We start from the raw sequence: 72,089 nt of genomic DNA, 5'->3' as shown, positions 1-72,089 counted from the left end.
CAAGCACTGCAAATCCTGGGGTTTCTTCTAGAGGAATTCATAAATTAAAATCCATAGCAGGGCCCCTCGTTTAATTAAATATTTTGGGAGGGTAAAGACAACAGTGTTTGGGATTGTATGGCTTTAGGTCTAAAACCAAATCAACGGTTGTATGAAAATATGTAAACATGTATTAAATCTGATGCATTTCACATAACATCTATGAGATATAAAACATATTTATAACTTCCCATAGAAGCCTATCTATTTAAAATCATAGAAATAAAACAGTAATAACAGATGCATAATAGCAAACAAGACAGACTTCACCTTGCGTTTACATCACAACAGTCTACCAGTGCCACAGTTTGTACACATCCAGCCACAAAACCAACTATATACACCAACAGAGGGACATAAAGCTTATTCAAAGCCAATGGGGGTATTGCCACCAGGTGATTGGTCCAAACCAAATGACGGCTAATACCAAGCCGATAAAGTCTTCCACCAATACCAGTGGATAAAACAAACAAACAGGGGGTAGATAGATAAATCACTGACAGACAACTTTCAATTGGTTCATTTACTCCCTATCCCTTGCAACTATACCAAGTGTCTTTGCTGTAAAAGAGAATGTGTTCTCAGTCAATTTACCTAGTAAAGTAAGGGTTAATCATCTACTCACATGGGAACCAGGTGCTCAGTCAGTGAGGGGAACGGGATGGTCGACGCCCCCTGTCTGTCCCTGAGGGCGTGTGGTGTGGGGGATATTATGGCTCACCTCTTTTTAACAACCTACAAGTTAAAGGGCAAAGAAGCATTGACCCTCTGGTGCTTCAGTGTGCTTAAACTTTGCACCTCCTCCCCCATCCCCCTCTCCTCTTCCTTTAACTCCATCAGCTCCTCAAGTCCAAAGAGGAGTTTCTGGTTTATCTCCATGGTAACGAAGGGAAAGGAAGGACAGGGGAGGGGGTGCTTGAGGCCTTCTGACTTAATTAAGGAGATGGCAGCTCCCACCATGTGCTTGTTGTGATAGTCTTTCTGACACAAACCATTCTTGAGATCAATGGTTTTATATAACATCACATACATGACCATAATGATCGAATGGCATACAGTATGTGACGTAGTGACGAGAGGACATTTGACCCCTGATGTATTCACATGCCATTGTCATACCTAACGGGATGGCTACCACCACAAAGAGTGGAGACAGACAGTAGCGGTTCGTTGAAGGTCTTTAATGCCGAGTAGTAGTTTCACCGCCACCCAACACTCCAGTTATAATGGAGCAGTCACCTCCAGGCCTCCGGGTGTTGGTGCCATTAAGCTGGTCTAACTGGGAGGCAGTTCGCCTGGCAGGGATTAGGAGATTGCCCTCAAAACAGCCCTCCACCTCTCCCCTGTGGTGTGGTCTGCCTGCATCAGAAAAGACTACACCCTGATCTGGAGACTCTTCCCAGTGTGACCATATGCTCCTAGATATTTTGCTGTGCGCCAGTGCAACCAGGAAACAAATCACCCAGATAATAATTGTTGTACTGATAGGCTTTCACTGTGCAGTTGTTTCCGAGTGCCCTAGAGAAAAAAATATAGTGCAGATTCATTCAATCCAAAGTCTACATAAAAGGAATATTAAAGAATGCATCAGTGATTTGCATTCTTTGCTCCTTTCTGAAGAGTTGATGACATGGGAATGCCTGTAACTACTATATTGTGCAGTCAGTTAGCAATGACGAAAACAGTCATTTCTAAAGAGTTTTCCCTAAAAAAGTTCCAAATGAAACGCTCACTGCAAGTAGGCTTACCTGGCAGAAGGATAAGATATCATGATGATTTGTATCAATCATATCAATCGGCTGCTCTTTTGTCAAACAACACCCACTTGTCATAGACGTCAATTCAACGTCTATTCCACGTTGGTTCAATGTGATTTCATTCAGTGTGTGCCCAGTGGGATAGGACAGTCTCTTGAAGTGAGCGATTAAAATTAAAGGGCAACTATACCCTCCAAAATATATATTCTTATTTACTTCCCCAGACCTCAAAAGTGTTCTCCTGAAGTGGTTTAAACATCCAATTGACTTGTTTTTCTATTAAAATAGTGTGATTTTGAGAGTGAAAATCAAAACCTGGAAAAACAAAACTGAGACATTTTTTTTTGTGGTTTTGGGTGTTATTATGGCTAATAAATGCATTGGCCGATAATTCTGAGTGGGTGGTATATTTTTTCATCTACCTGCCACAGTGGATGGTGGACTAAGAAGTTAGTTTTATTTATCTAGACAAGTCAGTTAAGAAAATATTCTTATTTTCAATGACAGCCTAGGAATAGTGGGTTAACTGCCTTGTTCAGGGGCAGAACAACAGCTTTTTACCTCGTCAGCTCAGGGATTTGATCTTGCAACCTTTCGGTTATGAGTCCAACACTCTAACCACTAGACTACCTGCCTCCCCATTTTGGAGGTACAGAAAGAAAAGGAAATGGATAGCTTCTTTAGAATATCAATGATCATCACAATGAATGAATGAATGACTGACTTAAAGAGACCGTGTAGAATTTGCTATGTATTACATCTCAATAGGTAGTGCTTTTACACAATTTTTGTATCAAAATGTTTGTTTTTTATATTAGTTTAACAGAGCACAACATGTGCTTCTAAAAAGCAGCTAGAATTTATATAGGCCCACTATGCTATAGCTCAATCAATAAAAAATAAAAATCTTCTGGTGCTCCTAGATTTTGTGCTGGGCTATTGATGTTTTTAAGTTGGGAGCACCAGTGCTACCGAAAAAACGTTAATTTAATGCCTGTGGATTCTGTCAGACCAGAGATGGAGAGAGGAAATGGATAGAGAGGCTGAGTGTATGTGTGAGAAAGATTGAGAAAGGAGAGAGAGGAAGACAAAATGAGAGAGAGAGAGGGAAAGAGAGAGAGAGAGAGAGAGGGAAAGAGAGAGAGAGAGAGAGAGGGAAAGAGAGAGAGAGAGATATCGAGAGAGCTTGACAGAAAGAGAGAGAGGAGGGAGAAAGAGCCAAAGAGAGAGCGAGACGAAGACAGGGACAGAGGAAGCGAGTGCAAAAGAGTAAGGTTGAAGCCAACAATCCCCCAGCAGCCTTGGCGACACACAGGAACCCTCAGCAGCATTCCCAGCTTTCTCTGTTCCTCTCGGAAAACAGCCGCCACATCCGGAGAAGGAAACATCTCCTGCCAACATCACAACAACAATCACACCAGCTAGATCTTTCCCACATCCTAGAACCGTTGAATATAATGGCTTTTTCCATCGCAATTATAAGAATATAAGGATAGTTGTTAGTGGGGTATTTTGGATCTATCTAGCATGTTATTCCCCTTCATTTTACAGCAATTGAAAAATGTTCCATTGCAATTTCAAAGACATTTCAAGGATGGTTGTTGGTGCTGTATATTGGAGCTCAGCTATCAAGTTGTACGTAAATCCCTTTTTGATTGTGGACTTTCTGGTTAAATAAAGGTTAAATAAATGTGTTACTAAGGCAGGGCCTGATCTGACGTCAGCTGCAGTGTTCTATGTGTCGCTCTGTGGTTTGGTCAGAATGTGTGAGGCAGGGGAGGAGAGAGTCATCACAGAGAGAGTGAGACGGATCTGCGGAGCCCGAGGTGTGGTGGGGTGGGTGGTGTGAAACATGCATGGAAGGACTGTGCCGAGGTCACATAATCAACATCGACGGTCTGACATTCCTGTGAAGGAACAATGCTGAGTCATAGAGTGACCTACACATCCCCTCTAACCCACTGCCACCCCCTCTAACCCAATCTACCCAATGTAACTCACTCTAACTCACAGTAACCCATTCTAACCCATTTTAACCCCTCTAACCCACTGTAACCCCTCTAATCCACTGTAACCCATTGTAACCTACTGTAACCCACTGTAACCCAATGTAGCCCACAGTAACCCACTCTAGCCCACAGTAACCCACTGTAACCCACTGTAACCCACTGTAACCCATTTTAACCCCTCTAATCCACTGTAACCCACTGTAACCTACTGTAACCCACTCTAACCCACTCTAACCCACTGTAACCCCACTAACCCACTGTAACACACTGCAACCCACTCTAACTCACTCTAACCCATCTAACACACTGTAACACACTGTAACCCACTGTAACCTACTGTAACCCACTGTAACCTACTGTAACCCACTCTAACCCACTGTAACCCCTCTAACCCACTGTAACCCACTGTAACCCACTCTAACTCATCTAACCCACTGTAACCTACTGTAACCCACTGTAACCCACTGTAACCCCTCTAACCCACTGTAACCCACTGTAACCCACTCTAAGCCAATCTAACCCACTGTAACCCACTGTAACCCACTGTAACCCCTCTAACCCACTGTAACCCACTGTAACCCCTCTAACCCCTCTAATCCACTCTAACCCACTGTAACCCCTCTAACCCAATCTAACCCACTGTAACCCCTCTAACCCACTGTAACCCCTCTAACCCACTGTAACCCACCATGCTCTCAGCCAGGACAGTAGAGGGATGTACTAACTCTCTCTCTTCACAAAGTATTCTGCAGTGCAGGAAGGGCCAGGCAGGAAGGGCAGGGCAGGAAGGGCAGGGCAGGAAGGGCCAGGCAGGAAGGGCCAGGAAGGGCCAGGCAGGAAGGGCAGGGCAGGAAGGGCAAGGCAGGAAGGGCCAGGCAGGAAGGGCAGGGCAGGAAGGGACAGGCAGGAAGGGCCAGGCAGGAAGGGCAAGGCAGGAAGGGCCAGGCAGGAAGGGCAGGGCAGGAAGGGACAGGCAGGAAGCGCAGGGCAGGAAGGGCCAGGCAGGAAGGGCCAGGCAGGAAGGGCCAGGCAGGAAGAGCAGGACAGGAAGGGCCAAGCAGGAAGGTCCCTAAATGGAACTGTTGGCTCGATGCCACCGTCTGATTGAAACCAATTGTCTTGATTTCATACAATTAAAGTTCATCAGATGAGATAAAACGTTTGAAAAGAACAGGGATTAATCAGCTGTGTGTGTGTGTGTGTGTGTGTGTGTGTGTGTGTGTGTGTGTGTGTGTGTGTGTGTGTGTGTGTGTGTGTGTGTGTGTGTGTGTGTGTGTGTGTGTGTGTGCGTGTGTGTGTGTGTGTGTGCCCGCGTGTGTGTGTGTGTGCCCGTGTGTGTGTGTCCACAGTCATCTTCGGCATACCAGGGTAGCCTATTACTCTCAATCTCTTTATCATTAGGGGTAGCAAGCTGGTGGATTTAACAGGCAGACCATGGGGTCTTTGTATGGGTCCACGGCATACCCCTGTTTAAGCAGCGTGACAATGTGCTATTCACAGACTGAATGAGGAATATGCCACCAGTATAACCTCTTCCATGGGTTGTCATACTTGGTCTGAAACCACCAAAATGACACTGGTCTCAGGCCTCAGATATGTCGAGGCTCCTTCCACCCCTGCTCTTTCTACGGATTAGTGGGCAGAGAGAGACTGTATGACAATGTGTATGTGAGTCACCATTTGCAGCCTAGCGTGACTGTGTCCTAAAGGGGTACCCCATAGCACTACTATAGCTCCTCTCTCTCTGACATTGACGTTTACATTTGTGTCAGAAATATAAAGCAACCAAAATGACATTTCAGGAAGATTATGGTGGTGGGAGCCAAACTGTCATCATAGACTTCTCAATGTCAGCGTTTCACAAAATGTCATATGATATCCACACTGTGAGAAAACCCACCACAGCCTTTAGACAAGCTCAGATTCAGGAGGGGGGAAAAATATGATTTTTTAAATAATAAAACGTGACTTGTTTCAGGAAACTAGGTACAGTTGAGGTTGGAGGTTTACATACACCTTAGCCAAATACATTTAAACACAAGTTTTCACAATTCCTGACATTTAATCATAGTAAAAAATCCCTGTCTCAGGTCACTTAAGATCACCACTTTATTTTAAGAATGTGAAATGTCAGAATAATAGTAGAGAGAATGATTTATTGCAGCTTTATTTCTTTCATCACATTCTCAGTGGGTCAGAAGTTTACAATTAGTATTTGATAGCATTGCCTTTAAATTGTTTAGACTTGGGTCAAACATTTTGGGTAGCCTTCCACAAGCTTCCCACAATAAGTTGGGTGAATTTTGTCCCTTTAGCGGGATCATTTTCGTCAACATCCGCTGAATTGCAGAGCGCTAAAAATATAAAATTTTCATGAAATCACAAGTGCAATATAGCAACACACAGCTTAGCTTGTTGTTAATCCACCTGGCTTGTCAGATTTCAAAAAAGCTTTTCGGCAAAAGCTATCCAAGCGTTTATGTAAGGACATCTCTCTCAGCAGACAAAACATTACAAACAGCTAGCAGCAAAGTAGATTGGTCACGAAAGTCAGAAAAGCAATAAAATGAATCACTTACCTTTGATGATCTTCTGATGTTTGCACTCACGAGACTCCCAGTAACACAATAAATGTTCCTTTTGTTCCATCAAGATTATTTTTATATCCAAAATACCTCCATTTGTTTGGCGCGTTATGTTCAGAAATCCACAGGCTCGAGCAGTCACGAAGGGGCAGACAAAAATTCCAAATAGTATCCGTAAAGTTCGTAGAAACATGTCAAACGTTTTTTATAATCAATCCTCAGGTTGTTTTTACAATAAATAATCGATAATATTTCAACCGGACCGTAGCATATTCAATAGGAGAGAGTGAGAAAATGTCTGCTCCAAGCTGCTTGCGCATGCAAAACGCTGCTGGCACCCAGCCATCCACTGATGCGATGTGATCTTTCTCGCAAATTTTTCAGAATAAAAGCCTGAAACTATGTCTAAAGACTGTTCAGACCATGTGGAAGCCATAGGAAAAGGAATCTGGTTGATATCCCTTTAAATGGAGGGAAGGCATGCAATGGAACAGGGAGCTTTCAAAATAGAAGGCACTTCCTCTTTGGATTTTCCTCAGGTTTTCGCCTGCATTATCAGTTCTGTTATACTCACAGATAATATTTTGACAGTTTTGTAAACTTTAGAGTGTTTTCTATCCTAATCTGACAATTATATGCATATTATAGATTCTGGACATGAGAAATAGACAGTTTCATTTGGGTACGTTTTTCATCCAAACATCAAAATACTGCCCCCTACACTCAAGAGGTTAAGCCATTTTGCCACAACTTTGGAAGTATGCTTGGGGTCATTGTCCATTTAGAAGACCCATTTGCGACCAAGCTTCAACTTCCTGACTGATGTCTTGAGATGTTTCTTCAATATATCCACATCATTTTCCTGCCTCACGATGCCATCTATTTTGTGAAGTGCACCAGTCCCTCCTGCAGCAAAGCACCCACACAACACGATGCTGCCACCCCCGTGCTTCTCGGTTGGGATGGTGTTCTTCAGCTTGCAAGCCTCCCCCTTTTTCCTCCAAACATAACGATGGTCATTATGGCCAAACAGTTCTATTTTTATTTCATCAGACCAGAGGACATTTCTCAAAAAAGTAAGATATTTGTCCCCATGTGCAGTTGCAAACCGTAGTCTGGCTTTTTTATGTTGGTTTTGGAGCACTGGCTTCTTCCTTGCTGAGAGGCCTTTCAGGTTGTCGGTATAAGACTAGTTTTACTGTGGATATACATACCTTTTGTACCTGTTTCCTCCAGCATGTTCCCAAGGTCCTTTTCTGTTGTTCTGGGTTTGATTTGTACTTTTCAAACCAAAGTACGTTCATCTCTAGGAGACAGAACACGTCTCCTTCCTGAGCGGTATGACGGCTGCTTGGTCCCGTGGTGTTTATTGCTCCCAAGGATGAACCAGACTTGTGGAGGATTACAATTTTTGTTCTGAGGTCTTGACTGATTTCTTTTGATTTTCTCATGATGTCAAGCAAAGAGGAATCGAGTTTGAAGTTAGGCCTTGAAATACATCCACAGGTACACCTCCATCCAAAGATGTCAATTAGCCTATCAGATGCTTCTGAAGCCATGACATAATTTTCTGGAATTCTCCAAGCTGTTTAAAGTCACAGTCAACTTAGTGTATGTAAACTTCTGACCCATTGGAATTGTGATTCATTGAATTATATGTGAAATAATCTGTCTGTAAACAATTATTGGAAAAATTACTTGTGTCATGCACAAAGTAGATGTCCTAACCGACTTGCCAAAACTATAGTTTGTTAACAAGAAATTTGTGGAGGTGTTGAAAAACGAGTTTTAAATGACTCCAACCTAAGTGTATGTAAACTTCCAACTTCAACTCTATATGTCGCGTGTCACTACTTCACAGGAGAGGCATTTGAACGTAAACATGTATTTTATTAATCATAATGCGTTTTCGGACAGAAATGCTTTCTGGAACAAGTTATGGGTGCCTGCTTAGTCCCCTCCTGTACTCCCTGTTCACCCACGAATGCGTGGCGCGCATTACTCCAAAACCATCGTTAAGTTTGCCGACAACATGACAGTGGTAGGCATGATCACCCGACGATGATGAGACAGCCTATAGGGAGGAGGTCAAAGACCTGGCAGTGTGGTGCCATTGACAACTACAGGAAACGTAGGGCCGAGCACGACCCTATTCACATTGACGGAGCTATATTGGAGCGGATCAAGAGCTTCAAGTTCCTCGGAGTCCACATTACTAACAATCTATCATGGTCTACACACACCAACACAGTCATGAAGGTCCAGAACAAATTCAAGGAAACGTACCGTATTATACAAAGCCATGAGTGCATGGAACTCCAGTCCATCTCATAAAGTGCAAGTGAACAGCAAACACCTCACGGCACAACATCTCTCCCCCATGTGACCTACTTGTTGTGTTTATCTGTAACTGATAGATGCACACACACACACACACACTACATGTTAATGTCTTTAAATGTTCAGTATGTAAATTGTAAAGTATTTTGTCTGTAATGTATTATTTGTTATGTGTCGGATTCCAGTAAGACTAGCTGTTGCCATTGGCGTTGGCTAATGGGGATCCTAATAAATCAATAAATAAATCAAAGAGGGCACAGCAATGCCTCTTCCCCCCCCAGAAGGCTGAAACTATTTGGCATCGGCCCTCAGATCCTCAAAAAGTTCTACAGCTGCACCTTTGGGAGCATCTTGACCAGCTGCATCACTGCTTGGAATGGCAACTGCTTGACCGCAAGGCGTTACAGAGAGTAGCACGTATAGCCCAGTACATCACTGGGGCTGTGCTCCCTGCCATCCATGAGCTCTTTACCAGGCGGTGTCAAAGGAAGGCCCTAATAATTGTCAAAGGCTCCAGCCACCCAAGTCATAGACTGTTCTCTCAGCTACCACATGGCAAGAGGCACGGATGCACCAAGTCTAGAACCAACAGGACCCTGAACAGCTTCTACCCCCAAGCCATAAGACCGCTAAGTAGAGGCACGGATGCACCAAGTCTAGAACCAACAGGACCCTGAACAGCTTCTACCCCCAAGCCATAAGACCGCTAAGTAGAGGCACGGATGCACCAAGTCTAGAACCAACAGGACTCTGAACAGCTTCTACCCCCAAGCCATAAGACCGCTAAGTAGTTCGTCTGGGAAGCTATTTGGTTAATTATTTAACTATCTGTGTTGACCCTTTTGACGCTGCTACTGTTTACTATCTGTCACTTTATTCCTAGTTATACCTGCATGTACAGTGCCTGTATGTACAGTGCCTGTATGTACAGTGCCTGTATGTACAGTGCCTGTGGAAAGTATTCAGACCCCTTGACTTTTCCCACATTTTGTCACGTTACTGCCTTATTTTAAAATGGATTAAATAAAACATTTTCCTTAGCAATTCCCCATAATGACACAATACTGGCACAATATCCCATAATGACACAATAATGGCACAATACCCCATAATGACACAATAATGGCACAATACCCCATAATGACACAATAATGGCACAATACCCCACAATGACACAATAATGACACAATACCCCATAATGACACAATAATGACACAATACCCCATAATGACAAAGTGAAAACAGGTTTAAAGAATCTTTTGCAAATCTAGTAAATATAAAAAACAGAAGTACCTTATTTACATAAGTATTCAGACCCTTTGCTATGAGACTCGAAATTGAGCTCAGGTGCATTCTTTAGCTCAATTTAAAACACAACCCCCCAAAAAACTCAAATGACAGAACATAGATTTTGGTTGAATATTGTGCGGATTTAATACAAAAACACAAATATAAAATAAGTTGAGCTCAGGTGCATTTCCATTGATTATCCTTGAGATGTTTCTACAACTTGATTGTAGTCCACTTTTGGTACATGTTATTGATTGGACATGATTTGGAAAGGCACACACCTGTCTATATAAGGTCCCACATTTGACAGTGCATGTCAGACCAAAAACTAAGCCATGAGGTTGAAGGAATTGTTCGTAGAGCTCCGAGACAGGATTGTGTCGAGGCACAGATCTGTGAAAGGGTACCAAAACATTTCTTCAGCATTGAAGGTCATGGAGTTTGCCAAAAGGCACCTAAAGACTCTCAGACCATGAGAAACAAGATTCTCTGGTCTGAGAAAACCAATTTAACTCTTTGGCCTGAATGCCAAGCGTCACGTCTGGAGCATGGTGGTGGCAGCATCATGTTGTGGGGATGTTTTTCAGCAGCAGGGAGCAGGGAGACTAGTCAGGATTGAGGCAAAGATTAACAGAGCAAAGTACAGAGAGATCCTTGATGAAAACCATTTTATACATATTTTTTAAAATTAATAAATTAGGGAACATTTCTTAAAAACAGTTTTTGCTTTGTCATTATGGGGTATTGTGTGTAGATTCATGAGGAACTAATGTCATTTAATCAATTGTAGAATAAGGCCGGTATGTAAAAAAGTGTGGAAAATGTCAAGGGGTCTGAATACTTCCCAAAGGCACTGTACATATCTACCTCAATTATTTTGTACCCCGTGTATCATTACTCATTGTGTATTTACTAAAAACTTTTATTGTTACATGTTTCATTTTTATGTTTTTTCTCTATTTTCTTTCTTCATTGTTGGGCAGGGCCTGTATATAAGATTTTTACTGCTAGTCTACACCTGTCGAAGCATGTGATGAATAACATTTGATTTGAAACTATCTCTAGGACTGGGCAGAGAAAGCAGCATCTCTGAGGCTGCAAGAAAGGCTCTTACAGACATATTTCTGAAATATTGAGAGCTGTACACACATGCACACACACACGCATGCACACACACACACACACACACACACACACACACACACACACACACACACACACACACACACACACACACACACACACACACACACACACACACACACACACACACACACACACACACAGCCACACAAACACACACAGACAAATGGCGCAGTACCCCATGTGAGCTAGTGATCCAGAGTGGAAACAACATCCTGCAGGCAGCAGCATGACAAGGCATTTCCTGACCCACCACATAGGCTTGCATCCCAACTGGCACCCTATTTGACCAGACCTCTGTGGACCCTATGGGCCCTGGTCAAAAGAGAGAGGGTGAGAGAGAGAGAGAGAGAGAGAGAGAGAGAGCAAGAGAGAGAAAGAGTGGGAGAGGGATAGGGAAATAGAGAAAGGGATAGGCAGATAAATATATGGATCGAGGAGCATGGAGGTTCCCTGTATGTGCGATTTATAGCCCTCTGTCTCCCCTGCCTGCCTGTTCTACACAGGCATTACTCATCTGGACCAGCCGTGACGTGGTAGGGCCACTACCCAGCCAAACACTGCTCTGGAGGACACGTGTGCGCACGTTTCTGTGTGTGTGTGTGTTTTTGGTGAGGGCCAGGCCATTCAGTGAGTGATAAACACACAGAGGTGATGATATCGGCTCTATTGTAACTCTTAAGCAGGGCAGGGGGTTGCCGGAGTGGAGGGATCAACCACTGAATCACCAGACCTGACTCAGACAGGAAAAGAGAATGGGAAGATGGAAGAGGCACAGCTGCTGCTCATGGAGGTCAATCCAGCTAATATAACAAACACCCAGAGGAAAACAGTCACTCAGGATTCAGGAGTGTGTGAGTGGCTTTTGTGTATGTTTAGGAAGGTCTTGTCACTATAGTTACCATAAATGGAATGTTTTGTCCCACTTTCCTTAGGAAGCTGAGGTTAATGACTGACACTTCATTCATCCATTCATTCATTTGAAACTCTTTCTTCAAAAAACAGACCAAACCAGAATGCTATTTGGCCCTAAACAGAGAGTACACAATGGCACCTAACCACTGTGACTGACCCAAAATGAAGGAAATATTTGACTATGTAGACTCAGTGAGTGTAACAGTGTTACTTTAAACCGTCCCCTCGCTCATACCCGGGCGCAAACCAGGGACCCTCTGCACACATCAACAACAGTCACCCACGAAGCATCGTTACCCATCGCTCCACAAACGCCAAGGCCCTTGCAGAGCAAGGGGAACCACTACTTCAAGGTCTCAGAGCAAGTGATGTCACCGATTGAAACGCTATTTAGCGTGCACCACCACTAACTAGCTAGCCGTTTCACATCCGTTACACTCACCCCCCTTTTGACCTCCTCCTTTTCTGCAGCAACCAGTGATCCGGGTCAACAGCATCAATGTAACAGTATAACTTTAGACCGTCCCCTCACCCATACCCGGGCGCGAACCAGGGACCCTATTGAGAATATCCACTGAAGGCAGATCTGGCTCTTAAGAGAAGACAGGCTTTGTGCTCACTGCCCACAAAATGAGGTGGAAACTGAGCTGCACTTCCTAACCTCCTGCCAAATGTATGACCATAATAGAGACACATATTTCCCTCAGATTACACAGACCCACAAAGAATTTGAAAACAAATCCAAATTTGATAAACTCCCATATCTATCGGGTGAAATAACAGTGTGCCATCACAGCAGCAATATTTGTGACCTGTTGCCACAAGAAAATGGCAACCAGTGAAGACCATTGTAAATACAACCTATATTTATGTTTATTTATTTTCCCTTTTGTACTTTAACTATTTGCACATCATTACAACACTGTATATAGACAATACGTTTGAATGTCTTTATTCTTTTGGAACTTTTGTGAGTCTAATGTTCATTGTTAATTTTTGATTGTTTATTTTACTTTTCTTTATTATCTATTTCATTTGCTTTGGCAACGTAAACATATGTTTCCCATGCCAATAAAGCCCCTTAAATTGACATTGAGAGAGAGAGAGAGAGAGAGAGAGAGAGAGAGAGAGATAAATAGAGAGAAATAGAGAGAGAAGAGAGACAGAGAGAAATAGAGAGAAATATATATATATATATAGAGAGAGAGAAATAGGGAGAAATAGAGAGAGAAGAGAGAGAGAGAAATAGAGAGAAATATATATATATATATATAGAGAGAGAGAAATAGAGAGAGAGAGAGAGAGAGAGAGAGAGAGAAATAGAGAGAAATAGAGAGAGAAGAGAGAGAAAAATAGAGAGAAATATATATATATATATATAGAGAGAGAGAGAAATAGAGAGAAATAGAGAGAGAAGAGAGAGAGAGAAATAGAGAGAAAAATATATATATATATATATATATATATATATAGAGAGAGAGAGAGAGAGAGAGAGAGAGAGAGAGAGAGAAATAGAGAGAGAAGAGAGAGAGAGAAAATAGAGAGAAATATAGAGAGAAAGAGAGAGAGAGAGAGAAAATAGAGAGAAATAGAGAGAGAGAGAGAGAGAGAGAGAGAGAGAGAGAGAGTGGGGAAGAGAGAGAGGGTTTACAAAATCCAGCACTGTCATTATGTGGTGTCCATCAGGAAGGGATATAGACACACACACAGTCCTGAGCTGTTGCCAAACTTAGAGGTGATCATTGAATAATTTGAATAATTCACTCCGGGGTGAGGTTTCCGCTAGGTACAAATCAAAATATTAGTGGGAAAATGCCAGTGCCTCAAGATCAGCGTCTTGGGGACTGAGCGACAGGGGTAGGTATTAAAGCCTAGGGTAGGTGTTACCTTAGGGTGGGAACTCAAGTCTTTTGTTTTCAGTCTTCTCTCACAGGCATAAACATGGTTGTTGTCACAGTAACCTGCTTCTGTAATTGTTCCACTGCTATAGGATGCATTTACCTCATCACCTGTCTAAACTGTACTCTCTCCCACTCCTACTGTGCACGTACTCTGGACTACCTCAAGGCATTAAAATACATCCTTCACAGTTTCGGTGCTGTGTCATCACTCACAAGGGGACTTTCCACCATGTCTGGTATGAACTTCTCATAGACCTATAATCCATTGTGAAACTAAATGTATTTCTTTTTCACTTTAGGTAACAATTGCTGTCATCAAGGCAAAGGGTGGCTACTTTGAAGAATCACAAATATAAAATATATTTTGATTTGTTTAACACTTTTTTGGTGTTATGTGTTATTTCATAGTTTTGATGTCTTCACTATTATTCTACAATGTAGAAAATAGTTTTAAAAAATAAAGAAAAAACCTTTAATGAGTAGGTGTGTCCAAACGTTTGACTGGTATTGTATGTTTGTCCAAGAAAACATTGAAAATCACATTAACCTGCCTACCTGCCTACCTAGGTTTCTGGTCAAATAAAGTCAACAACAATGTCACCAAGTATCTGATCTGTTGTCTCCATCGACTGGCCTTTACTGCGCATTACAGATCACTGGGTACTGGGCAGGAGCTTTCCACATACATTTCCAATTGCTGACGAACAGAGAAAGCATAATTATACAATTGCTGCCCTCTGGTGGCAAAATGATGTAGGTTCGTTGTGTCCGTTGAATCCCAAACTGGATCAAAGTATGTTCTTGTCCATCAAACTAAGCCTCCCCATAAAAACATGCATCCCCTCTTTATTTTTGGCAAGTAGCCTACAGTAGGTGGCCTACACAAAAGTGCAATACTGTTAATATAACCGTGTGTTAGTGTGGCTTTTTTGGTGAATTTATGTCAATCACGAAGCTCATCTGCAGGAAGATTCTCAGCAACAAAAGAGTGATCAAATTAACATATTCCACCTGTATACACAGCAGTAGGTCTGCCTATGTAATTACCATGTAAACGGTCGCAACGATAATAACATGTGCATAACTGTACCCTTCTGCTCAGGTAATTACCATGATCTAAGTATATCTAAATAATGAACTCTCTGCCTATGCGTGTGTGTGTGTGTGTCCACGCGCGAGAACCTGTCCTCTGACTGTAAATGGTCCTATACCTGTAGCATTACTACTCTAGACACACACACCTCTGATTGGCTAATCCTCCCACTATTTCCCAATCAGAGAGCTCGGCTTGCTCGAGCTGCCACATCATAGCAATGGCGGACCGAAGTAGCAGGAATTCCGCGTCCTTGTATTTCCAATCCGGTGCCCATAGGGAGCCGTTGCTGAGCGACCAGCGGAGATCCCAGAAGTCTGCTAACCAGCTGTTGGCTGCTTTTTTTTCCCGCTCTCGTCAGATCCAGCTGTTTTGGTCGGAAGACAAAACAGACTGGGACAGACCCGGGAGAAACCAAACTGACTGCTTTGATGCTTGAAGTTGGACGTCTGCCGCGTATTGACACCTCGAGGATTAGACATAGGGAACACTCCAAGTGAAGGGTTCCACAGTAACAGACATATGGATTTGTTTCGGGTTTTGAATTTGGACGAACTGTCCCATGGACTGGCTGGTCTGTCCATGTTTCCGTACTTTGACACGGCGCACTATACTGTGTCAGTGATGGCTCTTCGAGAACAGCCAGGTAAGCAAGGACATTCAACAACGGGTTGTGTTGGACAGGTCCAGCTCATTACAATTGTTCAAACTTTTTTTTAATGTAGACTAATATACCAGCCTATTGAATGGTTTGGTTCTTTACTTCTCATATTTTAAGGGCAATTTGTTGAATGTTAGACCAGGCTACACTTTTTTGCTCACCCCAGAGACAGACTTCAGGCTCTAGCCGCTAAATTAGCGTGTTTGAAAGAACATAAAACTTGAGAGAAGGTTCCACACAATTCTCCCTATTTGGCCACGTTGATATTGAGATCGTTTACTATCATGTTTTCATTTTCTAAATCCCCACAACTGGATGGCATACTAAAATTATGCAATGGATTATTGCTGCACGGATATTTTGAGATGCCTCATTTTTAAGAGTAACATTTATGCTTTAGTCCGCTTATGGTTGACCTATTTGCCCAGTTAAAATGAATCACAAGTCACACCACACAAGTCACACCACTTTTGCATTCTTGATGTATTTAAAAATAACTTTTGAAGTACATATTTGTAAACAAAATACATGTGTTGTCCCAGTGATCTTTACACACACACACACACACACACACACACACACACACACACACACACACACACACCACCCTGTGCTGTATCAGGGTGGTTAGACTCATCATACCACAGTAACTTAGATCCAGACTGTACTGCCGAAGCTTTGCAGACATTATATTGCTTTTGATACTCATTGCCAGGGATGGGAGGCGAGGCCCATCAATAATGGAATAGTCCTCTTTTCTGGTTATTTTCTGGCATCAAGGTTGCCTCAAGACTCACTGAGGAAACACATGGCCCAAATAAATTATAACAAAAGTGGATTATAACACAGCATGTGTAATTCTAGTAGGAACAGGGCTACTATACCTTGAGTTGCCTGACACTATTCCACATCTGTTATGTTTATATGTAACTGGTCGTGGCTCAGTCTGAAGACAGGTGGACTTTTACTGCCTCAACATGGACCTTTTCTCCAAACAAACCACACATGGGTTCAAGTACTATTTGAAATCATTCAAACACTTTTAGTATTTACTCTAGTCTCATTGGAGTACTAGATAGGCCAGGTTTGCGCTTTTGCAATTTTCTATTGGTTCCATTGCAGTAGGCAAGTTCAATCAAGCCCAGATAAAGTATTTGAGATGATTTGAAATAGTGTTTGGGCTCAGGTCTGGATCAAACCTCCCATTGTTGTCCCTGGCGACCACAGTGTATCAGCAGTCTATTTTAGAGAAGTGTTGCTTCACTTACTTGTGTGGCATCTCATTCCCTCTGGCCTAGTGTCAATACCTCAGCCTGTACTCATATAGGCTATGGTTGTGTCTTAAATGGCACCTTATTCCCTATATACAGTAGTGCACTATTTTGACTGGAGCCCTATGGGTCAAAGGTAGTGCACTATATAAGGAATAGGGTAGTACTGGGGATATAGGCTCTGTCTCCCACAGGCTCTCTGGGAGTGATTGAGGGATTGAGTAATGGAAGGGTTGGCCTGGTGCAGTTTCCCTTGGCTGTCAAACCATCCCAAAATATCACACTGTCATCCAACACACACCGAGGGTCCTCATGTTACCCCTCCTCTGGGTGTGTGTTTGTTTTTTATTTATTTTTATTTTTTATTCCACCTTTATTTAACTTGTCTTTATGTGTGTGTAACACGATATGTTTGTGGCCTTCATTTTCATGGATTCTACAACACATCAAGCCAAACGATAATAATGGAGTCTAGAGCCATATCAGAGAGAGATTGTAGAACTTAAAACATTAGAACACTGGCACTTATTAGAACACCGGCGCTTATTAGAACACCGGTGCCTATTAGAACACCGGTGCCTATTAGAACACTGGAGCTTATTAGAACACCGGAGCTTATTAGAACACCGGAGCTTATTAGAACACCGGCGCCTATTAGAACACCGGAGCTTATTAGAACACCGGTGCCTATTAGAACACCGGAGCCTATTTAGAACACCGGTGCCTATTAGAACACCGGTGCCTATTAGAACACTGGTGCCTATTAGAACACAAGTTGCCTATTAGAACACCGGTGCCTATTAGAACACCGGCGCCTATTAGAACACAAGTTGCCTATTAGAACACCGGCGCCTATTAGAACACCGGTGCCTATTAGAACACCGGCGCTTATTAGAACACCGGAGCTTATTAGAACACCGGAGCCTATTAGAACACCGCCGCCTATTAGAACACCGGCGCCTATTAGAACACCGGAGCTTATTAGAACACCGGAGCTTATTAGAACACCGGAGCTTATTAGAACACCGGAGCCTATTAGAACACCGGTGCCTATTAGAACACTGGTGCCTATTTAGAACACCGGAGCCTATTAGAACACCGGTGCCTATTTAGAACACCGGCGCCTATTAGAACACCGGTGCCTATTAGAACACCGGCGCCTATTAGAACACCGGCGCCTATTAGAACACCGGCGCCTATTAGAACACCGGTGCCTATTAGAACACAAGTTGCCTATTAGAACACCGGTGCCTATTAGAACACCGGAGCCTATTTAGAACACCGGAGCCTATTTAGAACACCGGAGCCTATTAGAACACCGGTGCCTATTAGAACACCGGTGCCTATTAGAACTATTAGAACACCGGCGCCTATTAGAACACCGGCGCCTATTAGAACACCGGCGCCTATTAGAACACTGGTGCCTATTAGTACACAAGTTGCCTATTAGAACACCGGCGCCTATTAGAACACCGGTGCCTATTAGTACATAAGTTGCCTATTAGAACACCGGTGCCTATTAGAACACCGGTGCCTATTAGAACACCGGAGCTGCTCTCTATTTTTAGACAGTGCTGGATGTAGTCATGATTCCCACAAAACACTTGGACTTGACATTTTTCCTTATAGTAGCTGGCACATTCTAGACTAGAGGCTCAATGAAAAGTGCTACTGAACATTAGTTTGCCCTTTACTGTTTATTACAGACTTATAAATAGTAAGATTCTAATTATTTTTCACAAGGACACTTTTACTTGTCTTTATAAAGAAGAGTTATCTCAAGCACTGTCCAAACTACACTGAGTGAGGTCTAACATGGAAAACAGAACATTAGTTATAAGACATTGTACTGTGAACAATCTGTAACCTAATAATAAGTGTTCCATCCTCTAGCAGGATGCTCAGAGCAGAGAGAGCAGAGAGAGCAGAGAGAGCAGAGAGAGCAGAGAGAGAGAGAGAGAGAGACTCTCCCCAGTCTCTCCCAAACTCTAATGGACTATGTGATATAAGATTGTTTCCTCAGGATGACATCTAAAGACACATAAAAGTGTTTTATGAACAGGCCTCTATAGAAACAAGGTGCTGTTTGCAACGTAATGAATGTACTCTATAGACCGGAACTACAGAAAGACAGTGAGACAGGTTACACTACATTTGGTCCCTTCTGTTTGGAGAGCATTTGAAATGATCACAGACTGGGGCCATCTCTTCTAGTCTGGTTCCAGATCTGTTTGTGCTGTATAGCCAACTCCTATGTGGTCGTTGTTATTGAATGTGACAAGACAGCAAAAAACAGATATTGGAACAGGCTATAAGTCCCAAGGATAACACCTGAAGTGCAGGTAGAGCTCAGAGCTGTGTTCAGTTTGTCATTGCATTAGATATTTTCTCCACTTTACCCACAGGTAAGATTTGACTTGCAAATGTCCTCTGAATGCAAATCAAGCTGATTACCACAAGGTATCTTGAGTCCTGCTGGTCATGGTGTGACCTACACAGTCTGCTTAGAGATAGTGTACATCAGAGGAAGCTGCTATAGGAGGACAGGCTCATTGTAATGACTGGAATGGAATAATGGAATGGTACATAACACATGTAAACAACATGTTGGATTCAATTCCATTTCTTTCTATTATAGCCATTACAATGAGCCTATTGTCCTATACCTCCTCCCACCAGCCTCCTCTGGTGTGCAGTGCCTTCTATACTGTCAACTAAACAAGCTGTTTCTACAGTGTGTCTCACTCGGCTGGTGTTTGGGACTCTGTGTCTCACTCTGCTGGTGTTTGAGATTCGGTGTCTCACTCTGCTGGTGTTTGGGATTCTGTGTCTCACTCTGCTGGTGTTTGGGATTCTGTGTCTCACTTTGCTGGTGTTTGGGATTCTGTGTCTCACTCTGCTGGTGTTTGGGATTCTGTGTCTCACTTTGCTGGTGTTTGGGATTCTGTGTCTCACTCTGCTGGTGTTTGGGATTCTGTGTCTCACTCTGCTGGTGTTTGGGACTCTGTGTCTCACTTTGCTGGTGTTTGGGACTCTGTGTCTAAGTGAGTTCCCAGTGGGAGATTGGATTCCAGCAAGCATTCATTGTGTCATTCATAACAATTTACCTACAGTACATGTCAGAATGCAGAAGTAAAGTGCTCACCAAACCTTCACAGTGTAAACACTGCCTCTCTCTCTCAGTACTGTATATTGTTGTGGAAATTCTAAAAAGTGAGAGAGACTGACTGTCATTTCTTCAAACAATAATTTGTATGAATAAAAATTGCAACAATGAAGCTGGTCGGCCACTCTCGAGTGTAGGACCGACAGCTCAACAACACCGAAAATGCAGAAGTCTTATATAGTAGACCTAAAAATGCTTAATCATGGCTGGCTCCACCCCTCCCCGGTAGATCAGGGCATCATAAACTATCAGGTGTGCGAAATCATAGCGCTAAAACAAGTGATAACGCCAGTTCCGTTACTCCCTTTTCTCAAGCCAGCCTCTGTTATCTTCATATCTCAACACAGTTATGCCCTTGAAAGATAAAAAAGAACAGCTGCGGTCACTCTCAAAGGCTTTTTTGTCTTTGGCCACACACCAAGTTTCTCGGAAGCAAAGATGATTAGAAACAATAACAGGTCTGTTCTATTCCTCAAGTTATCTCTAGTTGGAGTCACACCATGAAATCAGTAGACAGAGACCAGTAGACAGAGACCGGTAGACAGAGACCGGTAGACAGGGACCGGTAGACAGGGACCGGTAGGCAGAGACCGGTAGACAGGGACCGGTAGGCAGAGACCGGTAGACAGGGACCGGTAGGCAGGGACTGGTAGGCAGAGACAGGGACCGGTAGACAGGGACCGGTAGGCAGGGCAGAGACGGTAGACAGGGACCGGTAGGCAGAGACCGGTAGACAGGGACCGGTAGGCAGAGACCGGTAGACAGGGACCGGTAGGCAGAGACCGGTAGACAGGGACCGGTAGGCAGAGACCGGTAGACAGGGACCGGGCAGAGACCGGTAGGGGACAGGGACCGGTAGACAGAGACCCGGTAGACAGGGACCGGTAGGCAGAGACCGGTAGACAGGGACCGGTAGGCAGAGACCGGTAGACAGGGACCGGTAGGCCGGTAGGGACCGGAGAGGCAGGGACCGGTAGACAGGGGACCGGTAGGCAGGGACCCGGTAGGCAGGGACGGGGGGACCGGAAGGGGACAGGGGGGACCGGTAGGGGGACCGGGGACCGGGCGGGGAAGGCAGGGACCGGTAGGCAGGGACCGGTAGGCAGGGACCGGTAGACAGGGACCGGTAGACAGGGGCCGGTAGGCAGGGGAACCATCCTTTCTCAGAAGGACAGCATTGGTAGTTATGAAAATCTCTTACTAGTGTAAGAGGGAAAGGGGGATACCTAGTCAGTTGTACAACTGAATGCATTCAACTGAAATGTGTCTTCCGCATTTAACCCAACCTCTCTGAATTAGAGAGTCAATATTCATGCAGATATAGTAAACAAAGCAGATAAATACTTCCTTTTCCCTCACAATATCCACTGGGAAAATACTGTAATTCACAAAAAGGGACATTCATGACATAGTGTAGATGAAATATTTGAGGCTCTTCATGGGACTCTTGAAACACAAACATCTCTTGGACTCACTCTTTAAGTTCCCTTTACTCATCAGGGATTTTCTGTACTGACAAGCAACCTCTTCTACATGCAGAGTAGCAACAACCCACTCAATGAACAACGGTCCCTAGCTGGCAGCATAGCATTCACCCATTCTTAATGGCTTCTCTGAACGAAGGCATAGACAATTAGCCTGGTCCCAGGTCTGCTTTTGCTGTTTTTCCAAATTAGCCTGGTCCCAGATCTGCTTTTGCTGTTTTTCCAGATTAGCCTGGTCCCAGATCTGCTTATGCCTCTTGCAAGCTGTTGGGAACTTTGGAAAGACAGCACAAACTGATGTGGGACCAGGATAGTAGACAAAGCACAAGCTTCACTAATTACAAATGTACTCAAGCTGTATGCAGTGGAACTAAAAGCGTTGGTTGACAAAACCTCTTGTTTAGTTCTGCTTTCTCAACCCACTTGGGACTAGGCCTACTGTAAATGATAGTCTGTAAATATCAGTTTCAAAGTTGTTGATAAGATCCCAAGAAAATGTCATTAGTTATCTATACATATTTTAATAACAGCTACAGTAGCATTTAAAGAGTAAAAAAGCATGACATGAATTGTTTTTACTTACTTGTGTAGCTAGGTACTAAATAATGTACATAGTCATTAATGTTGTGCCTTTGCTGATATTGCAGGTTATGTGTCCCAGTAGACAGGTACGTTACTATTTCACCAGTCATTACTGTAACCATCCCATCCACCTGCTACTGTACTACTACAGTACTACTAGTACTACTGCTACAGTACTACTGCTACAGTACTACTACAACAGTACTACTGCTACAGTACTACTACAACAGTACTACTGCTACAGTACTACTGCTACAGTACTACTGCTACAGTACTACTACAACAGTACTACTGCTACAGTACTACTGCAACAGTACTACTACAGTACTACTGCTACAGCACTACTACTACAGTACTACTAGTACTACTGCTATAGTACTACAACAGTACTACTGCTACAGTACTACTACAACAGTACTACTGCTACAGTACTACTAGTACTACTGCTACAGTACTACTACAGTACTACTTCTACAGCACTACTACTACAGTACTACTAGTACTACTGCTATAGTACTACAACAGTACTACTACAACAGTACTACTGCTACACTACTACTGCAACAGTACTACTACAGTACTACTGCTACAGTACTACTACAGTACTACTAGTACTACTGCTACAGTACTGCTACAGCACTACTACTACAGTACTACTAGTACTACTGCTATAGTACTACAACAGTACTACTGCTACAGTACTACTACAACAGTACTACTGCTACAGTACTACTACAACAGTACTAGTGCTACAGTTCTACTACAACAGTACTAGTGCTACAGTACTACTACAACAGTACTACTGCTACAGTACTACTGCTACAGTACTACTGCTACAGTACTACTGCAGTACTACTAGTACTACTGCTACATTACTACTGCTACAGTACTACTACAACAGTACTACTGCTACTGTACTACTACACTACTGCAACAGTACTACTGCTACAGTACTACTACAACAGTACTACTGCTACAGTACTACTGCTACAGTACTACTACAACAGTACTACTGCTACAGCACTACTGCTACAGTACTACTGCTACAGTAACACTGCTACAGTACTACTGCTACAGTACTACTACAACAGTACTACTGCTACAGTACTACTGCTACAGTACTACTGCTACAGTACTACTACAACAGTACTACTGCTACAGTACTACTGCTACAGTACTACTAGTACTACTGCAACAGTACTACTAGTACTACTGCAACAGTACTACTACAGTACTACTGCTACAGCACTACTACTACAGTACTACTAGTACTACTGCTATAGTACTACAACAGTACTACTGCTACAGTACTACTACAACAGTACTACTGCTACAGTACTACTAGTACTACTGCTACAGTACTACTACAGTACTACTCTACAGCACTACTACTACAGTACTACTAGTACTACTGCTATAGTACTACAACAGTACTACTACAACAGTACTACTGCTACACTACTACTGCAACAGTACTACTACAGTACTACTGCTACAGTACTACTACAGTACTACTAGTACTACTGCTACAGTACTGCTACAGCACTACTACTACAGTACTACTAGTACTACTGCTATAGTACTACAACAGTACTACTGCTGCAGTACTACTACAACAGTACTACTGCTACAGTACTACTACAACAGTACTAGTGCTACAGTTCTACTACAACAGTACTACTACAACAGTACTACTGCTACACTACTACTGCAACAGTACTACTACAGTACTACTGCTACAGTACTACTACAGTACTACTAGTACTACTGCTACAGTACTGCTGCAGCACTACTACTACAGTACTACTAGTACTACTGCTATAGTACTACAACAGTACTACTGCTACAGTACTACTACAACAGTACTACTGCTACAGTACTACTACAACAGTACTAGTGCTACAGTTCTACTACAACAGTACTAGTGCTACAGTACTACTACAACAGTACTACTGCTACAGCACTACTGCTACAGTACTACTGCAGTACTACTAGTACTACTGCTACATTACTACTGCTACAGTACTACTACAACAGTACTACTGCTACTGTACTACTACAGTACTGCTACAGTACTACTGCAACAGTACTACTGCTACAGTACTACTACAACAGTACTACTGCTACAGTACTACTGCTACAGTACTACTACAACAGTACTACTGCTACAGCACTACTGCTACAGTACTACTGCTACAGTAACACTGCTACAGTACTACTGCTACAGTACTACTACAACAGTACTACTGCTACATTACTACTGCTACAGTACTACTACAACAGTACTACTGCTACTGTACTACTACAGTACTGCTACAGTACTACTGCAACAGTACTACTGCTACAGTACTACTACAACAGTACTACTGCTACAGTACTACTGCTACAGTACTACTACAACAGTACTACTGCTACAGCACTACTGCTACAGTACTACTGCTACAGTAACACTGCTACAGTACTACTGCTACAGTACTACTACAACAGTACTACTGCTACAGTACTACTGCTACAACAGTGCTACTGCTACAGTACTACAGCTACAGTACTACTACAACAGTACTACTGCTACAGTACTACTGCTACAACAGTGCTACTGCTACAGTACTACTACTACAGTACTACTAGTACTACTGCTATAGTACTACAACAGTACTACTGCTACAGTACTACTGCTACAGTACTACTACAACAGTACTACTGCTACAGTACTACTACAGTACTACTAGTACTACTGCTACAGTACTACTACAGTACTACTGCTACAGCACTACTACTACAGTACTACTAGTACTACTGCTATAGTACTACAGCAGTACTACTGCTACAGTACTACTACAACCGTACTACTGCTACAGTACTACTACAACAGTACTACTGCTACAGTACTACTGCTACAGTACTACTGCTACAGTACTACTGCAGTACTACCAGTACTACTGCTACATTACTACTGCTACAGTACTACTACAACAGTACTACTGCTACTGTACTACTACAGTACTGCTACAGTACTACTGCAACAGTACTACTGCTACAGTACTACCACAACAGTACTACTGCTACAGTACTACTGCTACAGTACTACTACAACAGTACTACTGCTACAGTACTACTGCTACAACAGTGCTACTGCTACAGTACTACAGCTACAGTACTACTACAACAGTACTACTGCTACAGTACTACTGCTACAACAGTGCTACTGCTACAGTACTACTGCTACAGTACTACTACAGTACTACTAGTACTACAGCTACAGTACTACTACAGTACTACTGCTACAGCACTACTACTACAGTACTACTGCTACAGTACTACTACAACAGTACTACTGCTACAGTACTACTGCTACAACAGTGCTACTGCTACAGTACTACTGCTACAGTACTACTACAGTACTACTAGTACTACAGCTACAGTACTACTAGTACTACAGCTACAGTACTACTACAGTACTACTGCTACAGCACTACTACTACAGTACTACTGCTACAGTACTACTACAACAGTACTACTGCTACAGTACTACTGCTACAACAGTGCTACTGCTACAGTACTACTACAGTACTACTAGTACTACAGCTACAGTACTACTACAGTACTACTGCTACAGCACTACTACTACAGTACTACTAGTACTACTGCTATAGTACTACAACAGTACTACTGCTACAGTACTACTGCTACAGTACTACTACAACAGTACTACTGCTACAGTACTACTACAGTACTACTAGTACTACTGCTACAGTACTACTACAGTACTACTGCTACAGCACTACTACTACAGTACTACTAGTACTACTGCTATAGTACTACAGCAGTACTACTGCTACAGTACTACTACAACCGTACTACTGCTACAGTACTACTACAACAGTACTACTGCTACAGTACTACTACAACAGTACTACTGCTACAGTACTACTACAGTACTACTAGTACTACTGCTACAGTACTACTACAGTACTACTACTACAGTACTACTAGTACTACTGCTATAGTACTACAACAGTACTACTGCTACAGTACTACTACAACCGTACTACTGCTACAGTACTACTACAACAGTACTACTGCTACAGTACTACTACAACACTACTACTGCTACAGTACTACTACAGTACTACTACAACAGTACTACTGCTACAGTACTACTACAGCAGTACTACTGCTACAGTACTGCTGCAGTGCTACTAGTACTACTGCTACAGCAGTACTACTACAGTACTACTACTACAGTACTACTAGTACTACTGCTATAGTACTACAACAGTACTACTGCTACAGTACTACTACAACCGTACTACTGCTACAGTACTACTACAACAGTACTACTGCTACAGTACTACTACAACACTACTACTGCTACAGTACTACTACAGTACTACTACAGTACTACTGCTACAGTACTACTACTACAGTACTACTAGAACTACTGCTATAGTACTACAAAAGTACTACTGCTACAGTACTACTACAACAGTACTACTGCTACAGCACTACTACTACAGTACTACTAGTACTACTGCTATAGTACTACAACAGTACTACTGCTACAGTACTACTACAAGAGTACTACTGCTACAGTACTACTGCTACAGTACTACTACAGGACTACTAGTACTACTGCTACAGTACTACTACAGTACTACTACTACAGTACTACTGCTACAGTACTACTACAGTACTACTGCTACAGCACTACTACTACAGCACTACTACTACAGTACTACTGCTACAGTACTACTACAACAGTACTACTGCTACAGTACTACTGCTACAGTACTACTAGTACTACTGCTATAGTACTACAACAGTACTACTGCTACAGTACTACTACAGCACTACTGCTACAGTACTACTGCTACAGTACTACTACAACAGTACTACTGCTACAGTACTACTACTACAGTACTACTAGTACTACTGCTATAGTACTACAACAGTACTATTGCTACAGCACTACTACTACAGTACTACTAGTACTACTGCTATAGTACAACAACAGTACTACTGCTACAGCACTACTACTACAGTACTACTAGTACTACTGCTATAGTACTACAACAGTACTACTGCTACAGTACTACTACAACAGTACTACTGCTACAGTACTACTACAACAGTACTACTGCTACAGTACTACTACAGTACTACTAGTACTACTGCTACAGTACTACTACAGCACTACTGCTACAGCACTACTACTACAGTACTACTAGTACTACTGCTATAGTACTACAACAGTACTACTGCTACAGTACTACTACAACAGTACTACTGCTACAGTACTACTACAACAGTACTAGTGCTACAGTACTACTACAACAGTACTACTGCTACAGTACTACTACAACAGTACTACTGCTACAGTACTACTGCTACAGTACTACTGCTACAGTACTACTAGTACTACTGCTACATTACTACTGCTACAGTACTACTGCTACAGTACTACTACTCCAGCACTACTGCTACAGTACTACTGCTACAGTACTACTACAGTACAGTACTACTGCAACAGTACTACAACAGTACTACTGCTACAGTAGTACTACAACAGTACTACTGCTACAGTACTACTACAACAGTACTACTGCTACAGTACTACTGCTGCAGTACTACTACCGTACTACTGCTACAGCACTACTACTACAGTACTACTAGTACTACTGCTATAGTACTACAACAGTACTACACAGTACTACTACAAGAGTACTACTGCTACAGTACTACTGCTACAGTACTACTGCTACTAGTACTACTGCTACAGTACTACTGCAGTACTACTACTACAGTACTACTGCTACAGTACTACTACAGTACTACTGCTACAGCACTACTACTACAGCACTACTACTACAGTACTACTGCTACAGTACTACTACAACAGTACTACTGCTACAGCACTACTGCTACAGTACTACTAGTACTACTGCTATAGTACTACAACAGTACTACTGCTACAGTACTACTACAGCACTACTGCTACAGTACTACTGCTACAGTACTACTACAACAGTACTACTGCTACAGTACTACTACTACAGTACTACTAGTACTACTGCTATAGTACTACAACAGTACTATTGCTACAGCACTACTACTACAGTACTACTAGTACTACTGCTATAGTACAACAACAGTACTACTGCTACAGCACTACTACTACAGTACTACTAGTACTACTGCTATAGTACTACAACAGTACTACTGCTACAGTACTACTACAACAGTACTACTGCTACAGTACTACTACAACAGTACTACTGCTACAGTACTACTACAGTACTACTAGTACTACTGCTACAGTACTGCTACAGCACTACTGCTACAGCACTACTACTACAGTACTACTAGTACTACTGCTATAGTACTACAACAGTACTACTGCTCCAGTACTACTACAACAGTACTACTGCTACAGTACTACTACAACAGTACTAGTGCTACAGTACTACTACAACAGTACTACTGCTACAGTACTACTACAACAGTACTACTGCTACAGTACTACTGCTACAGTACTACTGCTACAGTACTACTAGTACTACTGCTACAGTACTACTGCTACAGTACTACTACAACAGTACTACTACTCCAGCACTACTGCTACAGTACTACTGCTACAGTACTACTACAGTACTACTAGTACTACTGCAACAGTACTACAACAGTACTACTGCTACAGTAGTACTACAACAGTACTACTGCTACAGTACTACTACAACAGTACTACTGCTACAGTACTACTGCTACAGTACTACTACCGTACTACTGCTACAGCACTACTACTACAGTACTACTAGTACTACTGCTATAGTACTACAACAGTACTACTGCTACAGTACTACTACAACAGTACTACTGCTACAGTACTACTACAACAGTACCACTGCTACAGTACTACTACAACAGTACTACTGCTACAGTACTACTGCTACAGTACTACTACAGTACTACTAGTACTACTGCTACAGTACTACTACAGTACTACTGCTACAGCACTACTACTACAGTACTACTAGTACTACTGCTATAGTACTACAACAGTACTACTGCTACAACAGTACTAGTGCGACAGTACTACTACAACAGTGCTAGTGCTACAGTACTACTGCTACAGTACTACTACAACAGTACTACTGCTACAGTACTACTGCTACAGTACTACTAGTACTACTGCTACATTACTACTGCTACAGTACTACTACAACAGTACTACTGCTACTGTACTACTGCTACAGCACTACTGCTACAGTACTACTACAACAGTACTACTGCTACAGTACTACTACAACAGTACTACTGCTACAGTACTACTGCTACAGCACTACTGCTACAGTACTACTGCTACAGTACTACTGCTACAGTACTACTACAGCAGTACTACTGCTACAGTACTGCTACAGTAGTACTACTACTACTACTGTACTACTACTACTGTACTACTACAGTACTACAGAACTACTACTATTGAACTACAACAGTACTACTGCTATAGCACTACTGCTACAGTACTACTGCTACAGTACTGCTACAACAGTACTACTGTAGTAGTTCTACCTAGTTAGAACTACTACTACTGTACTACTACTACTGTACTACTACAGTACTACAGAACTACTACTATAGAACTACAACAGTACTACTCCTACAGTACTACTGCTACAGTACTACTACAACAGTACTACTGCTACAGTACTGCTACAGTAGTAGTACTACTGTACTACTACAACAGTACTTCTACAGTACTTCTATTACAGTACTACTGCTATAGTTAAGATATATATTGTATGTCTCTGAGTAAATCCAGCTTCAGGGATCCACTGTCGACAAGTCTTTTTCCCAGAAGGCTTTGTCCCGGATCTGATATATGCATGGATATCGCTCCAAGCTTATTTTTTTCTAACCTTTATTTTACCTAGCCTGGTCCCAGATCTGTTGGTGTGGACTTGACAACTGTTTGCATGAGGAGTTGGCAAGAGAGCACAAACAGATCTGGGACCAGGCTATATTTAAGCTTTGTTGCGTCTGTGTTATGGAGACGGAGCCATGGCTTTTCTCCTCTTCTAATCCCACGACCACTATTATATAACTGTTTCTTAAGCTTATTAAGAGGTTATTAAGGCTGTTAATAACCTGCCGTCATTTGACTACAACCTGCTTTCAATTGATGATTTGCATGATGATTGCAGTTATTTTCATTAGTGACGTTGTTGTGGTGTTGAGGTACTATAACCACTATTTCAGTTACTATGCTCCAATGCCAAATGCTGGCGACCATGGAGGCTGTCAGTTCTGACGTACCTGTGTGTTCAGATGGCTACTGCTGTGCAAAGCTGGCTGTCCATCTGTAGTGAACAGTGATGCACAAAATGTGATTTAATCAGCTATTCAATGGTTGTGCAAATGCTGGTTGTTGGTACGGCGACGCCTGCGAGTTGTAGTTGTGAAGAACCTTTGTGCGTGTGTGTGTGTGTGTGTGTGTTATAACAGTGTACCTGGGTAATCACTCATCTGTATTGTTGTAGCCAACTCATGTGATGTTTGATGATATTAAACAAGAGTGTGTGAGATGCCCAGTGATAGTGAATGTTCCACTGCTGTTAGTTTATCCTGTTAAACCTCTCTCCTCTTTGATATGTTGATGCTGGCTGTTTTGTTGGAGTTTGGTCAGGCAGTAACATTGACTCTGCCAACTCCAGACCACTCATTATCCCAGGAGATCTGCATGTGTTCCATCTCTCTCTCTTTCCGTTTCTAATCCTGTTCTAAATTTCTCATTTTTAATGTTCCATTTTAAGTACAAAACATCTAAACCAGTTTGTTACTGGTGTTAGGTTCTAATTCTCAGAGTACAAACTCAACGGACACTATGAATGCTTTAAACCAAGTTTATTCATCCCAGAGGATCAATAAAACTGCATGAGACAAAAACATGGTTTCACCCGTGGTAGTATACATACCCCACTTTGGATGGAGTCTCCTCGTTATCGCAACACATTGCATCATTATTGCTAGGCAGGAAGCTGAATGATATGAGCCTTAAACGGTTCCTCCCCTTATCAGTACTGCCACGTGTGATCGTTTTCCCTGCACTCAGCCCCTCCCAAGCTTCATTATGACTCCACCCCTCATGTCTCTTTTAGAACTAATGATTCATCATAGTTAAAGCTCAGAAACCAGACCTATCACTATACATGTATTTTACACAACACAACATTCATGACCTTGTTGCTGTTGAGTTATTGAAACAAATATAAATAATTAAGTGTAGGTCTACTCTGCGATGTCTGCAGTATTATAAAGGGCCCTACAGTAATTGTGGTCAGGAGATAGAACTGTAAACTACATGGCTACATAGTTAGAACTGTAAACTACATGGTTACAGAGTTAGAACTGTAAACTACATGGCTACATAGTTAGAACTGTAAACTACATGGCTTCATAGTTAGAACTGTAAACTACATGGCTACAGAGTTAGAACTGTAAACTACATGGCTTCATAGTTCGAACTGTAAACTACATGGCTTCATAGTTAGAACTGTAAACTACATGGCTTCATAGTTAGAACTGTAAACTACATGGCTACATATTTAGAAGTAAACTACATGGCTACATAGTTAGAACTGTAAACTACATGGCTACATAGTTAGAACTGTAAACTACATGGCTACATAGTTAGAACTGTAAACTACATGGCTACATAGTTAGAACTGTAAACTACATGGCTACATATTTAGAACTGTAAACTACATGGCTTCATAGTTAGAACTGTAAACTACATGGCTTCATAGTTAGAACTGTAAACTACATGGCTTCATAGTTAGAACTGTAAACTACATGGCTTCATAGTTCGAACTGTAAACTACATGGCTTCATAGTTAGAACTGTAAACTACATGGCTTCATAGTTAGAACTGTAAACTACATGGCTTCATAGTTAGAACTGTAAACTACATGGCTACTACATGGCTTCATAGTTAGAACTGTAAACTACATGGCTACATAGTTAGAACTGTAAACTACATGGCTTCATAGTTAGAACTGTAAACTACATGGCTACATAGTTAGAACTGTAAACTACATGGCTACATAGTTAGAACTGTAAACTACATGGCTTCATAGTTAGAACTGTAAACTACATGGCTTCATAGTTAGAACTGTAAACTACATGGCTTCATAGTTAGAACTGTAAACTACATGGCTTCATAGTTAGAACTGTAAACTACATGGCTACTACATGGCTTCATAGTTAGAACTGTAAACTACATGGCTACATAGTTAGAACTGTAAACTACATGGCTTCATAGTTAGAACTGTAAACTACATGGCTACATAGTTAGAACTGTAAACTACATGGCTTCATAGTTAGAACTGTAAACTACATGGCTTCATAGTTAGAACTGTAAACTACATGGCTTCATAGTTAGAACTGTAAACTACATGGCTACTGTAAACTACATGGCTTCATAGTTAGAACTGTAAACTACATGGCTACATAGTTAGAACTGTAAACTACATGGCTTCATAGTTAGAACTGTAAACTACATGGCTACATAGTTAGAACTGTAAACTACATGGCTACAACTAAACTACATGGCTTATAGTTAGAACTGTAAACTACATGGCTTCATAGTTAGAACTGTAAACTACATGGCTACATAGTTAGAACTGTAAACTACATGGCTACATAGTTAGAACTGTAAACTACATGGCTTCATAGTTAGAACCGTAAACTACATGGCTTCATAGTTAGAACTGTAAACTACATGGCTTCATAGTTAGAACTGTAAACTACATGGCTACATAGTTAGAACTGTAAACTACATGGCTACATATTTAGAACTGTAAACTACATGGCTTCATAGTTAGAACTGTAAACTACATGGCTTCATAGTTAGAACTGTAAACTACATGGCTTCATAGTTAGAACTGTAAACTACATGGCTTCATAGTTAGAACTGTAAACTACATGGCTACATAGTTAGAACTGTAAACTACATGGCTACATAGTTAGAACTGTAAACTACATGGCTTCATAGTTAGAACTGTAAACTACATGGCTACATAGTTAGAACTGTAAACTACATGGCTACATAGTTAGAACTGTAAACTACATGGCTACATAGTTAGAACTGTAAACTACATGGCTACATAGTTAGAACTGTAAACTACATGGCTACATAGTTAGAACTGTAAACTACATGGCTACATAGTTAGAACTGTAAACTACATGGCTACATAGTTAGAACTGTAAACTACATGGCTACATATTTAGAACTGTAAACTACATGGCTTCATAGTTAGAACTGTAAACTACATGGCTTCATAGTTAGAACTGTAAACTACATGGCTTCATAGTTAGAACTGTAAACTACATGGATTCATAGTTAGAACTGTAAACTACATGGCTTCATAGTTAGAACTGTAAACTACATGGCTTCATAGTTAGAACTGTAAACTACATGGCTACTAAACATGGCTTCATAGTTAGAACTGTAAACTACATGGCTACATAGTTAGAACTGTAAACTACATGGCTACATAGTTAGAACTGTAAACTACATGGCTTCATAGTTAGAACTGTAAACTACATGGCTTCATAGTTAGAACTGTAAACTACTGGCTTCATAGTTAGAACTGTAAACTACATGGCTTCATAGTTAGAACTGTAAACTACATGGCTTCATAGTTAGAACTGTAAACTACATGGCTTCACATGAACTGTAAACTACATGGCTACATAGTTAGAACTGTAAACTACATGGCTTCATAGTTAGAACTGTAAACTACATGGCTACATAGTTAGAACTGTAAACTACATGGCTTCATAGTTAGAACTGTAAACTACATGGCTTCATAGTTAGAACTGTAAACTACATGCCTACATAGTTAGAACTGTAAACTACATGGCTACATAGTTAGAACTGTAAACTACATGGCTACATATTTAGAACTGTAAACTACATGGCTTCATAGTTAGAACTGTAAACTACATGGCTTCATAGTTAGAACTGTAAACTACATGGCTTCATAGTTAGAACTGTAAACTACATGGCTTCATAGTTAGAACTGTAAACTACATGGCTACTACATGGCTTCATAGTTAGAACTGTAAACTACATGGCTACATAGTTAGAACTGTAAACTACATGGCTTCATAGTTAGAACTGTAAACTACATGGCTACATAGTTAGAACTGTAAACTACATGGCTACATAGTTAGAACTGTAAACTACATGGCTACATAGTTAGAACTGTAAACTACATGGCTACATAGTTAGAACTGTAAACTACATGGCTTCATAGTTAGAACTGTAAACTACATGGCTTCATAGTTAGAACTGTAAACTACATGGCTACTACATGGCTTCATAGTTAGAACTGTAAACTACATGGCTACATAGTTAGAACTGTAAACTACATGGCTTCATAGTTAGAACTGTAAACTACATGGCTACATAGTTAGAACTGTAAACTACATGGCTTCATAGTTAGAACTGTAAACTACATGGCTACATAGTTAGAACTGTAAACTACATGGCTACATAGTTAGAACTGTAAACTACATGGCTTCATAGTTAGAACTGTAAACTACATGGCTTATAGTTAGAACTGTAAACTACATGGCTACATAGTTAGAACTGTAAACTACATGGCTACATAGTTAGAACTGTAAACTACATGGCTTCATAGTTAGAACTGTAAACTACATGGCTTCATAGTTAGAACTGTAAACTACATGGCTTCATAGTTAGAACTGTAAACTACATGGCTACATAGTTAGAACTGTAAACTACATGGCTACATAGTTAGAACTGTAAACTACATGGCTACATAGTTAGAACTGTAAACTACATGGCTTCATAGTTAGAACTGTAAACTACATGGCTACATAGTTAGAACTGTAAACTACATGGCTACATAGTTAGAACTGTAAACTACATGGCTTCATAGTTAGAACTGTAAACTACATGGCTTCATAGTTAGAACTGTAAACTACATGGCTTCATAGTTAGAACTGTAAACTACATGGCTTCATAGTTAGAACTGTAAACTACATGGCTTCATAGTTAGAACTGTAAACTACATGGCTTCATAGTTAGAACTGTAAACTACATGACTTCATAGTTAGAACTGTAAACTACATGGCTACATAGTTAGAACTGTAAACTACACATGGCTACATAGTTAGAACTGTAAACTACATGGCTACATAGTTAGAACTGTAAACTACATGGCTACATAGTTAGAACTGTAAACTACATGGCTTCATAGTTAGAACTGTAAACTACATGGCTACATAGTTAGAACTGTAAACTACATGGCTACATAGTTAGAACTGTAAACTACATGGCTACATAGTTAGAACTGTAAACTACATGGCTACATAGTTAGAACTGTAAACTACATGGCTTCATAGTTAGAACTGTAAACTACATGGCTTCATAGTTAGAACTGTAAACTACATGGCTTCATAGTTAGAACTGTAAACTACATGGCTTCATAGTTAGAACTGTAAACTACATGGCTTCATAGTTAGAACTGTAAACTACATGGCTTCATAGTTAGAACTGTAAACTACATGGCTTCATAGTTAGAACTGTAAACTACATGGCTACATAGTTAGAACTGTAAACTACATGGCTACATAGTTAGAACTGTAAACTACATGGCTTCATAGTTAGAACTGTAAACTACATGGCTTCATAGTTAGAACTGTAAACTACATGGCTACATAGTTAGAACTGTAAACTACATGGCTACATAGTTAGAACTGTAAACTACATGGCTACATAGTTAGAATTGTAAACTACATGGCTACATAGTTAGAACTGTAAACTACATGGCTACATAGTTAGAACTGTAAACTACATGGCTACATAGTTAGAACTGTAAACTACATGGCTACATAGTTAGAACTGTAAACTACATGGCTTCATAGTTAGAACTGTAAACTACATGGCTTCATAGTTAGAACTGTAAACTACATGGCTTCATAGTTAGAACTGTAAACTACATGGCTTCATAGTTAGAACTGTAAACTACATGGCTACATAGTTAGAACTGTAAACTACATGGCTTCATAGTTAGAACTGTAAACTACATGGCTTCATAGTTAGAACTGTAAACTACATGGCTTCATAGTTAGAACTGTAAACTACATGGCTTCATAGTTAGAACTGTAAACTACATGGCTACTACATGGCTTCATAGTTAGAACTGTAAACTACATGGCTACATAGTTAGAACTGTAAACTACATGGCTTCATAGTTAGAACTGTAAACTACATGGCTACATAGTTAGAACTGTAAACTACATGGCTACATAGTTAGAACTGTAAACTACATGGCTACATAGTTAGAACTGTAAACTACATGGCTACATAGTTAGAACTGTAAACTACATGGCTACATAGTTAGAACTGTAAACTACATGGCTTCATAGTTAGAACTGTAAACTACATGGCTTCATAGTTAGAACTGTAAACTACATGGCTTCATAGTTAGAACTGTAAACTACATGGCTTCATAGTTAGAACTGTAAACTACATGGCTTCATAGTTAGAACTGTAAACTACATGGCTTCATAGTTAGAACTGTAAACTACATGGCTACTACATGGCTTCATAGTTAGAACTGTAAACTACATGGCTACATAGTTAGAACTGTAAACTACATGGCTACATAGTTAGAACTGTAAACTACATGGCTTCATAGTTAGAACTGTAAACTACATGGCTTCATAGTTAGAACTGTAAACTACATGGCTTCATAGTTAGAACTGTAAACTACATGGCTTCATAGTTAGAACTGTAAACTACATGGCTTCATAGTTAGAACTGTAAACTACATGGCTACATAGTTAGAACTGTAAACTACATGGCTACATAGTTAGAACTGTAAACTACATGGCTTCATAGTTAGAACTGTAAACTACATGGCTTCATAGTTAGAACTGTAAACTACATGGCTTCAAACTAGTTAGAACTGTAAACTACATGGCTAAAGTTAGAACTGTAAACTACATGGCTACATAGTTAGAACTGTAAACTACATGGCTACATAGTTAGAACTGTAAACTACATGGCTACATAGTTAGAACTGTAAACTACATGGCTACATAGTTAGAACTGTAAACTACATGGCTACATATTTAGAACTGTAAACTACTACATGGCTTCATAGTTAGAACTGTAAACTACATGGCTTCATAGTTAGAACTGTAAACTACATGGCTTCATAGTTAGAACTGTAAACTACATGGCTTCATAGTTAGAACTGTAAACTACATGGCTACTAAACATGGCTTCATAGTTAGAACTGTAAACTACATGGCTACATAGTTAGAACTGTAAACTACATGGCTAAAGAACTACATGGCTACATAGTTAGAACTGTAAACTACATGGCTACATATAGTTAGAACTGTAAACTACATGGCTTCATAGTTAGAACTGTAAACTACATGGCTTCATAGTTAGAACTGTAAACTACATGGCTTAGAACTGTAAACTACATGGCTTCATAGTTAGAACTGTAAACTACATGGCTACTGTAAACTACATGGCTTCATAGTTAGAACTGTAAACTACATGGCTTCATAGTTAGAACTGTAAACTACATGGCTTCATAGTTAGAACTGTAAACTACATGGCTTCATAGTTAGAACTGTAAACTACATGGCTACATAGTTAGAACTGTAAACTACATCAAATCAAATGCATTTATATAGCCCTTTGTAATTCAGCTGATATCTCAAAGTGCTGTACAGTAACCCAGCCTAAAACCCCAAACAGCAAGCAATGCAGGTGTAGAAGCACGGTGGCTAGGAAAAACTCCCTAGAAAGGCCAAAACCTAGGAAGAAACCTAGAGAGGAACCAGGCTATGTGGGGTGGCCAGTCCTCTTCTGGCTGTGCCGGGTGGAGATTATAACAGAACATGGCCAAGATGTTCAAATGTTCATAAATGACCAGCATGGTCGTATAATAATAAGGCAGAACAGTTGAAACTGGAGCAGCAGCACGGTCAGATGGACTGGGGACAGCAAGGAGTCATCATGTCAGGTAGTCCTGGGGCATGGTCTTAGGGCTCAGGTCCTCCGAGAGAGAGAAAAAAAGAGAGAATTAGAGAGAGCATATGTGGGGTGGCCAGTCCTCTTCTGGCTGTGCCGGGTGGAGATTATAACAGAACATGGCCAAGATGTTCAAATGTTCATAAATGATCAGCATGTTCGAATAATAAGAAGGCAGAACAGTTGAAACTGGAGCAGCAGCACGGCCAGGTGGACTGGGGACAGCAAGGAGTCATCATGTCGGGTAATCCTGGGGCATGGTCCTAGGGCTCAGGTCCTCCTCCGAGAGAAGGAGAGAATTAGAGAACGCACACTTAGATTCACACAGGACACCGAATAGGACAGGAGAAGTACTCCAGATATAACAAACTGACCCTAGCCCCCGACACATAAACTACTGCAGCATAAATACTGGAGGCTGAGACAGGAGGGGTCAGGAGACACTGTGGACCCATCCGAGGACACCCCGGACAGGGCCAAACAGGAAGAATATAACCCCACCCACTTTGCCAAAGCACAGCCCCCACACCACTAGAGGGATATCTTCAACCACCAACTTACCATCCTGAGACAAGGCTGAGTATAGCCCACAAAGATCTCCGCCATGGCACAACCCAAGGGGGCGCCAACCCAGACAGGATGACCACATCAGTGAATCAACCCACTCAGGTGACGCAGCCTTCCAGAGACGGCATGAGAGAGCCCCAGTAAGCCAGTGACTCAGCCCCTGTAATAGGGTTAGAGGCAGAGAATCCCAGTGGAAAGAGGGGAACCGGCCAGGCAGAGACAGCAAGGGCGGTTCGTTGCTCCAGAGCCTTTCCGTTCACCTTCCCGCTCCTGGGCCAGACTACACTCAATCATATGACCCACTGAAGAGATGAGTCTTCAGTAAAGACTTAAAGGTTGAGACCGAGTTTGCGTCTCTGACATGGGTAGGCAGACCGTTCCATAAAAATGGAGCTCTATAGGAGAAAGCCCTGCCTCCAGCTGTTTGCTTAGAAATTCTAGGGACAATTAGGAGGCCTGCGTCTTGTGACCGTAGCGTACGTGTAGGTATGTACGGCAGGACCAAATCAGATAGATAGGTAGGAGCAAGCCCATGTAATGCTTTGTAGGTTAGCAGTAAAACCTTGAAATCAGCTCTTGCTTTGACAGGAAGCCAGTGTAGAGAGGCTAGTACTGGACTAATAGGATCAATTTTTTGGTTCTAGTCAGGATTCTATCAGCCGTATTTAGCACCAACTGAAGTTATTTAGTGCTTTATCCGGGTAGCTGGAAAGTAGAGCATTGCAGTAGTCTAACCTAGAAGTGACAAAAGCATGGATACATTTTTCTGCATCATTTTTGGACAGAAAGTTTCTGATTTTTGCAATGTTACGTAGATGGAAAAAAAGCTGTCCTTGAAATGGTCTTTATATGTTCTTCAAAAGAGAGATCAGGGTCATGGCTTCATAGTTAGAACTGTAAACTACATGGCTACTACATGGCTTCATAGTTAGAACTGTAAACTACATGGCTACATAGTTAGAACTGTAAACTACATGGCTTCATAGTTAGAACTGTAAACTACATGGCTTCATAGTTAGAACTGTAAACTACATGGCTACCTAGTTAGAACTGTAAACTATATGGCTTCATAGTTAGAACTGTAAACTACATGGCTACCTAGTTAGAACTGTAAACTACATGGCTACATAGTTAGAACTCTAAACTACATGGCTACATAGTTAGAACTGTAAACTACATGGCTTCATAGTTAGAACTATAAACTACATTGCTACCTAGTTAGAACTGTAAACTACATGGCTACATAGTTAGAACTGTAAACTACATGGCTACCTAGTTAGAACTGTAAACTACATGGCTACATAGTTAGAACTGTAAACTACATGGCTACATAGTTAGAACTGTAAACTACATGGCTTCATAGTTAGAACTATAAACTACATTGCTACCTAGTTAGAACTGTAAACTACATGGCTACCTAGTTAGAACTGTAAACTACATGGCTTCATAGTTAGAACTGTAAACTACATGGCTTCATAGTTAGAACTGTAAACTACATGGCTACATAGTTAGAACTGTAAACTACATGGCTACATAGTTAGAACTGTAAACTACATGGCTACATAGTTAGAACTGTAAACTACATTGCTACAGAGTTAGAACTGTAAACTGCATGGCTACATGGTTATGCTTGTGTTTAGGACAGGAGGTTTCCCCGCCTGCCTCTCCAGGAGTCTTTGATCCTTCAGATTAACCAGCCTGACTCTACAGGACTTGGCTAGAGTTGGAATAACCTTGTACACAAGACCAGGAAGTAGATTACTTGGGAACTGGAAAATGAAGACTAAGAAGGGCCAGATTCATAGTGCTGTATATGGCTCTTAAAAGGGCATCAGCTGGCGTGTACCTCCTATGCTCACATGATGGACTAGTCAAATACAAGATCAAGTAGTCAAGTACAGATTAAGTTGTTGGGAACCTGATGCTGTGCACCAGCTAGCTATAGCTAGGCTCATGATGTATTGCTTGTTTTCCTTTTATTTTGAAGCGCTTTGAGATAGTAGGAACTGGATCCTATTCTTGACCAGTACAACATCACCATGTGAGCATACTATATTTAGCCTTATTTTTAATTGACCGTAAAATGTGTTAGTCATAGTAGGTGGGATGTATTAGCTTGCTTACCACATAGTTTGTGGTTTAATGACCTTTTGGCTGACCTGAGTGACCCTGCTACCAGTGTCTGTCCCTAATACTCAGAAGTCTTAAACTAGGATCCAGGATCAAGTAGTATCTAGAATTGATTTCTTTGAGGCAGTGTCCATAGTCACAATCCTGAAAGGCTTTGCATATGGGGAGACAGTACAGACACGAGCAGATACCAGCACTAATCAACAATCAACTTTTGAGCTCTAAACGGAATCTCATATCCATAGAAAATGGTGTGTAGGCGAGATGAGCACATATCGTGCCTCTGGGCCTGACCTGTTCTCAATTGTATATCTACTGTCCCTGGAAGTCTGAAAGGACCTTCCTCAAACTGTTCATGAATGTTTAACAGCCCTGGAAGTCTGAAAGGACCTTCCTCAAACTGTGACGCTCCTATAATGTCCTCCACTGTAATCTCTCCTCTCACTATGAACATATTGCTCTGCTGTGCTGTAGCTCCTCTGCAGTTTTACAGCAACACGTTTGCTAGAACTGACAAGAAGAGAGCATTAAACAAGAACACACGATACACTTCTTGTTCTAATTAAACAATCAATCAAATGTACTTTATAGATCTCTTCTTTTTTACATCAGCAGCTGTCACATTGTGCTTTACAGAGACCTATTGCAGCCTTTTACATCAGGTCAGCAGCTGTCACATTGTGCTTTACAGAGACCTATTGTAGCCTTTTACATCAGGTCAGCAGCTGTCACATTGTGCTTTACAGAGACCTATTGTAGCCTTTTACATCAGGTCAGCAGCTGTCACATTGTGCTTTACAGAGACCTATTGCAGCCTTTTACATCAGGTCAGCAGCTGTCACATTGTGCTTTACAGAGACCTATTGTAGCCTTTTACATCAGGTCAGCAGCTGTCACATTGTGCTTTATAGAGACCTATTGTAGCCTTTTACATCAGGTCAGCAGCTGTCACATTGTGCTTTACAGAGACCTATTGCAGCCTTTTACATCAGGTCAGCAACTGTCACAAAGTGCTTTATAGAGACCTATTGTAGCCTTTTACATCAGGTCAGCAACTGTCACATTGTTCCAAAATAAGGTTAGGATGCTGATGAGAGAGAAAGTCTATCAATAGCTGATGACTTCAACATGTATGATGATGACGATGATGATGATTAGGAGAATGATGATGGAAGTCTCTGCTAATAGATTACAGTCAGGCTTTTTTTCTAAGCACCTCCAGTGTTTCTCATCATCCTTCACATGGTGTTTGATGTTATGTTGTACTTTTTTTGTTATTTGACTTTAGTTTTAGATGAACTACACTAACCTCTGCTGGTGACTGGGTTACAGGAGCCCTGGAGGTGGCGAGGAGGAGCCCGTTTGCCTGCTGGTTCAGTTCTATGCTCTACTGCTTCGGAGGGGGAATTCTCTCTGGTCTCATGATGGCTGAGGCCCCCATAGCCCCTCTGTCCAACAGCATCAACGTCCTCATGGCCTCAGTCATCTGGTGAGTGGAGTGGAGTGGGGAGGGAGGGAGGGAGGGAGAGGGGGAGGGAGGGAGGGAGAGGAAGACTGAGAGAGAAAGAGGCTGAGGTCCCGATAGCCCTTCTGTCCAACAGCACTAATGTCCTCATGGCCTCTGTCATCTGGTGAGAGGAGGAGGGAGGGAGGGAGGGAGGGAGGGAGAAGAGAGTGAGAGTTCACAGGATTACATATGGTAAAGACATTTGACCAGTAGAATACTGTCTGTGGACCCTGAAAACCACTGTACCGTAGATTCCCTATGAGGCTCAGTGGTGGAAAAAGTACTCAATTGTCATACTTGAATAAAAGTAAAGATGTATTTTAATAGAAAATGACTCAAGTAAAAGTGAAAGTCACCAGGTAAAATACTCCTTGAGTAAAAGTCTAAATGCATTTGGTTTTAAATATACTTAAGTATCAAAATGCCTTACATTAAGCAAACCAGACGGCACAATTAAATGTTATTATTCTTTTTTTGTACAGATAGCCAGAGGCACACTCCAACACTCAGACATAAGTTACAAACAAAGCATTTGTGTTTAGTGAGCACCAGATCCGAGGCAGAGGATGACCAGGGATGTTCTATTCATAAATGTGTGAATTGGACCATTTTCCTGTCAAAATATATGTACATTTGTACATTTGGGTGCCAGGAAAAATGTGTGGAGTAAAAAGTACATTATTTATTTATGAAATGTAGTAAAGTGGAAGTTGGAAAAAATATAAATATTAAAGTACAGTTACCCCATAAAACGACATAAGTAGTACTTTTACTTAAGTACTTTTTATGGCAAGTCAGTTAAGAACAAATTCTTATTTACAATTACGGCCTAGGAACAGTGGGTTAACTGCCTTGTTCAGGGGCAGAATGACAGATTTTTACCTTGTCAGCTCGGGGATTCAATCTAACAACCTTTCGGTTACTGTCCCAATGCTCTAACCACTAGGTTACCTGCCACCCTTACACCAGTGATGAGGCTCCCCATTCCGGATACACTATAACACAGCAGTAAACAGCTGATAGAGAAATGCTATTTTTGGAAAAATAATTTGGGGATGGGGGGATGTATCAGAGCAACTGGTGTGTGACTGAAAAATAGAGGATCCATTAAGCTCCTTGATTAAAAAACATCCACCATGCTTCCTCTTCAATACCATAGCGTTTTAGTGCCCTCTGCTGGGCTGAAAGCCAACATGTATTTCAAATCAAATCAAAAGCTAATGGTCACATACACATATTTAACAGATGTTAGTGTAGGTGTAGGGAAATGTTTGTGTTCCTAGCTCCAGCAGGGCAGTAATATCTAACAATTCACCACAATACACACAGATCTAAAAGTAAAATAATGGAATTAATAAATATATAAATATTAGGGTGACCAATGTCGGAGTCCAGAGAATAAATATATATATATACAGTATAAAGACATTATGGACAGTATGTGGGTAGAATATTTAGTATACACTGCCGGTCAAAAGTTTTAGAACACCTACTCATTAAAGGGTTTGTCTTTATTTTACTATTTTCTACATTCTAGAATAATAGTGAAGACATCAAAACTATGAAATAACACGTAATCATATAAAAAACAAAACTTTTAACAAAGTGTTAAACAAATCAAAGTATATTTTATATTTGAGATTCTTCAAATAGCCACCGTTTGCCTTTATGACAGCTTTGCACACTCTTGGCATTCTCTTAGCCAGCTTCATGAGGTAGTCACCTGGAATGCATTTCAATTAACGGGTGCCTTCTTAAGTTAATTTGTGTAATTTCTTTCTTTCTTAATGCGTTTGAGCAAATCAGTTGTGTTGTGACAAGGTAGGGGTGGTACACAGAAGATACCCCTATTTGGTTAAAGACAAAGTTCATATTATGGTAAGAACAGCTCAAATAAGCAAAGAGAAACAACAGTCCATCATTACTTTAAGACATGAAGGTCAGTCAATCCGGAAAATGTCAAGAACTTTGAAAGTTTCTACAAGTGCAGTCACAAAAACTATCAAGCACTATGATTAAACTGACTCTCATGAGGACCGCCACAGGAATGGATGACCCAGAGTTACCTCTGCTGCAGAGGATAAGTTCATTAGAGTTACCAGCCTCAGAAATTGCAGCCCAGATAAATGCTTCACTGAGTTCAAGTAATAGACACATCTCAACATCAACTGTTCAGAGGAGACTGTGTGAATCAGGCCTTCATGGTCAAATTGCTGCAAAGAAACAATGACTTAAGGACACTAATAAGAAGAAGAGACTTGCTTGGGCCAAGAAACATGAGCATTGGACATTAGACCGGGGGTAATATGTCCTTTGGTCAGGAGTCCAAATTGGAGATTTTTGGTTCCAACCGCCGTGTCTTTGGGAGATGCGGTGTGGGTGAACGGATGATCTCTGCATGTGTATTTCCCACCATGAAGCATGGAGGAGGTGGTGTTATGGTGTGGGGGTGCTTTGCTGGTGACACTGTATGTGATTTATTTAGAATTCAAGGCACATTTAACCAGCATGGCTACCACAGAATTCTGCAGTGATACCTCATCCCATCTGGTTTGGGCTTAGTGGGACTCATTTGTTTTTCAACAGGACATTGTCCAAAAATACACCACCAGAGGAGAGTGATGAGTGCTGCATCAGATGACCTGGTCTCCACAATCACCTGACCTCAACCCAATTGAGATGGTTTGGGATGAGTCGGACCGCAGAGTGAAGGAAAAGCAGCCAACAAGTGCTCAACATATGTGGGAACTCCTTCAAGACTGTCTGAAAAATCATTGCAGGTGAAGCTGGTTGAGAGAATACCAAGAGTGTGCAAAGCTGTCATCAAGGCAAATAGTGGTTATGTTAAGAATCTCAAATATAAAATATATTTAGATTTGTTTAACACTTTTTTTGGTTCCTATATGACTCCATATGTGTTATTTCATAGTTTTGATGTCTTCACTATTATTCTACAATGTAGAAAGTAGTAAAACTAAAGAAAAACCCTTGAATGAGTAGGTATATCTGTAGAATACGTAGGATAGAATAGTATATATAGAGCAATAGTTGAATAGGATGGCATTGATTAGAGTACAGTGTATAAAGTGTCTTCGGAAAATATTCAGACCCCCTTACTTTTCCCACATTTTGTTAGGTTCCAGTCTTATTCTAAAATTGATTAAAACATTTTTTCCCCTCATTAATCTACACACATTACCCCATAATGACAAACCAAAAAGTTTTTGCTAATACATTTTTTTAAATAAACTGAAATATCACATTTACATAGAGTTGAAGTTGGAAGTTTACATTACACCTTGGCCAAATACATTTAAACTCAGTTTTTCACAATTCCTTACATATAATCCTAGTAAAAATTCCCTGTCTTTGGTCAGTTAGGATCACCACTTTATTTTAAGAATGTGAAATGTCAGAATAATAGTAGAGAGAATGATTTATTTCAGCTTTATTTCACATTCTCAGTGTGTCAGAAGTTTACATACTTTAAATTGTTTAACTTGGGTCAAATGTTTTGGGTAGCCTTTTCTGAGGTCTTGGCTGATTTTCTTTTGATTTTCCCATGATGTCAAGCAAAGAGACTTTGAGTTTGAAGGTAGACCTTGAAATACATCCACAGGTACACCTCCAATTTTATGGCAAGGTAGCCTAGTGGTTAGAGTGTTGGACTATGTAACCGAAAGGTTGCAAGTTCAAATCCCCGAGCTGACAAGGTACCAATCTGTCGTTCTGCCCCTGAACAGGCAGTTAACCCACTGTTCCTAGGCTGTCATTGAAAATAAGAATTTGTTCTTAACTGACTTGCCTAGTTAAATAAAGGTAAAAAATAAAATAAAATTGACTCAATGATGTCAACTAGCCTATCAGAAGCTTCTAAAGCCATGACATCCTTTTCTGGAATTTTCCAAGCTGTTTAAAGGCACAGTCAACTTAGTGTATGTAAACTTCTGACCCACTGGAATTGTGATACACTGAATTATAAGTGAAAAAAATCTGTCTGTAAACAATTGTTGGAAAAATTATTTGTGTCATGCACAAAGTAGATGTCCTAACCGACTTGCCAAAACTATAGTTTGTTAACAGAAATTTGTGTAGTGGTTGAAAAACGAGTTTTAATGACTCCAACCTATGTGTAAGTAAACTTCTGACTTCAACTGTACCTCTACTGGTATACTGTCAAGCCCTGGTGTTTTTCCAGACTGAAAAGATTTCATTGCCTCAGATCCTCAGCTGTAAATTGACCTTCACACCAGTCTTTCTGTAAATGTGTTAATTTTACATTATTATTATTAGGAAATAAATCCTTACAGTTAACATCAATCAGTGGAAATGGAGGAGACTGAAAAGAAAACATATGCTTAAAATATTTTGCTTCCTCGTTCAAAATATAATTTGGTGAATCATGGATAACTCCATCATTTGTAACGTTTCTGTAAATGATTTTTGGTAGAATTTCTGTGTTGAAGATTCAAGGAAAATGTTGTGAATTTTCCCCCCATTTTCCATCCAATTCACTTTATTTTTGGAATACATTACACTTGATCATTCTTGAATAAGTCCCTGGGTTTCTTTTAGTTTTTCCTCTAACCTATTTTGTGCCTCTATAGTACAGTTTGCATTTCCATCTACCTGTGGTTTTACTTCATCAATTTCCTTTATTAGTCTCATCTCTTTTGACCTAAACTACTTTTGTTTTAATGATGAGTATTATACTGAATGCCATGTAAAAATGGATCTTCTTTTTTTATGATCTGCTAAGCCATTACAATTATAACTTGCAATACTTATTTCCCCACTTACCATAACGATACCCAAGTGTCAATTATACTTACCACAACCAATGTTTGTAAACTTACCATTAAAAAGCGCCACGATGATTAAGTGTCCATATAGCTGTACCATAATAATGTGCACTGTTAAGCATACTGTAGCTGCAACTTGGTAAACATCCAATTGTCCTAATATTCCACCCACTAAAACCTCCCCCCATATCTAGGTCTGTTGTCACTAAGACCATCAGATCATCTCCCTGACTTATGACGCACCTTTGCGTCCTAAGGCATACACTTGGCCACCAATTTGCATTGGCCAGAGGGAAATATGGGCAGTCCCATAATAACATAATTGTCTATGAGAATGCCTAAGAGAACTAAACAAATAACATGGAAAAATAGTAACAAAAAAAATAAAACAATAATAGATTATAGCAATATAGATAATAACAGCACAATCTTATACATGCCTGCTCATATTTGAAAGTTCTAGCAAGGCTATAAGCATGTGAGTCCAGCCTGTTCAGTTTATTGGATGCAATTGTTCATAAAAAAAATGTAAATATATGAAAAAAAGAAGAGAAAACAACCTAAATATATCACAAGACTAAAAAAAAAAAATGGTCCATTACATGCAAGACATATTTCATGTAGTCCTCATTATAACCTGTTGTATTCTGACAAAAAAAAAGGAACATAAATTCAAACAGCCGCTAATGACTGCAAGTCAAAATTTGTCTTAGGTATCACATTATATCCTGTTGTGTCGTGCCATGGCTGTGCCAGAGCCGACCGCAAGCCAACCCCGGGGTCTCCCTTATGGGAAGGCATACTCAAGTTCAACTCACAATCGATTCCGACACAACCACGACACAACAGCCAAGAACACATGCAATACTGACAATCCAGAGCGAGTAAACCTGTAAAACCAACCCTCTCTCTACGCTACACATTATGTTTTTTATTCCAGGGTCGTTGCTCTATCACCTCTATCCACATTTCTTGGTTTTGGTAGGTTTTAAAAGTCACAGTGGGAACAACATCCCCTATACACTTCCTGATAAACTCAGTCACCGTGTCCGTGTATACATCAATGTTATTCTCAGAGGCAACCCGGAACATATCCCAGTACACGTGATCAAAATGATCTTGAAGCATGCATTCCGATTGGTCAGACCAACGTTGAACATACCTTAGCATGGATACTTCCTGTTTGAGTTTCTGCCAGTATTTTTTTATAGAGTAGCTTACTGACTGTTGAACTAGATTGTTTGTTTATTTTGTCTCAATCCAATATTTAATTTACACATAGATTGTTTATTTTGTCTCAATCCAATATTTAAATTAGATATGGATATTTAAGAACCTGTGTTTGTCAGGTTCTGGTTACCTTTTGCATTATACTGTATAAGTAAAATGGAAGAGTGGTTTCTGCCTTGAGAGCAGCTAATGGGGATCCCTACTAAAATACAACTAAGTAGTAGCCATATTAGGGATATTTTGATCAGTGGAAGCTGGTGAGTGGAGCTATTTGAGGACGGGCTCATTGTAATGGTTGGAATGGAATTAATGGAATGGAGTCAAACATGTGGCATCCATTTGTTTGATGTGTTTGAAACCATTCCATTCTAGCCATTACAATAATCCTGTCCTCCTATAGCTCCTCCCACCAACCTCCTCTGATTTAGATAGCACCCACATTGGATGATTGTGACTATGCGCTAGTGTGACAGAATATACAAATGAGCGGGTAAATGACCCCACAGAGGAATGGACAATAAGCCAGTTACTCAGCCATTAGCCATGCTCCAGCCTGAGACGATGAATCACTGTATCATATCAACACACAAGCTCAAGCCAGGCAATGCACATCATAGAAAACCCAAAACAGAATCATCAGTATTTGCTTTTTTTTTTTATAAAAAAAAAAAATGCTGCACACATTGTAACTTTGTCAACTGTGCAGTATTTGTCAGGCATTGAAGGATTGATTTGTTCTCCAGTGGGACGTGAATATTGTATTTATTCAGTTTACTACTTCCTGACGGTATATATTCTTGCCCGGCGACCAAGGGAGTCACATTATATGTTCGAAAAATCGTCACGTCTTGTCTTATCATCAGGGGAAGAATCAACATTTTCAAATAAATAGAGACAGTAGTTTTTACCTCCTCATAAATATAAAAGCAACATGCAACAATTTCAAAGATTTTACTGAGTTACAGTTCATATAAGGAAATCAGTCAATATATATACATTAATTAGGCCCTAATCTATGGATTTCACATGACTGGGCAGGGGTCCCGCAGGTGAAGAAGCCGGATGTGGAGGTCCTGGCGTGGTAGAGAAATGAACATTCAATTCTCTGGCAACAGCTCTGGTGGACATTCCTGCAGTCAGCATGCAAATCGCACGCTCCCTCAACTAGAGACATCTGTGGTGTTGTGTGACACAGCTGCACATTTTAAAGTGGCCTTTTATTGTCCCCAGCAGACGGTGCACCGGTGTAATGATCATGGTGTTTAATCAGCTTCTTGATATGCCATATCTGTCAGGTGGATTGATTATATTGGAAAAGGATAAATGCTCACTAACAGGTAGCCTAGTGGTTAGAGCATTGGGCCATTAACCGAAAGGTTGATCGATCGAATCCCCGAGCTGCCAAGGCAAAAATCTGTCGTTCTGCCCCTGAACAAGGCAGTTAACCCACTGTTCCTAGACCAGTTAACCCACTGTTCCTAGACCAGTTGACCCACTGTTCCTAGACCAGTTAACCCACTGTTCCTAGACCAGTTAACCCACTGTTCCTAGGCCAGTTAACCCACTGTTCCTAGGCCAGTTAACCCACTGTTCCTAGGCCAGTTAACCCACTGTTCCTAGACCCACTGTTCCTAGGCCAGTTGACCCACTGTTCCTAGGCCAGTTAACCCACTGTTGCTAGACCAGTTAACCCACTGTTCCTAGACCAGTTAACCCACTGTTCCTAGACCAGTTAACCCACTGTTCCTAGGCCAGTTAACCCACTGTTCCTAGACCAGTTAACCCACTGTTCCTAGACCAGTTACCCCACTGTTCCTAGACCAGTTAACCCACTGTTCCTAGACCAGTTAACCCACTGTTCCTAGACCAGTTAACCCACTGTTCCAAGGCCATCATTGAAAATAAGAATTAGTTCTTAACTGACTTGCCTCGTTAAATAAATACATTTGAGAGAAATAAGCTTTTTGTCAGAATTCTTTTTATTTCAGCTCATGAAACATAGGACCAACCCTTTACTTGTTGCGTTTATATTTTTGTTCAGCATAATTGGAAGAGGAAGGATGAACTCTAACATAGGAGTTACGTTAAGTTTAAGTTAAGTTTATAGGCATTTTCATTAAGAGCAGCTGTTTAGCTGGTAAACAAAGGTTAGCCATGTGTTGGCAAAAATGTATTAAGTCAAGAAAGCTTACCAGCAGCCAGCACCACTTGCCGCACTGGTAGCCTATTGACTGGTAGCCTGTTGACTGGTAGTCTATTGACTGGTAGCCTATTGACAGGTAGCCTATTGACAGGTAGCCTATTGACAGGTAGCCTATTGACAGGTAGCCTATTGACTGGTAGCCTATTGACTGGTAGCCTATTGACTGGTAGCCTATTGACTGGTAGTCTATTGACAGGTAGCCTATTGACTGGTAGTCTATTGACTGGTAGTCTATTGACTGGTAGCCTATTGACTGGTAGTCTATTGACTGGTAGCCTATTGACAGGTAGCCTGTTGACTGGTAGCCTATTGACAGGTAGCCTGTTGACTGGTAGCCTATTGACTGGTAGTCTATTGACTGGTAGCCTATGCAGCCTATTGACTGGTAGTCTATTGACTGGTAGTCTATTGACTGGTAGCCTATTGACTGGTAGTCTATTGACTGGTAGTCTATTGACTGGTAGCCTATGCAGCCTATTGACTGGTAGTCTATTGACTGGTAGTCTATTGACTGGTAGCCTATTGACTGGTAGTCTATTGACTGGTAGCCTATTGACAGGTAGCCTGTTGACTGGTAGCCTATTGACAGGTAGCCTATTGACTGGCAGTCTATTGACTGGTAGCCTATGTAGTTTATTGACTGGTAGTCTATTGACTGGTAGTCTATTGACTGGTAGTCTATTGACTGGTAGTCTATTGACTGGTAGCCTATTGACTGGTAGCCTATTGACTGGTAGCCTATTGACTGGTAGCCTATTGGCTGGTAGCCTATTGACTTGTAGCCTATGTAGTCTATTGACTGGTAGCCTATTGACTGGTAGCCTATTGACTGGTAGTCTATGTAGTCTATTGACTGGTAGCCTATTGACTGGTAGCCTATTGACTGGTAGCCTATTGACTGGTAGCCAGATTTTTCAAAGCCTATGTCAGATACTCCAGTGAGTGTAATTTGCTTGACATTAGGTGTTGAGAAATGTCATTAGAATGAATGTAATTCAAAATTTGTTTATTCTGTTGTTGATCGTGATATTCATAACAACATTGGGGGGGGGAATGAAGTCTATGTGTCTTATATTCTAGGTACCTGGTGTTCTACTGCCCCCAGGACATGGTGTACTCCTGTACTGCCCTCTTCCCTGTGCGTCTGGTGCTGACGGGCATGAAGGAGGTGACCCGCACATGGAAAGTCCTGGGGGGCGTGGCTGAGGCACACAGCAAGTACAAGGATGGACTGCTGGTGATGATCGCTATAGGATGGGCTAAAGGTAGGAATATCACTTTTTTAAATATATACTGTATATATATACAGACAAGTCTCTCTTCATGGTATAGTATAATTTGTTTTTAAGGTAAGTACCTTTGTTTATTGTATACTGACAAGTACATGACATGGTATGTGGACACCCCTTCAAGTTATTGGATTAGGCTATTTCAGCCACACCCGTTGCTGACAGGTGAATAAAATCGAGCACACAGTCATGGAATCTTTATAGACAAAAATTGGCAGTAGAATGGACTTTCAGTGACTTTCAATGTGGCCCCGTCATAGGATGCCACCTTTCCAACAAGTCAGTTCGTCAAATTTCTGACCTGCTAGATCTGCCCCGGTCAACTGTAAGTGCTGTTATTGTGAAGTGGAAACGTCTAGGAGCAACAACGGCTCAGCCTCGAAGTGGTAGGCCACACAAGCTCACAGAATGAGACCACAGAGTGCTGAAGTGCGTAGCGAATAAAAATCGTCTGTCCTTGGTTGCATCACTCACTACCGAGTTCCAAACTGCCTCTGGAAGCAACGTCAGCACAAGAACTGTTCATCGGGAGCTTCATGAAATGAGTTTCCATGGCCGAGCAGCTGCACACAAGCCTAAGTTCACCATGCGCAATGCCAAGTGTCGGCTGGAGTGGTGTAACGCTCGCTGCCATTGGATTCTCGAGATGTGATGAATCACGCTTCACCATCTGGCAGTACGACGGAGGAATCTGGGTTTGGTGGATGCACAACCTGCCCGAATGCATAGAGTCAACTGTAAAGTTTGGTGGAGAAGGAATAACGGTCTGGGGCTGTTTTTCATGGTTCGAGCTAGGCCCCTTAGTTCCAGTGAAGGGAAATCTTAACTCTAAAGCATACAATGACATTCTAGACTATTCTGTGCTTCCAACTTTGCTACCAACAGTTTGGGGAAGGTCCTTTCCTGTTTCAGTATAATAATGCCCCAGTGCACAATGCGAGGTCCATACAGAAATGGTTTGTCAATATCGGTGTGAAGAACTTGACTGGCCTGCACAGAGCCCTGACCTCAACCCCACGAACACTTTTGGGATTAATTGTAACGCCGACTGCGGGCCAGACCTAATCGGATCATGATTTTGGAATGAGATGTTCGACAAGCAGGTGTCCATATACTTTTGTGTATATGTTGTGAATGCAATGCACACAACCATACAGATTAAGGGCTTGTAAGTAAGCATTTCACTGTAAGGTCTACCTATACCTGTTGTTGCGCAAGTGACAAATACAATTTGATTTGATTCTGTGAACCTCTGGCCACCATGCGCTATGCTAGGGAACCACTACACAGTGGTGTAGTTCAGAGTAAATACAGTTTATCCACCTTTTGCAGGAAAATGCATTGAAAGTATAGGCAGCGTTACCTCTTCCACTGCAACCGACAGTCAGAGTTTACCCACCTATTTTTATTTTTTACCACTACATCACCGGTAGCACTGTGCATGTACAAGCATGTGGAAGATATGGCCAGATCTAGTACACACACGCAGATATATAAACTCTCTCTCACACATTTAATATAAATTGGTTATAAATCAATTTGGGGGGGGGGGGTGTTGGTAATCAACAAGACAAGTTTCAGGAATGTAATGGAAATTAAACTCATTACTATTGTGGTTATTAGTCCTGACCTTTTGGTCCATACGAATGCTTCTAAATAACATGAGGTTGCATTGACACTAATTGTAATCCTGTAGATTATAGTTTCGCTGTTCAGACCTGTGCTTTGAATAGCAAGCAGCCCTTACACATCACAAAGAAATAGAGCTATCTGATTTGACTTTGTTGAGTTGTTATTAGACATTAAGGCTATTCAGCTACTAGCCTGGTTTCAGATCTGTTTGTGCTTTATAGCAAACTCCTTTTTATGCCAAACAGACCATAGGAGCCAGACAGCACAAACGGGTCTATAAAGATGTTCTACCAGTCCAGGACAATGACGCAGGGTCGTATCTCTTTCTCTTCAGGTGCTGGAGGAGGTCTGATCAGTAATTTTGAACAGCTGGTCAGAGGAGTCTGGAAGCCAGAAACCAATGAGCTTCTCAAGATGACCTAGTAAGTCCCCTCTCCCAGAGCTCGTACTGTAGGATCAGTTAGTAATTCCCCTGCTCTCCCAGGGCTTGAACTATAGGATCAGTTAGTATGTCTCCTCCTCTCTGAGGCCTCGTACTGTAGGATCAGTTAGTATGTCCCCTCCTCTCTGAGGCCTCGTATTGTAGGATCAGTTAGTATGTCCCCTCCTCCCTGAGGCCTCGTATTGTAGGATCAGTTAGTATGTCCCCTCCTCTCTGAGGCCTCGTACTGTAGGATCAGTTAGTATGTCCCCTCCTCTCTGAGGCCTCGTACTGTAGGATCAGTTAGTATGTCCCCTCCTCTCTGAGGCCTCGTACTGTAGGATCAGTTAGTATGTCCCCTCCTCTCTGAGGCCTCGTACTGTAGGATCAGTTAGTATGTCCCCTCCTCTCTGAGGCCTCGTACTGTAGGATCAGTTAGAGGAGGCCTCGTACTGTAGGATCAGTTAGTATGTCCCCTCCTCTCTGAGGCCTCGTACTGAGGATGTTAGTATGTCCCCTCCTCTCTGAGGCCTCGTACTGTAGGATCAGTTAGTATGTCTCCTCCTCTCTGAGGCCTCGTACTGTAGGATCAGTTAGTATGTCTCCTCCTCTCTGAGGCCTCGTACTGTAGGATCAGTTAGTATGTCCCCTCCTCTCTGAGGCCTCGTACTGTAGGATGTTAGTATGTCCCCTCCTCTCTGAGGCCTCGTACTGTAGGATCAGTTAGTATGTCTCCTCCTCTCTGAGGCCTCGTACTGTAGGATCAGTTAGTATGTCCCCTCCTCTCTGAGGCCTCGTACTGTAGGATGTTAGTATGTCCCCTCCTCTCTGAGGCCTCGTACTGTAGGATCAGTTAGTATGTCTCCTCCTCTCTGAGGCCTCGTACTGTAGGATCAGTTAGTATGTCTCCTCCTCTCTGAGGCCTCGTACTGTAGGATCAGTTAGTATGTCCCCTCCTCTCTGAGGCCTCGTACTGGGATGTTAGTATGTCCCCTCCTCTCTGAGGCCTCGTACTGTAGGATCAGTTAGTATGTCCCCTCCTCTCTGAGGCCTCGTACTGTAGGATCAGTTAGTATGTCTCCTCCTCTCTGAGGCCTCGTACTGTAGGATCAGTTAGAAGGAGGATAGAATAATGTGTTGAGTGTCTGTGTTAGTCTGGTCCCACGTCTGTTTGTGTTGTTTATAGCAAACTCCTATGTTCGGCATGACAATGACTAGCAACGCGCATGACCCGCCCTCCTGAGGATCTGTCTTTTTTCAGCCATCTATTTCCTGTGCAAAATCCACTTGTCATTTAAATCTCGCTGGATTCATTGCATTCATTTTACTCCTGCTACTCTTTCATACTTCTGTCATGTTTTTCCCCCGTTAACTTTACGACCACGTAAAGATTTGTAATGACCTGTCAAACACATCCCAGTAATGGCTGAAATGGACTCAATGGAATACATTGTCTTTCCGTTGCCTCTATAAGAACGATAAAGCTTAGTCGGGATTTAACGCATCATCTCGACACTTACACGAGAAGAAAGATAACTTAATTTTTATGGGTGTTATTTTTTGTGGATTTGAAAAAAGTAATAATTTAATATACTTGAAATGATTACCAATGAAATGCCTTGAAATGAAAGCTACTTCCCGAAAATGAACATTCAGATTGTAGTGAACATTGGAAAGACTGTATACATGTTGATAGGTGTAATCTAGAGCCAAGCATGTTGATTTTTAATCTGAGGGCATCTGGCTGTTGACACACCTTGTTGAATTATGCAGCAGAACGTGACAACAACAGTAATTCATGACGCAGTCTATACAGCACAGGTGTTGCATGTAGGCCTAGGCCCCTAGATAGAGCAAGGTTTTGGTGGTTTCAGCCACGCCCCACCCCTTTACGTTAATGTATGCAAATACGCAAATACACCGGGGTGTTTATGCAAATGAAGCACATATAATTTTCTTTATTTTAACACAAAATACCTCATAACATTACAAAATGTATATATGACTGCAATCTAAGATAAAAAATAAAATAATACATTTGACAAATTTGAATATCTGAATTCAAACAAAACCCTGGACTCATTATTTGTTAGAAGGTTTGGAGTATCTTCATCCATTGTCCAACTGTTGCGTTTATTACAATTGTTTAAAAAGACCAGTTGACAATTTTGATGACTGTTGCTACAATGACGTGTCAAACTCATTCCATGGAGGGTCGAGTGTCTGCGGGTTTTCGCTCCACCCTTGTACTTGATTGATAAATTAAGGTCATTAATTACTATGGAACCCCCCTTACCTGGTTTTCTAGGTCTTATTTGAAAGAAAAAAAGAAAAACCTGCAGACACTCAGCCCCCCGGTGGAATGAGTTTGATACCGCTGATGTAGGCTTTACAGCACAAACTGATCTGAGACCAGGCTAAGTCTGTGTAATGTTGTACACAGAAACCAAATTATGTAATTGGAGAGAGAGAGAGAGAGAGAGAGAGAGAGACCGACCTAGATCTTCTGTCAGACCTGGGCCTGACAGTTAATCTCAGTAAGACACCATTGCCCTAGAGCACACAAACAACTATATATACCTTGGCCTAAACATCCACAAAGCTGTAAATGAGCTGAGTAGACAAGGCAAGAAGGGCCTTCTATGCCATTCAAAGGAACATAAAATTCGACATACCAATTAGGATCTGGCAAAAAATACTTGAATCAGTTACCCACCAAAGAATGCATGCAAAGAAGAATTAGGCCGACATCCGCTAATTATCAAAATCTAGAAAAGAGCCGTTTAATTCTACAACCACCTAAAAGGAAGCGATTCCCAAACCTTCCATAACAACGCCATTACCTACAGAGAAATTAACCTGGAGAAGCATCTCCAATCCAAAGTTAAATCTAGAATCGGCTTCCTATTTCGCAACAAAGCCTCCTTCACTCATGCTGCCAAACATACCCTCGTAAAACTGACTATCCTACCGATCCTTGACTTCGGCGATGTCATTTACAAAATAGCCTCCAACACTCTACTCAGCAAATTGGATGCAGTCTATCACAGTGCCATCCGTTTTGTCACCAAAGCCCCATATACTGCCCACCACTGCGACCTGTATGCTTTCGTTGGCTGGTCCTCGCTACATATATGTCACCAAACCCACTGGCTCCAGGTCATCGATAAGTCTTTGCTAGGTAAATATCTCAGCTCACTGGTCTCCATAGCAAAACCCACCTGTAGCACGCGCTCCATCAGGTATATTTCACTGGTCATCCCCAAAGCCAACACCTGCTTTGGCCGCCTTTCCTTCCACTTCCTTCTGCTGCCAATGACTGGAACGAATGCAAAAATCGCTGAAGTTGGAGACTTATATCTCCCTCACTAACTTTAAGCGTCAGCTGTCAGAGCAGCTTACCGATCACTGCAGCTGTACACAGCTCATCTGTAATTAGCTCATCCAACCAGCTACCTACCTCATCCCCATATTTGTTTTAGTTTTTCTGCTCTTTTGCACACCAGTATTTCTACTTGCACATCGTCGTCTGCACATCTATCACTCCAGTGTAAACTGCTAAATTGTAATTACTTTGCCACTATTGGCCTATTTATTGCCTTACCTCCTTATTTATTTTGCACACACTGTATACAGATTTTTCTATTGTGTTATTGACTGTATGTTTGTTTATCCCATGTGTAACTCTGTGTTGTTTTTGTCGCACTGCTTTGCTTTATCTTGGCCAGGTCGCAGTTGTAAATGAGAACTTGTTCTCAACTGGCCTACCTGGTTAAATAAAGGTGAAATAAAATGAATGAAAAAATAGAGAGAGATCTGTTCATAGCCATAATGATGAAGTTACTGACCTGACTGACCTCTGACTGTGTGCAGCCCTACTAAGATCACCCTGATAGGAGCAGTGCTGTTCGCCCTGCAGCAGACCCAGTACCTGGCCATCCAGAAGCACCACCTCATGCTGCTGTACACCGTCTTCACTGTTGTCAACAAAGTCAGTCACTAACCTGATCCTAACCCTAGCCCTATCCCTCAACCCTAACACTCACAGGGCAGGGCCTCTACAAAGACATAGGGCCAGTTTCATGGACCCAGATCAAGCGTAGTCCCAGATCTGTTTGTGCTATATAGCCAACTCCTATGGTCATTGTGGCACAATCAGATCTGGGATCAAGATAGATAAAGCCTACACCTGGACCAAAAAGCATACTCAATGGAGAATCTCAACTACTTTTTAGTCCAGAAATGGCTTCAATCTTGATCTGGGAATCCTCCCAATACATAATGTTTATGGCAATCAAAAACATTCTTTCTCCATGTTGACTGTCTCACAACATCCAGTCCATGTTATTTGAATGACCTATCTTATACTTATATTTAGTTATGACTCAACTTTAGTCTGGTATTGCCTCTAGCAGGAGAATTTTGCATCATTTTCTTCTCGTTGCATCATTCCTCCTCCATCCTCTCACAATGAGTGATGTCTCCTGCTCTTGACATCTTGCAAATCTAATCACAGGTTCTCAGAATTCGCCCAACTGTTCGATTAGAGTTCTCCCATCAATTCATTAAAGTTACATTTAATCTGATAAATCATACGATACATCTTGTCTACTTCTTTATTAGTCACTGTTGTAGTCATTCTCATCACTCCATCCTGTCTCTCTATCTCTTTAAATCCTTCCATCTATTCGTTTTCCCCCACAGACAAGTATGACGCTGACCGGCTCCTCCTCTTCGCCCTTCGCTCCCATCGAGTCTGTTGTGCACCGCACGTTCTTTGCCGGGCCGTCGCCATCCTTCACCTCTGAGACCAAGACCTCTGTAGTGAAGAAGGGCACCGGTGAGAGTTTGGACAGAGCAGCGGTCCCTGAGACCTCCAAGGCCCCAGGGTCCTCGTCCAAGACTGCAGCACACAACAGGGGAAAGGGCTCACCAAAGAAGGCCAAAGTGCAGTCGGAGAGCACTGAGACAGAGAGCTGCAAGAAGAGTGACTAGAGCCCTTATACTGCATTGTACTGTATATAAATAGAATCTATAGACCGGACAGTTGTTTAGCACACTGCAATTTCACTGGTAAAGCCATGGGTGCACTTAATGGGGCTGTCCATTCTATAAATTATATTTATATTCTGTACGGCCCTTCTTACCCTGGCTAGGACAATCTATTCTCTGTGTCCTGTGGCACTGTCATCCTGTGATAGGTCCCAATTTGCTACCACACCTTTTTTTGTCCTAACCCTTTGATGTTTGTAGATCTGTAAGGTGGAAGCAATATGGTAGAAGCTTCACCACTACACTGCTTATGTTCATTGTATACCTGTCCAGAACCTTCAGATCTTCAAATATTGAACGGTTATGGGTGAGCGGGAGGAGTAGGAAGCAAATTGTGTCTGTCTGTCTCACTCCAGAATGAGAGCAATAGAATATGTGCTGATTTTAATATATTATACAGTAATGTAGCTTTATAATCCTTTTCTAATTCTGCGATGATGCATCCTGTTTTCTACGGAGTTTTGGTGAAAAATACTGTCCCTGATGCTGATCAGCCACTATTTATCTGTATATTAATAATAATATATTCTGTTTTATGTACCCGTACATTTCCTACTATGAAATGTTTTAAGATTTTACATGACAATTTATATAATTATTACTCAGGTCTTCTATTATATTTATGCTTAAGAAAATGCACTTGAATGCAGGAATGTCTAAATGGAATGCTTTTTGCTGCAAACACTGCCTCTTGTGAATACTTTCATTCTATTGTAAAGGAAATGTTCACTTGCACTTTAATCTGCCTTGTTGTCGTTCTTATCACAACCGAAATACAACAACTTGGACATTTGTAAACATCTGTGTGATAAACCTTTTAGTTAATAACCTTTTTTAGTTAAAGCCACTTTTAGTTCATACAAGTAATGTATCTCCCGAGTGCAGCATTGGTCTAAGGTACTGCATCTCAGTGCAAGGTGTGTCACTACAGTCCCTGGTTCAAATCCAGACTGTATCACATCTGGCTGTGATTGTGAGTCCCATAGGGCGGCGCACAATTGGCCAAGCGTCGTTTGGCTTTGGCCGGGGTAGGCCGTCAATGTAAATAATAATTTGTTCTTAACTGTCTTGCCTAGTTAAATTAATCATATTTTCAGATACACAGCCTCCATGCTCTGTGGAGTCAGTTGTTATGAATTTGAAATATTCACATGTTTCCTCCATGATATTCTGATCATTGGCAAGGTTCTATAGCTGTTATTGTTAGCTGTGGTCATGTCCAGGGCAAACAAAGGAAAGGTCAGATTTAGCTGAAGAAATACATCAATATCTCAGTCTGCTTTACATTTAATTGGAAAAGAGGTGCAATTATTTTAATTATGTAATTTGTGCAATGTGCTGCCCTTATCTGTGTCTCTATCTATGGCTTGTATAATTGCCCTAATGTTGTCTCTGATTTAGAACAGAAACCAACGGGAGCTCACAGACGTAACCTTTCTTCCTTTAAGATGAAAAAAGAGTGAAACATTGCATCATTGTAGCATCAGAATGTGATTGATACTTCATCCACTTTAAGCAGCGTAGGAAAATACAACCCTGAAATCCCTTCAAATTCACAAGATTACCTTTAGAGAGTTTGAAAAAGAGTCCCACAGGAATACAAATTAAGAACAGAGGTAGTGCTCAAAGACTAGAAGTAAATGAGTGTTGTAGCAGATATCTGTCCATCTGTAATGATCAAAGTCCACAGAGGTGCCACCACCTCCGCATGTTAATTAGAGTACCATCTACCTCTTGTGTGTGTACTGAGTCTCAGGGTGAACTCTGAGCCCTGGGAAGTTTAAAGTAACATTTACAGGCAGGGATTCTCTCTCTCTCTCTCTCTCTCTCTCTCTATACACTATAGAATGATGCAGGTGAGGAACAGCTCTGCTCCCAGCCTAGCCCCCAGTACACAAAGACCGTGGCATGGCCCGACAGGCCTGGGCAGGGGTCCCAGAATAAGCCAAGGGCATGGCATGCTATGCATTGGGACTGTCTGGTTGTCTCTCTGTGTCAAATGGAAAGGAGAGAGGAGATTAGGCTGGAATGGCTGCTCAGTTAAATAGAGGGTCTGTGTTCCAAATGGCACCTGCTTTTGACCAGTGCCCAGAGGACTCTGACTTTAACCAGTTAAAGTCAGACCATGAACATTCTATTATTCAAATGCTGGCAATTCCATTTAAGACAATATCACCACCCATGATGACATCACATCCCAAGCACCAGGCATACACAACAGCGCTGTTGCTTGACAAATGGGCACGCTAGTTACCATACCAACAGAATGCTGGTTGCAGGGAGATTCTAATGTGTTTTAATTCCTTCCACCTGGACCGATTTGCCCTCTGATGTCAGTTGGAAATCCACACGGAATGATTCTCATTTAAATCCCAACCAACTGTAACAGACAGTCAGCAGAGTGCATGCCCTGGAGCTCTGGTCAAAAGCAGTGCACTATTTAGGGAATAAAGTGCTTCAGATGCACCCTCAGACTGGAGAGGCACACTATCACCCCCACCACTTGGTATTTCATCATCACGGTAGAAAGAGGTGCATGTACAGGTGTCTTCCACCGGGGGGCATGGGGTGTCCCTCCTTGTCTGGCTGGAGGAGGAGAGGAGAGAGGCAGCTATTGGCCGGGACAGGAGGAGAGGACGGTGCTGGTGGGCTGGCCAGCTGGGGGCTCCTCTCCCTCAGAGGGAATGGTAGCTGTCCACAGCACAGCCACAGAGTGGCACGTCCCTAACAAAGGCGGGCAGAGTCCATCAAAACCAAACAAAGAGACCTCAGTCACACACACACACACGGCAGGCAGACACACACACGCATGAAAGTGCACATACACGGACACACATGTATGGACGTGCACACACACTTACACACACACACTTCCCACCAACGACCAGCGACCAGTCATGCAGCCAGACGCAGATAAAGACCCTGTGTACATCCTTCTCCACACACACCAATACCGAACACACACCAATACCGAACACACACCAATACTGAACACTCACACCAATACCTCACCCACACCAATACCGAACACACACCAATACCTCACCCACACCAATACAGAACAAACACCAATACCTCACCCACACCAATACCGAACACACACCAATACCGAACACACACCAATACCGAACACACACCAATACCGAACAAACACCAATACCTCACCCACACCAATACCGAACACACACCAATACCGAACACACACCAATACCGAACAAACACCAATACCTCACCCACACCAATACCGAACACACACCAATACCGAACACACACCAATACCGAACACACACCAATACCTCACCCACACCAATACCGAACACACACCAATACCGAACACACACCAATACCGAACACACACCAATACCGAACACACATCCTCCATGTCTTTATTCAACTTTGATCTAAGGTGGAGGGGGGGGGGGGTTCAAAAGTAAAGGACATTAGCTACACTACAACATATGACATCCAAGATTTGTATTACAAATGTATGATCTATCTTGTGTTTCTCACTGCCCCTGCAAGCAAACACTCTTGTATGGTCTTGGTGGTGTGTTCCTTCAGTTGTGTGATTGATAGTCGTCTGACTATCCTCTGGCCTTACAGTGGAAAGTGACAGGCTTCCCAGCTAACAATTCTAGGGAGAGAGAACGTTTTTATAATGTTAACCGTAATGTTTCCCAGATGTTTGAGTGTTCCGTTTTCCGTTAGTTAGGGGAACATTCTATGTATGTTAACAAAAGAAACATCCTGAGAACCTATTTAGCATGTTGTTAAAGATAGTAGAACATTCCCTCAATGTCAGACAGAACTTACAGAGAACGTGGTTGACAGAATATTCAATATTTATGTTCTAGCACGTTTCATTGGAACACTGAAAATAACATTTCTTTGTCCAGTTTTCTGAGGGTTAGGAGAATATTGCATCAACTTCCCACCAATCGTACACAGAACATGGTTGTCATGTTCTCAGAATGTAAAATATTAATGTTTTAGACACGTTGCAGGAACATTTATGTGTATCAGAAATCAGTGTACCCAACCAAAAAATGGTTTCATTACAAATCCCGCCTTGCTACTGTTGCCGAGCCCATCAAGGCCCTGATTGGTGAACTACTGATCTGATCCATTCACAGCTCTTTGTCTGTTGTCAAGTTTAAAGACACACATACACAGTGTTTTTAACATACACTGTTTTCAACTTACATATTTGACACACTTTGACATACATGATTACATTATGCATGTTCATTTTTTTTAAAGTACTTATGATTCAGCATGTCCTCACCTTGGATTTGAACTCACAACCTCTTGGTTCATGGCATTCTAATATTTTTGCTACATCACCATGTCTGTGTCAATTAACAATTTGTATGACTATTTTCTCATCATTGATTTTATTGACTTATTCAAGCAATTTTAGTGATCTAATGTTGGTGGGGCATTTTACCTTGTTTTAATGTTACTGAATCACTATGGTCAGTAAAATGTTCTTAACTGACTTGCCTAGTTAAATAAAGGTAAAATTAAAATAAAATAAAATTTGTTCCAATACTTTTGCTCCCTAAAATGGGGGGGACTATGTACAAAAAGTTCTGTAATTTCTAAACTGTTCACCAGTTATGGATGAAAATACCCTCAAATTAAAGCTGTCATCACTTCAAATCCAAAGTGCTGGAGTCCAGAACCAAAACAACAAATGTGTCACTGCCCCCAATACTTTTGGAGCTCACTGTATCTTCTGTTCTGAGAACATGGCAACCATGTCCTGTGTATGCTTGGTGGGACGTTGATGGAATATTCTCCTAACCCTCAGAAATCTGGACACATGAACGTTCTTGCAACATCCCATAAAACGCATCTAGAACATTAATGTTGTATATTCTGAGAACATTGTAACCACGATCTAGATAAGTTCTGCTTGACATGAAGGGAATGTTCTCCTAACTTTAACACCAAAACCTGCAAAGAAGGTTCCCCTAACTAATGAAAAACTGGACACTGAAACACTAGGGGAACATTGCTAAAACGTTCTCTCTCCCTAGAATTGTTAGCTGGGAAGAGAGAGATATTTCCATCTTTTAATACATCTTCTGTTTGGCTCGAAAGGAGCAGAAAGCACCAACATGGTTGATGTTGCCAAGCTCTAGTTAGATTTGTACTAACGAGAGAGCGTGACCATGAGCCAGACAGAGAGAGAGAGAGAGAGAGAGGGAGAGAGAGAGAGAGGAGAGAGAGAGAGAGAGAGAGAGAGAGAGAGAGAGAGAGAGAGAGAGAGAGAGAGGAGAGAGAGAGAGAGAGAGAGAGAGAGAGAGAGAGGGGGAGAGAGAGAGAGAGAGAGAGAGAGAGGGGGAGAGAGAGAGAGAGAGAGAGGAGAGAGAGAGAGAGAGAGAGAGACAGAGAGAGAGAGAGAGAGAGAGAGAGAGAGGAGAGAGAGAGAGAGAGAGAGAGAGAGAGAGAGAGAGACAGAGAGAGAGAGAGAGAGAGAGAGAGAGAGAGAGAGAGAGAGAGAGAGAGAGAGAGAGAGAGAGAGAGAGAGAGAGAGAGAGAGAGAGAGAGAGAGAGAGAGAGAGAGAGAGAGAGAGAGAGAGAGAGAGAGAGAGAGGGGGGAGAGAGAGAGAGAGAGAGAGAGAGAGAGAGAGAGAGAGAGAGAGAGAGAGAGAGAGAGAGAGGGTTCAAGGCTTTCAGCGCAATGGTGTCACATCAGGCCATCATGACAGAGCAGCAGTGATGCACACTGCCTCTTTTCAGATAGAGAGAGAGAGAAAGAAAGGGAGAGAGATAGAGAAAGGAAGCGTGATAGAGAAAGGGAGAGATATATAGAGAGAGAGCGAGATAGAGGGTGAACTGAATGCCAAAGCAACCCGCTGTCTGAGCTCTGAGCCCAGGCTATTCAAGATCTGACTTGTATAGTAAGAACAGCTGCAAAGAGAATGTAAAAAATGGAGCTGGCTTGGTACTCGCTCTTTAGACTGAGGAGAAAGCAAGTACCAACTGAACCAAATACAAAATGTTCTCTTGTTCTGCAATTCAATTTGAGGGTCAAAGGAGTAGCAGTATCCATGAACCTAACTCACTAATGTTCCCAACTGTTTCTAACAGGTGTTTTGGAGCTTCTTTTAAACTGTGGTTCTATACGTAGTTCCTCTCATCTTGGCTAAGGAAGGTGAATCTGTAGTTCCTCTTATCTTGGTGATGGAAGAAGAATCTGTAGTTCCTCTTATCCTGGTGTTGGAAGGTGAGTCTGTAGTTCCTCTCATCTTGGTGATGGAAGAAGAATCTGTAGTTCCTCTCATCTTGGCTATGGAAGGTGAATCTGTAGTTCCTCTCATCTTGGCTATGGAAGGTGAATCTGTAGTTCCTTTTGGTGATGGAAGGTGAATCAGTAGTTTTTCATCTTGGTGATGGAAGGTGAATCTGTAGTTCCTCTCATCTTGGTGATGGAAGAAGAATCTGTAGTTCCTCTCATCTTGGCTATGGAAGGTGAATCTGTAGTTCCTCTCATCTTGGCTATGGAAGGTGAATCTGTAGTTCCTCTCATCTTGGCTATGGAAGGTGAATCTGTAGTTCCTCTCATCTTGGCTATGGAAGGTGAATCTGTAGTTCCTCTCATCTTGGCTATGGAAGGTGAATCTGTAGTTCCTCTCATCTTGGCTATGGAAGGTGAATCTGTAGTTCCTTTTGGTGATGGAAGGTGAATCAGTAGTTTTTCATCTTGGTGATGGAAGGTGAATCTGTAGTTCCTCTCATCTTGGTGATGGAAGAAGAATCTGTAGTTCCTCTCATCTTGGCTATGGAAGGTGAATCTGTAGTTCCTCTCATCTTGGTGATGGAAGGTGAATCTGTAGTTCCTCTCATCTTGGCTATGGAAGGTGAATCTGTAGTTCCTCTCATCTTGGTGATGGAAGAAGAATCTGTAGTTCCTCTCATCTTGGCTATGGAAGGTGAATCTGTAGTTCCTCTCATCTTGGTGATGGAAGGTGAATCTGTAGTTCCTCTCATCTTGGTTTATCTAGTCAGGTGAAGGCTTCCTTGATGTGATGAAACAATCTATCGTCTCTTTTTGTTATGATCAGACAGATACATAGTTTAGATTGAGGTTCACTGGAGCAGCAGTATCCATGGACCAAACATCCATGAACTAACTCAATGTTTTGGAACTTCTTGTAGTCTGTAGACTAGTTCCTCTCAGCTTGGTTTATTTAGTCAGCTGAAGGTATCAGTCTCTTTTAATAAGGTCTCCTTTATACTATGATAAAAGAGCACACACATGGAACGGAAGGATCATGATCATGTGCCTCTGACCCCCCCTCTTTTATTTGAGGTGAGCAGATGGCTGTTCTTCTCTAGTGTGACACTCCTCTCATTCTGGGTCCTTTTCATCAAGTCTTACAAAGACATTATAGTAGACAGACTGTACCTTATGTGAGCAGCAGAATCATGAAGGAAACATTCAGCATAATGTCTGAGGACACTTTGTTCATAGCACAGTGCAGTATTGCCTACAGTATGTAGATGCTGTCTGTGGCTCTATGCTGCTCCCCCGAAATTACAGTGGGATTATGGTCTGTCTGTCTGTCTGTCTGTCTGTCTGTCTGTCTGTCTGTCTGTCTGTCTGTCTGTCTGTCTGTCTGTGGCTGTATGCTGCTCCTCCGAAATTACAGTAGTATTATGGTCTCTGTCTGTCTGTCTGTCTGTCTGTCTGTCTGTCTGTCTGTCTGTCTGTCTGTCTGTCTGTCTGTCTGTCTGTCTGTCTGTCTGTCTGTCTGTCTGTCTGTCTGTCTGTCTGTCTGTCTGTCTGTCTGTCTGTCTGTCTGTCTGTCTGTGGCTCTATGCTGCTCCTCCGAAATTACAGTAGTATTATGGTCTGTCTGTCTGTCTGTCTGTCTGTCTGTCTGTCTGTCTGTCTGTCTGTCTGTCTGTCTGTCTGTCTGTCTGTCTGTCTGTCTGTCTGTCTGTCTGTCTGTCTGTCTGTCTGTCTGTCTGTCTGTCTGTCCTATCACTCTTCTCTCTCTATTTCTCTTGCTTTCTTTCTCCCCTTCTTTCTCCCCCTGGGGGATCATATATCACAGTGTCCCCTCCATCCCTTCCACCCTCCCCCTCCCTCCTCTGTGCCCCTCCTGTATGCAAAGCAGGTGACAGGGTCCAGGAGGTGGGCGTGTCCCACCCATCTCTCTCTCTCTCTCTCTCTCTCTCTCTCTCTCTCTCTCTCTCTCTCTCTCTCTCTCTCTCTCTCTCTCTCTCTCTCTCTCTCTCTCTCTCCCTTCAATTCAATTCAAAGGACTTTATTGGCATGGGAAACATATGTTGACAATTCTAAAGCAAGTGAACAAGATAATAAACAAAAGTAAAATAAACAATCAAAATTAACAGTAAACATTACACTCACCAAAGTTTAAAAATAATAAAGACATTTCAAATAAATTAACATGAATATGGGTTTTTATCTACAATGGTGTTTGCTCTTTTTTCACAACAGGTCATAAATCTTGCTGTTCCTGGATGGTTTCACCCAATAGATATGGGAGTTTATCAAAATTGTTGCTTTCGGAGGATGTGTATGGTCCATTCTTTATTCATGGCTGTGTTCTCAGGCAAAAAACTGTTCCTGGATGGTTGGGAGAGTGAGCCCAGGATGTGTTGGTACCATTCTTTATTCATGGCTGAGAAGCAGCCCACTGGCAGAGGAGCAACACCACACATGAATGGTCTCAGGATGCTTTACTGTTGGCATGACACAGGACTAATGGTAACGCTCACCTTGTCTTCTCCGGATAAGCTTTTTGCCCGGATGCCCCAAACAATCGGAAAGGGGATTCATCAGAGAAAATGACTTTACCCCAGTCCTCAGCAGTCCAATCGCTGTACCTTTTTCAGAATATCAGTCTGTCCCTGATGTTTTTCCTGGAGAGAAGTGTCTTCTTTGCTGCCCTTCTTGACACCAAAGGTCTTCGCTTCACTGTGCGTGCAGATGCGCTCACACCTGCCTGCTGCCACTCCTGAGCTCTGTACTGGTGGTGCCCCGATCCCACAGCTGAATCAACTTTAGGAGACGGTCCTGGCGCTTGCTGGACTTTCTTGGGTGCCCTGAAGCCTTCTTCACAACAATTGAACCGCTCTCCTTGAAGTTCTTGATGATCCGATAAATGGTTGATTTAGGTGCAATCTTACTGGCAGCAATATCCTTGCCTGTGAAGTCCTTTTTGTGCAAAGCAATGATGACAGCACGTGTTTCCTTGCAGGTAACCATGGTTGACAGAAAGAACAATGATTCCAAGCACCACCCTCCTTTTGAAGCTTCCAGTCTGTTATTCAAACTCAATCAGCATGACAGAGTGATCTCCAGCCTTGTCCTCGTCAACACTCACACCTGTGCTAACGAGAGAATCACTGACATGATGTCAGCTGGTCCTTTTGTGGCAGGGCTGAAATGCAGTGGAAATGTTTTTTGGGATTCAGTTCATTTGCATGGCAAAGAGGGACTTTGCAATTAATTGCAATTTATCTGATCACTCTTCATAACATTTTGGAGTATATGCAAATTGCCATCATACAAACTGAGGCAGCAGACTTTGTGAAAATTAATATTTGTGTCATTCTCCAAACTTTTGGCCACGACTGTAGTTTTGTTTTGATTGTGTTGTAATTCGTTTTATTCTGATTGATTGGATGTTCTGGTCCTGAAGCTTCAGTAGAACAGGTTTGTGAACTCAGCCCCAGGACCAGCTGGATGAGGGGACTCTTTTATTTGCTCAGCTCTTGGCATTGCAGGACTTGGTAATGATATGAGAGGTTTCAAACGTTTCCAAAACTTAATTGCTATTTTTTTAGTTTTTATTATTAGTGGATATTGGCCTAATTCTCTCTCTCTCTCTCTCTCTCTCTCTCTCTCTCTCTCTCTCTCTCTCTCTCTCTCTCTCTCTCTCTCTCTCTCTCTCTCTCTCTCTCTCTCTCTCTCTCTCTCTCTCTCTCTCTCTCTCTCTCTCTCTCTCTCTCTCTCTCTCTCTGATGGAGGGACAGGAGTGTGTCATTAGTATTCCAGACGTCTGTGCAGAAGGAGCAGTCGCAGCAGATGATGAAGAAGAAGTCATTAATCCAAGAGGAGATTAGCAGCACGGATATTTTATCAGTATTACAGCAATATATCCAGACTAATTCCATTTAAAACAATGCCTTTACATGAAAAGTGACGGAGAGAGAAAGGTGAAAGAGCTCACCTTCACTATACACCCAGAAACAAGGCTGAGGCTGGAGCTGGAGACAGACTACTAACACCCAGAAACAAGGCTGAGGCTGGAGCTGGAGACAGACTACTAACACCCAGAAACAAGGCTGAGGCTGGAGCTGGAGACAGCCTACTAACACCCAGAAACAAGGCTGAGGCTGGAGCTGGAGACAGACTACTAACACCCAGAAACAAGGCTGAGGCTGGAGCTGGAGACAGACTACTAACACCCAGAAACAAGGCTGAGGCTGGAGCTGGAGACAGACTACTAACACCCAGAAACAAGGCTGAGGCTGGAGCTGGAGACAGACTACTAACACCCAGAAACAAGGCTGAGGCTGGAGCTGGAGACAGACTACTAACACCCAGAAACAAGGCTGAGGCTGGAGCTGGAGACAGACTACTAACACCCAGAAACAAGGCTGAGGCTGGAGCTGGAGACAGACTACTAACACCCAGAAACAAGGCTGAGGCTGGAGCTGGAGACAGACTACTAACACCCAGAAACAAGGCTGAGGCTGGAGCTGGAGACAGACTACTAACACCCAGAAACAAGGCTGAGGCTGGAGCTGGAGACAGACTACTAACACCCAGAAACAAGGCTGAGGCTGGAGCTGGAGACAGACTACTAACACCCAGAAACAAGGCTGAGGCTGGAGCTGGAGACAGACTACTAACACCCAGAAACAAGGCTGAGGCTGGAGCTGGAGACAGACTACTAACACCCAGAAACAAGGCTGAGGCTGGAGCTGGAGACAGACTACTAACACCCAGAAACAAGGCTGAGGCTGGAGCTGGAGACAGACTACTAACACCCAGAAACAAGGCTGAGGCTGGAGCTGGAGACAGACTACTAACACCCAGAAACAAGGCTGAGGCTGGAGCTGGAGACAGACTACTAACACCCAGAAACAAGGCTGAGGCTGGAGCTGGAGACAGACTACTAACACCCAGAAACAAGGCTGAGGCTGGGCTGAGCTGGAGACAGACTACTAACACCCAGAAACAAGGCTGAGGCTGGAGCTGGAGACAGACTACTAACACCCAGAAACAAGGCTGAGGCTGGAGCTGGAGACAGACTACTAACACCCAGAAACAAGGCTGAGGCTGGAGCTGGAGACAGACTACTAACACCCAGAAACAAGGCTGAGGCTGGAGCTGGAGACAGACTACTAACACCCAGAAATTAGAAAGCTAATTTGAACTTCCTTTGACTGGCAGGGGCAGGACAGTTTGTGTGCATGTGTGAGTGTGTGTGTGAGTGTGTGTGTGTGTGTGTGTGTGTGTCCGTGCGTGTGTGTGTGCGTGTGTGAGTGTGTTTGTGGTGTTTAAATGTAGATCAATATTCAGGAAGAGTCTCCTCCTACCACTGGAAGAGCCATAGATGTCCACTCCATGTTTGGACAATCACAATGTGTCTGTCTGCAGCACAACGGACAGCAGCTGGCTGGTTTTGATGCACCATGCTGTGCGTCTTCTAGTCTATTATCTTACATGTGTAATACACTGCCTTTGTCTAATCTTGAGGAAAGAGCCTCACACACAATTTTGCTGCTCATAGAAAACCAACCTATTGAGAATAATCACGCTTGATCCTCAGTGGTTTTGTTATCAGTGCTAGATATCTCCACAGTGACATGTACTTGATTTAATGTAATGTAATATATGATGAGACAACTCAGTTTGGCTATGGGACCATGATATAGTGTTTTAGCTGAGTCAAATGAGCTTCTGAAGCAACTATGGGAATGATGAGAGATAGAAGAATGGGAACAAGATGAGATACAACAATGGGAACAAGATGAGATAGAAGAATGGGAACAAGATGAGATACAACAATGGGAACAAGATGAGATAGAACAATGGGAACAAGATGAGATACAACTATGGGAACAAGATGAGATAGAACAATGGGAACAATATGAGATACAACAATGGGAACAAGATGAGATAGAACAATGGGAACAATATGAGCTAGAACAATGGGAACAATGGGAACAAGATGAGCTAGAACAATGGGAACAAGATGAGCTAGAACAATGGGAACAAGATGAGATACAACAATGGGAACAAGATGAGATAGAACAATTAGAACAAGATGAGATACAACAATGGGAACAAGATGAGATACAACAATGGGAACAAGATGAGATAGAACAATGGGAACAAGATGAGCTAGAACAATGGGAACAAGATGAGATAGAACAATGGGAACAATGGGAACAAGATGAGATAGAACAATGGGAACAAGATGAGATACAACAATGGGAACAAGATGAGATAGAATAATGGGAACAATATGAGCTAGAACAATGGGAACAATGGGAACAAGATGAGATAGAACAATGGGAACAATGGGAACAAGATGAGATAGAACAATGGGAACAAGATGAGATACAACAATGGGAACAAGATGAGATAGAACAATGGGAACAAGATGAGCTAGAACAATGGGAACAAGATGAGCTAGAACAATGGGAACAAGATGAGATAGAACAATGGGAACAAGATGAGCTAGAACAATGGGAACAAGATGAGATAGAACAATGGGAACGAGATGAGATAGAACAATGGGAACAAGATGAGATACAACAATGGGAACAAGATGAGATACAACAATGGGAACAAGATGAGATAGAACAATGGGAACAAGATGAGCTAGAACAATGGGAACAAGATGAGATAGAACAATGGGAACAAGATGAGATAGA

At 41.8% G+C, this 72,089-nt stretch overlaps 1 protein-coding gene across 3 annotated transcripts; it reads left to right on the top strand.

The window, feature by feature from the left end:
- The first annotated feature begins 15,278 nt into the window (after nucleotides 1-15,278).
- LOC112257369 (trimeric intracellular cation channel type B) lies at nucleotides 15,279-59,897 on the top strand. 3 transcript variants are annotated; one of them, XM_042326536.1, is made up of 7 exons: nucleotides 15,584-15,718; nucleotides 22,302-22,322; nucleotides 42,353-42,509; nucleotides 51,822-52,027; nucleotides 54,018-54,105; nucleotides 57,978-58,095; nucleotides 58,809-59,897. In XM_042326536.1, exons 3-7 carry the CDS (start codon nucleotides 42,403-42,405, stop codon nucleotides 59,097-59,099), a joined length of 810 nt encoding a protein of 269 aa, XP_042182470.1. In that variant the 5' UTR covers nucleotides 15,584-15,718; nucleotides 22,302-22,322; nucleotides 42,353-42,402; the 3' UTR covers nucleotides 59,100-59,897. The 3 variants fall into 3 exon arrangements, with proteins under 3 accessions (XP_042182468.1, XP_042182469.1, XP_042182470.1); XM_042326534.1 differs by lacking the exon at nucleotides 22,302-22,322 and having other exon boundaries at nucleotides 15,279-15,718; XM_042326535.1 differs by lacking the exon at nucleotides 22,302-22,322 and having other exon boundaries at nucleotides 15,280-15,718; nucleotides 51,843-52,027.
- The last annotated feature ends 12,192 nt before the right edge of the window (nucleotides 59,898-72,089 follow it).

This window comes from Oncorhynchus tshawytscha, linkage group LG09, assembly GCF_018296145.1.
Source record: "Oncorhynchus tshawytscha isolate Ot180627B linkage group LG09, Otsh_v2.0, whole genome shotgun sequence".
In the NCBI taxonomy this organism is placed as follows: domain Eukaryota; kingdom Metazoa; phylum Chordata; class Actinopteri; order Salmoniformes; family Salmonidae; genus Oncorhynchus; species Oncorhynchus tshawytscha.
This window is presented reverse-complemented; position numbering and strand designations above follow the sequence as displayed.

Excerpts from the sequence above, each read along its gene's own strand:
- LOC112257369 (XM_042326534.1), top strand. The coding sequence starts at position 15,595 with ATGGATTTGTTTCGGGTTTTGAATTTGGACGAACTGTCCCATGGACTG. Across the intron at positions 54,106-57,977 it reads GAGCTTCTCAAGATGACCTA|CCCTACTAAGATCACCCTGA; the intron begins GTAAGTCCCCTC and ends GACTGTGTGCAG. Across the intron at positions 58,096-58,808 it reads TCTTCACTGTTGTCAACAAA|ACAAGTATGACGCTGACCGG; the intron begins GTCAGTCACTAA and ends TTTCCCCCACAG.